The sequence below is a fragment of the Rhineura floridana genome, chromosome 5 (genome assembly GCF_030035675.1).
Source record: "Rhineura floridana isolate rRhiFlo1 chromosome 5, rRhiFlo1.hap2, whole genome shotgun sequence".
NCBI lineage: Eukaryota > Metazoa > Chordata > Lepidosauria > Squamata > Rhineuridae > Rhineura > Rhineura floridana.
In genome coordinates this window covers 138,192,050-138,264,138 of record NC_084484.1, presented here as the reverse complement: position 1 = coordinate 138,264,138, position 72,089 = coordinate 138,192,050, and the positions used below count along the sequence as shown (strand labels likewise).

The 72,089-nt window shown below is 40.8% G+C and overlaps 1 protein-coding gene across 1 annotated transcript; it reads left to right on the top strand.

The window, feature by feature from the left end:
* Positions 1-14,167: 14,167 nt before the first annotated feature.
* On the top strand, positions 14,168-55,540 carry ZPLD1 (zona pellucida like domain containing 1). The gene is made up of 10 exons (XM_061629539.1): positions 14,168-14,273; positions 26,605-26,825; positions 33,724-33,905; positions 34,579-34,651; positions 43,484-43,581; positions 47,075-47,155; positions 49,304-49,475; positions 52,666-52,774; positions 54,672-54,701; positions 55,362-55,540. The coding sequence occupies exons 1-10, from the start codon at positions 14,168-14,170 to the stop codon at positions 55,538-55,540; spliced, it is 1,251 nt and encodes a 416-aa protein (XP_061485523.1).
* Positions 55,541-72,089: the final 16,549 nt, after the last annotated feature.

The window sequence follows — 72,089 nt, the reverse complement described above, 5'->3', positions numbered from 1 at the left end:
ACAAACATATGTTGGATAAAGGAATGGACCAAGCAATTTCAAAAGAAAATCACCCTGTGCTGTATAGATTACAGCAAAGCCTTTGATTGTGTAGATCATGAAAAACTATGGGATGCTTTAAAAGAAATGGGGGTGCCACAGCATCTTATTGTCCTGATGCACAACCTATACTCTGGACAAGAGGCTACTGTAAGGACAGAATATGAAGAAACTGATTGGTTCTCCATCGGAAAGGATGTGAGATCAGGGTGTATTTTATCACCCTATTTGTTTAATCTACATGCAGGACATATCATATGGAAAGCAGGATTGGACCAAGATGAAGGATGTATGAAAACTGGAGGAAGAAATATCAAAAATTTAAGATATGCAGACAACACCATACTACTAGCAGAAACCTCTCATGATGGGCTGTGAAAGACCAACCCAAATTGTGTTTGCATTTTGACAAATTTGTAGGGCAGTACAGTATCTCAGAGAGGAGGTCAGGTCTCCTGCTCCCCTGGTGCATTCACTATAGCTGCCCAATTCCCTTGCTTTTTAAAGTTTGATGGAAATATCTGTTGGCTATAGGTACATTCTTAAACCGCAAGGTTTTTTGCCTATTAGTGAATTTCCCTGCTTTTTAATCCGAGAGGCAAGAAATGTGATCCTGTGCAAGCTTGCTGAGAACGGATTGATCATTTGCATGCTTATTGAGTTCAGTGGGATTTACTCCCCTGCAATCATGCTTAGGATAGGTGAAACTGACCATAGGGGATGGGGAGGGAGAGGGGGAGGAAGAGGAGGAGGGAGGGGAGGAAAGGCAAGGGGAGGACTGGGATGGGAGCAGGCAGTAGGGGGAAGAGAGGAGAAGGACAGGTTTGATCATTTGCAAGTTTATTGAGTTCAGTGCGATTTACTCCCGTGCAATCATGCTTAGGATAGGTAAAACTGACTGGGGGAGAGGGAGGGAGGGCTGGAGTGGGCAGAGGAGGAGGAAGAAGGAAGAGGGGGGAGGAGGAAGGGAGAGGAGAGGGGAAGGAGAAGAAAAGCAGGTCTGACCATTTTCAGGCTTATTGAGTTTAATGGGATTTATTCCTATGCAATCATGGTTAGGATAGGAAAAACTGACCATGGGGGAGGGGGAGGGGGAGGAGGAGGGGAGGGGGAAAGGGAAGGAGCATATTGGAGGCAGGCAAAGGAAGGGGGAGGGGAGGGCAGGTTTGATCATTTGTATGATTATAGAGTTCAATGGTATTTACTTCCGTGCAATCATGCTTAAGATAGGTAAAACTGACCATGGGGAGGAGGAAGGGGAGGGTAAGGGGGAGGAAGGGGAAGGATGGGATTGGAAGGGGATGGGGAAGGAGGGCTAAAGGAAGGGGGAGGGAAGGAGAAAGAGGGAGGGGATAGAAGGGAGAAGGGAGGGTGGGTTTGATCAAGGGTTGCCAGGCTCAAGGCCTGAGAATGATTCTGTACCTTTAAGTGAAAAGAGAAAATTCAGCCAAGTACAGGTTTTCTTGCAACACTGTAATGGGAAAACCACAAGGTGAAATTCTCCCTTCCCCCTGCAGAACTTTTAAAGATACAGAAGACTTCTTGGAGGCTGGGCCTTGCAACCTGTCGTGTCCAGGGCTGGACTCAGGAATCACACCAGTCGAAGAAAGCAATTCAGTTTTTATTAATGTAATATCCAGACAGAGACTACGTCTCCTCATGAAGCAACACAATACACGTGTCCTGCGACATGCAAGAGAGTTGACAGAACAAGGAATTCCCGCCCCCCCTTATCCTTTTTAAGGGGACTTTCTGGCGCGAATTCTCTCACTCCGCCTTAGGACAATTTCTTCCCCGCCCCTTCTCTCTCTCCCCCTGATTCATTTTTCCCTTCTCCGGGTTCGTGGTGAGGGTGGAAGTTCTGCCTCCCCCTCCTCTTCTGAAGATTCTGTTTCTGGGATTAGAGAAAGGGGGGGGTGAGCGTCATGCCCATCAGGCTGACTTTTCCCTGGCTGAGGAGGGAGTGGAATCCCCCCTCCTTCTTGGTCTAACGGCTCTGGCTCAGTGAGGGGGGTAAGCGTGGGAAATTCCTGAGTAGTGTCTGTAACTTTGTCTGCTGGAGTTTCAAGGCCTCTGCGGTCGCTGGGCAACACTATCTCTGAGAGTTCTCCCTCCCCCTCTTCACCCAACTCTGAGAAAGTGATCTTCTGCTCATCCTCTGAAGTGCTAGGGTCCCAATCCTGCATCCTGACACAACCCTTGTTTGATCGTTTGAAACTTTTTGAGTTCAGTGGGATTTATTTCTGTGCAATCATGTTTGAAAATGGAAATGGACTGCCTTCAAGTCGACCAAACTTATGGCGACCCTTTGAATAGGCTATTCATGGTAAATGGTATTCAGAGGTGGTTTTACCATCACCTTCCTCTGAGGCTGAGAGGCAGTGACTGGCCCAAGGTCACCCAGTCAGCTTCATGGCTGTGTGGAGATTCGAACCCTGGTCTCCCAGGGGAAAAGGGGAAAGCCCTTTCCTTTCCAAAAGGAAAACATTGTGAACAGTATCATTGCTTTTCAGCATTTTCCTCACCTTTTTATTCTAGAGTAGGCACATGTAGCCTCCCACCCAAATTTAAACCAGTCTGGCCACTGAAGCTCTGTCAGTGGAACAGGAGTCTCCTCTCAGCACCCTTCACAAACTACACTTCCCAGGATTTTCTGAGGGAAGCCATGACTGTCTCATGTGAAATCAAAGTCTGGTGTGAGTGTGGCCCCCTGCCCAGCAGCTGTGAGGCTTTTAGAACACTGACAGTTGGTTCTTACTGAGCATGCCCCGCTTTATCATAGGGTTCCAGCCATAATTTCTTAAATTAATTAGGTACTCTGTGACCATGGCTGATTTTTAATGAATTTCAACAGATTGTGAGAACTCTCAGAAAAAAAAGTTCAAAAGAGCTCTGAGTTTCCCCCCTCTCTTTTTAGACTTTGAACTCTTGATTCTCTCTGAATGTTTTTCTATTGCCATGAACTGTCACTAGAAACGAAAATGATGAAACTGAGGTTATCATATTTGGACACATCATGAGAAGACCTGATTCACTAGAAAAGACAATAATGTTGGGAAAAATAGAACGGAGTAGAAAAAAAGGAAGACCAAAGAAGAGATGGATTGATTCCATAAAGGAAGCCACAGACCTGAACTTACAAGATCTGAACAGCGTGGTTTATAACAGATGCTATTGGAGGTTGGTGATTCATAGGGTCGCCATAAGTCGTCATCGACCTGAAGGCACATAACAACAACAATAGTTCTGATAGCCCCATGTATAAAACCTCAGATTTTTTCTTAAATCTGTTTTCATACCTAATGTTTGAATTAAAAAAAATAAAGAGCAGTTTGTTTGTTCCCTTTTTTTAAAGAGCAGTTGGGGACAAACTCTAAAGAAAAGTGCATGCATAAAATATGCACATGTACCTCTTTTAATTGTGTTTAAAGAGTGCAATCCTGCTGCAGACAGTTAAATTACTTAGCTCCTGCTGACTTCAGAGAAGCGGACACACTTTCTGGTTCAATAAAAAACCCCACTGGAAATACCTAAAAAGACGCCCCGCTCGCCACGCAGCTGACGAGTGGGGCATGGTTGCAGATGGGGGCGAAGCTGCCACCTCCATCTTAGTATGGGGCAAAGTCACGCGTCGTGCCTTATTACGCACGCACGACATGCAGCATGGAGGGGCGGGGCTTCTGCGAGTATTTAAGTCCAGCCGCCCCTCCTACCTTCCTCTTTGCAGCGCGACGCCCACCCTGCCCTCCCTAATTTATGGTGTGCCTAGGGGTCACTTCGGGGCCGAGTAGGAATTTTTATCCTGCCCACCCTCGTTGGCGGGCAGGTTTTTTGCCTGCTCCACACTATGGAAGTGGGAGGGGATCAGGTTAGGGGGCATTGTGATCAATAGGTGGTTTTGGCTATTCGGCTAATTTGACATATTTAAAGGTTACTGTCCTACTGGGCAGCTCACTGTAACACTGGTGCGGGAAGGTGCGGGAGGGGAAATAGGTAAGGACAGCTAGGTGGCCCCCTTAGGCACCTTTGGAGGTGATTGGCGGTTTCAGAGGCCTGTCTGTCAGGGCTTTTCCGGCTCGAGGACAAGATATGGGCTGCCTCTGGGGCCAACTTATCTCATCTACCCAAGGGTTATCCGGCCCCAGGTGGGGATGACGTAGGAAGGTCCCCCTACTCACCTACAAGGTGTGGCCGGGGTAAGGGGTAAGCACATGGGCTTGCCCTTGCCCCAGCAGGGGCTGGTCGCCCGAGAGCTGTATGACAAGCTACTTGCTTAAAGTCAGTTCCCGCACCTAGGTTTCCCTCTGCAGGTCACTTTAAATTGGGTTTTCTGTTTGCTGTAATTTAATAAAGTGGCCCTTGTTCAACCCAAGCTGATGTCTCTGTGTTTTATTTCGCACCTCAACTGCAACAAGAAAATGCTATAATCACCATTGCTCCATTAGTCAGGTCTTTGAAATTGTGACAATGTCTCTTGCTTGCCTGGGTGAAGAGATGCTTGTGCGTGTGCTGGTGTGCTGAAACCTCTGGCTGTTGCAGGGCTGGAATGTATAGTAAGGGTGTATGTATTGCTCCACCCACTTTTCCTGTGGCTCCACCCACCACTGGCATGTGTCTTCCAGAATGTTGCCCATGAGAAAATGTTCTAACCACTATGTGATATTTTGAATTCACAGTTTTATTTTTATCTTATTAATTTTTGGTCATATGATGTATTAATGCTTTTAAATTTTATTGGATGTATGTTGTATTAATGTTCTTGTGTAAGTTTTGATTTTGCTGTGTTATGACCTGTGGTTACAACATTGAATTTATTTACTAGTAAAATAACCTACTAAAACCTGTATGTTTGAGTTCCAGTACATTATGAAATGCTCCATTTTTATAAGCTTGCTGTGTGACAGATTGTCCTCATCATAATTAAATGTGTTAATTTGACCATATGCATTATACCTCAACTTTTTAATACCCATTATGTTATTGATGGAGTCTTTCTCCCTGTGTTTGACTAGTAGTCACTCTGGCTGCAGTGAGCTGTGTAATCATCTCTTTATCCTGTGCTAAAATTAATGATTGAATTGGCAAAATAATATAATGAAGGGATTTAATGATAATATGTTTCATACAATCATATGGTGATCATCACTAGCTTCCAGTATTCCAGTTTCTAGCTGCCTGATCTTTTCCATTGTGCTCAGCTGGTTTTGTATGTACAGTATATAGATACCTTGCTGGTGAATATTATTCTGATAACTGCATTCAAAATGACATCCCATATTACATTTTAACTCAACATGAAATGTGTTGCTCTTTCTTTCTTGCTCTCTGGTTTTGAGTATGACCACAACTCAAAAAGGGTTAGAAATTTCTCATAAACCACAACTGGACACTGATAACCTTGCAGGTTAGTGGCTGATGCTATCTTCATGCTTTTTGGTTTGTTTGAGCAGACAAGATTTTCCCTCAATGACCTGATGACAGAATAATATCTCCAGATTGACTGCTTACCCCACACTGATCTCTTGAAATATTTCTAACCTGGAAACCTGAAGATCAAAAGCACAGGGGAAAAAAAAAGGACACAGAACTGAAAAAAGCAATCAAAGAACCTACTCCAATTTCAGTCTGGTGATGAACATGCTTGTTAAGTATTTTGAGAACTGACAGATTTTCCCATCTAATATCCAGGCATACTTTTAAAAAGCATTTGCATAATGAGTGTCTCTTTCCTTATCTAGGGAAATGGAGTATTTTCTGAAAAAGTTCTGCTAGGCAGCGTTAAACACTTGATCACATCTGGCAGTACAGCATACATGGAGTACAGCTGACTCAACAGCTCCAGAGGATTTGGGTAAGTTCCCTTTATGTAAGCCACTTAAAAATGTTCCAAGATACTTTTTTTTGAAAGATGAAAGAATGTGCACATTTTCCCGAAGTTTCCTATGTATCACTTGTCAGGCATTATGGGTTCATGAACAACTCTAGTTGAGGTACTGGAAGTTGATTATGGGCAAGGCAAAACAAACTTCTGTCAAAGTTCCAGTGTGAAAGGAAGTGTTAATTTTTCACCCTGGATTGTAGTTGTTGAAATCCAGTCACACATTGTTGTTTTGATCTGAGAAGGGTTGGTCTTGGGATGGTGATGCAGATCTAAGACAAAACTTAGCAAATAGTTCCATCAAGGAAAACAGACAATCTTATCCAGCTAATGGTGTCGCTCTAGCAAGTTTCCACAATCAACACACTGAGATATTCAAATAGGGAACTCTGATATGAGAGATTTTTTATCAGGGTTCCATTGCAACTGAAGGACATTAATTCAATGATTGGAACAGTAGTCTCAAATTATAGAAGTGGTAACCATACATTATTGTATTTGTTTTGTTTTTGTAAAATGGCTGTGGATTCCTTAGTGAGAAATAAATTGACTGAAATAAAATGCCTTTGTGCCATCAGTATAGTTCAGAACAGCACAGGAAGATTAATAGTTATATGTATTCTGAGAAGGTTTTTTTGGTCTGAGAATAACTAAAGTCAACATACAGGCCATACCTTATTCTTACTATTCATATAAGAATATATTATAGTGAATGACATATTTTTCCTTTTTCTTCTCAACTCGACGATTTAAAAAATTCTTTCCAGTATGTTTTCAATTTTTTTCTGACTCCAACATGATTATTGAGTGAGAGTCAAAATAAATGAATTCCTTAAAAGAAACAGTTTTCAATTTCACTATAAAATGTGACTCATCTCCACCCCAGTTTTTCAATTAAAAAAGCTTATAAAAATGGTGAATTTAACAGATTAGCAATCCAATGGCATGTTGTATGCTTATTTAATGAGGTATCAGAAACCTTGTATACCAAAATGCTTATATATAACTTTTTGGGATTAGATAAGGCTATATTATACTTCAACCAAATTGTGCATTTCTTCCAGGCAATTTCTTTTTTCTGAAGAAATGAGATTAGGACTGCTTCTGAAGCAATATAAATGATGTTGATTTTATTTTTAAGTTGGAAGTGAGAAGCTGCACTATGATCTAATCGCTACTATCTCCAGTCATTTGTGTATGATTTATATTTACATGTTCACTTATTTATTGTATCCCTCATCCTTGGGAGGCTGGTGTCAACTTGGGTGTATGACCATCTTTGTTGTGGCACCTATCCCATAGAATGTGTTGCCAAGCAAAGTTTGTCAGACCTCATCACTACTCTTCTTTAAATGGTTGGTGAAAACCTGATTTTTTTGTTTTTTAAACCCTTTGGTTAACTTTGTAATTTTTCATTGGCTTAGCTCTATTCTTATTTGTATGCTGCTGGAATCTCTTAAATTGGTTGCTTATTGTTAACATTCTTTCGAGTGCATGTTAGGGTTGTTTTGGGATATTGTGTTTGATTTATTCTGTTTTTATTGCTGTTTGTTAGCCACCTTGAATCTTTTTGTAGTATATGGCAGGATAGAAATTTTCAAAATACAAGATTTATTTATTATTTCTGTTTGATCATTTCCTCATAATACAAGTTATCTAGGCATCACTCTAAAAGAGTATACATAATAATTAAAATCAAATGGTATTTACTTTAATCTGCATCTATCTGTTCTACTGGATGACCCTGGAGAATGGCAATGTAATATTACATGAGGCTGCCTTCTGTTGAGATGGTTTATTGATCTACCTAGTCCAGGGATTGACTTCTGTAATGGAAAGGCAGCAGTTCTCCTGACAGTGGGGCAGAGACTGTTCCTAACCTTGCTCTCCAGAGATCCTGGGGATTATACTGTGATCAGCGTTCTATGGGCTCCCCACAAGAACTTACAAATGACACAAGATCCAGAGATGACTTACAGTTTAGAATGACTTTAGAAGACAGAATTGCAGTAAGACTCCTCTGTTATCTCACCTCTAGAAATAAGCTTAAGTTGAAGAAAATCGTTTGGTAAGTATGAGCTACATATACCTGGCCATTTTAAAAAACATTAATAATTACTGCTATGAAAATGGTGCCATTTGCTTCTTTGAAGAGTATGTGTGTGTGGAACCAAACAAATTGCTCATTAGTAGTTAGTTTATAAAAATAAACACATCATATACAGTTTTGGAAAAGGGTCAGGGTGAAATCACAGAGGAAATAAAGGTTGCAATCCTAAATCCACTTAAAAAGGAGTGTTACTGAACCCAGTAGAACTTATTCTTAATAAGTATACTTAGGATCATGTGATTACAGGAAGCCAAATTTCAACTATACATCAGGAAAAACGTCCTAACTGTTAGAGCAGTATGGCAATAGAACCAATTACCTAGAGAGGTGGTGGGCTTTCCAACACTGGAGGCATTCAAGAGGCAGCTGGACAGACACCTGTCGGGTATGCTTTAAGTTGGATTCCTGCATCTAGTAGAGGGTTGGACTCAGGGCCAGCTTCATGAATGCTGGGGCCCTTGGGCATCAGCTTGCCCTGTCCCCGGCGTGTGTGTGTGTGCACGCACGTCTGCACACCCCCATGCCCCCACCTACCTGTCTGCTGTCTTTTACCATTGCCCTTAATGAAGATGGCTACCGCGGTTTCCCTAAGGGGATGACGCCTCCGCCACCATCTTTGTTGATGACATGCATGCATGCTACGCGCACGCATCTCTGCCATCAACTAAGATGGCGGCAGGGGCTTCAGTACCTTAGGGAAACCACGGCTGCCATCTTCGTTAAGGGCAATGGTAAAAGACAGCAGACAGGTAGGTGGGGGGACATGGGGGATGTGGGGGGCTGTGGATCATGGAAAGAGAGTGGAGGGGCGGCTGAGGGGCCTCCTGTAGCTCCAGGGGCCATCGGGCCAGTGCCCCACCTGGCCGCCCTTTGGAACTGGCCCTGGTTGGACTTGATGGCCTTATAGGCCTCTTCCAACTCTATTATTGTATGACTCCATGATTGTTCTTTCAAAAACTCTTTAGAAAGCTCTGTATTGGGTTTGCAAAGACATTTTAGTAATTTCTTGTAAAATTATTAAATAATGTAAGGAGAATAATAATTAGAATCATCATCATTATTAAATACTTTAACCAAGAATAACTCAGCAGTTTATAAAACTATGGACAGCACAATGTGTCTGGCTGCTTGTGTGTATTTAGTATATGTTAATACTTGAAAGTATAGTAAACTTTTATCCTACTTAGTGAAATTTGTGGCAAGGCTTCTGTCTTAGTCCAGTAAGAAAGAATTTATATGCCCCCTCAAATTTTTTTTAAAAAAAATCTATTTCCACCTCTCACTCCTGAAACTGAGAACATGAACTGTACTAAAATTATAAAAAAAATTATATTACAACTGAAACCCCATATTAGGTTATATTTATATCTTAAAAATGGATGTCATGGGACAGTTGGTAGTAGTAGCCATGAAAAAACAACCTCACCATCCTTTGACATCACAGGATGAGATAGACTGTGGCAATTTCATTAGGCTTGGGAACAGAAGCCAGGAACATATATCTATTCACTAATAGGCAACCCCCCCCAAAACCCTTGTGGTTTAAGAACCGCTCACCATACGTGCAGAGGCACATGTTACACAGGAAGTGGATTGGACTGTGAAAGACCAACCCAAATTGTGTTTGAATTTTGACAAATTTGTAGGGCAATCTAATATCTCAGAGAGGAGGTCTGGTCTCCTGCTCCCTTGGTGCATTCACTATAGCTGCCCAAATTCCCTGCTTTTAAAAGTTTGATAGAAATATCTGTTGGCTATGGGTACCTTCTTAAACCACATGTTTTTTTGCCTATTAGTGAATTTCTCTGCTTTTTAATCTGGGAGGTAAGAAATGGGATCCTGTGCAAGTTTGCTGAGAATGGATTGATCATATGCATGCTTATTGAGTTGAACGGGATTTACTCCCATGCCAACATGCTTACGGTAGGTAAAACTGACCATGGGGAGGGAAGCCTGGAGGGGAGGGGAGGAGGAAGAAGGAAGAGGAAATGGGAGAAGGGAGGAGGAAGGGAGAAGAGAGGTGAAGGAGGGGAAAGGTAGGTCTGATCATTTGCATGCTTATTGAGTTTAATGGGATTTACTCCTGTGCAATCACAGCTAGGATAGGTAAAACTGATCACGGGAGAGCAGGAAGTGGAGAGGAGACTAGAGGGAAGGAAGAAGGGGAGAGGGGAGTAGTAGGAGTGGGATGGGAAAGGAGGGGATTGCAATGGGAGTGGTGAGGGGTGAAGAAAGGCAGAGGGAAGGGGCAAAAGGGAGGTGATGGGAGGGAGGAGGAGGGGAGGGCAGGTTTGATCATTTGCACGCTTATTGAGTTCAATGGGATTTACTCCTGTGCAATCATCCTTGAATATGAAATGGACTGCCTTCAAGTTGATTCTGTCTTATGGGGACCCTATGAATAGGGTTTTCATGGTAAGCGATATTCAGAGGTGGCTTACCATGGCCTTTCTCTGAGGCTGAGAGGCAGTTACTGGCCCAAGATCACCCAATGGACTTCATGGCTGTGTGGGGATTTGAACCCTGCTCTTTCAGGTCGTAGTCCTAGGATAGGTAAAACTAACCATGGGGGAGGACGAGGAGGGAAGGCATAGGGGAGGGGAAGGAGGAGGAGGGGGAAGGAGGAGATTGGAAGGGGATTGGTGGAAGGGAAGGGAGGGGTGAAGAAAGGGGGAGAGAGGAGGCAAGAGGGAGGGGATAGGAGGGAAGAGGAGGAGAGGACAGCTTTGATCATTTGCATGCTTTTTGAGTTCAGTGGGATTTATGTTTGTGCAATCATGCTTAGGGTAGGTGAAACTGACGTGGGGGAGGGGGGGAGGAGGAGGAGGGCAGGAAGGGGAGGGAGAAGGAAGAAGGGGGAGAGGAGGGGGAGGCAATTAAGTGTGTGGGTCCCGGGCAGAGAGGAAGCCCCTTTCCTTTCCAAAAGGAAAATATTGTGATCCTGGGACTGTTGTTAGTAAAGGGTGCTGACAGTTGCTAGGAGATGCACTCTTCCCCTCACAGAGCTTCAATCAGAGCAGCTGACTGTTAAACCACTCTGGCCACTTGACCTCTGTCAGTGGAATAGGAGTCTCCTCTCAGCACCCTTAATAAACTACACTTCCCAGGATTCTTTGGGGGAAGCTATGACTGTCTGAAGTGAAATCAAAGTCTGGTGTGATTGCCCCCTGATTAGGCAAGCCTAGCAACTGTGATTTAGAACACTGACAGTTTGTTCTTACTGACTATACCTGACATTATCATTCAGTTCAATGCAAAATTTATTAAATTAATTAAAAATCAGCCAGGCATTTTTTAAACTTTTAAACTGCAGAAGATGAAGGTCAGAATATGGGGCAAGGCCAGTAATAGGATTACAGGTACTCTGTGAACATGGCTGATTTGTAGTTAATTTCAACAGATTATGAGAACTCTGAGAGAAAAAAGTCCAAAAGGGCTCTGGTTTCTCTCTCTCTCTCTCTTTACACTTTGAACTCTCGATTGTCTCAGACTATTTTGTGTATCACCATGAACATTTAGAGGGTTCTTAAGCAAGTGTGTCTGAGTTCAAGACTATATGTTTTGTATGGTTTTGTCTTGAAATGAGCTTATGGGAAGGATCAGATTGGCATGGAGGGAATTTTCAATTTAACATTGCGGGAAATCCATGGTGACTATAGCATACAACTACTCTCATGGCTGTATAATGCTCTCAGAATGAAAACTTTTTATTAATGTAATAGGAATGCTATTATATTAATAATAGTAACTCCTATGTATGTTAGTAACATATTAATATTATATCCCACCCTTCCTCCCAGTAGGAGTCCAGGGCGGCAAACAAAAACACTAAAACACTCTAAAATAGCATAAAAACAGACATTAAAATATATTAAAATAAATAAATCTTTAAAAAACATGAAAACAAAACATCTTTAAAAACATCTTTTTCAAAAAGATTTACAAACATCTTAAAAAGCAATTCCAACTATGCAGACTGGGATAAGGTCTCTACTTACAAGGCTTGTTGAAAGAGGAAGTTGTTCAGTAGGTGCCAAAAAGATAACAGAGATGGCACCTATCTAATATTTAAGGGGAGGGAATTCGAAAGGGTAGGTGCCACTGCCCCAGTGAGCAGTCGCGCTGCTGCATTTTGCGTCAGCTGCAACCTGTGGACGAACCTCAAGGGTAGCCCCACATAGAGCACTTTAAAGTAATCCAACCTGCAGGTTACCGGTGCATAGACAAGAGTGGCTGGAGCTGTCTTACCAGCTCAAGGTGGTAAAAAGAATTCCTACCCACTGAGGTCACCTGGGCTCCTAGCAACAAAGATGGATCCAGGAGCACCCCCAGACTATGAACCTGCTCTTTCAGAGGAAGTATGGCCCCATCCAAAGCAGGCAACTGACCAATTATTTGAACTCAGGAACCACCAACCTACAGCGCCTCCACCTTGCTAGGATTCAGACTCAATTTATTGGCCCTCATCCAGCCCACCGCCGAGTCCAGACTGCGGCTTGCATGGCCTCTCCCGATTCAGAAATTACAGAGAAATAAAGCTGGGTACCATCAGCGAATTGCTGACACCTCACCCCAGATCTACTGATTACTACTCCCAAGGGCTTCATATAGATGTTAAACAGCATCAGGGACAAGATGGTACCCTGTGGGTCCCATAATGCGATTATAGTAGAAATAGAAATAAATATTTATTCTTGTTTCATACATGAGTTTTGATATGTTTCCAAAGCAGGATACATAATTCTATTAAGACATTAATACATATCTATATCTATATAGATATCAAAATCGGAATTGGAATCAACAGTGGAAACAATGGAATAATCTGGAGATTCTTCAGTGAAGGAAGAGTAATGGGTGCTGGCACAAACTTACTCATCCCAAATGTTGTTTTATCGCTGGTTCAACAGCTCTTATCAGATTGTAAAAAGCTGTATGAATGATCACTTTGACCGGTAAAACTCCATCATTACAGATTTGTTCTGATATTACAGTATTTGATCATTAAATAAACAACATCACAGAACTGAAGAGCTTGTCAGTGATGAACGTGACGACCCCGTTTATGCAGCAGACATAAATATACAAGAAATGGTGGCAGCAGCAGTTTCACCTTTTGCAGCTGGAGAATCTTGAAATTCGTGAGGTGCTGCTTAAAAATGAAATAAATGTCACAAAAGAAAGAGCTCCCTAAATTCCAAAGACTTTAATGTGGACAACAACAAACTACATAATGTCAGCCATTTTCATAATAGTCAGTCAAACACTGGCAAGTAGAGCATATGCTTTTCACACAAAAGGCCCCAGAAGGGCACATGCTTTGGATGCAAAAGCTTTCAGGTTCAATCCCTGGCATTTGTCAGGACTGGGGGAAGCTGTTGCCTGAAACCCTGGAGAGCTACTGTCAGTCAGCATAGACAATGCTGATCAATGGACCGGTAGTCTGAGTCAATATAATGCAGCTTGCTATGTTCTTATGATATTAGAAGTTATGAATGTCAGTAATCTATTCTGGATGGCATTGAAGAGAATCCTGCCTGAATACTGTGCACACAATACAAAAAAAGGATAAAGCACAGAGCAATCCTGTACATGTTTATTAGACTGGAAAAACAACATGGGACCATCCATGAAAGGCAGATTTGGGAGCTGCAGTTTGTTAAGGGTGCTGGGAATTGTAGCAAACCACAGTTCCCAGGATTCTTTGAGGGAAGCCATGTGCTTTAAATGTATGTTAAATGTGCTTTCAGTGTATGGTGTGGATGTGACCACTGTGATGTATAGTTTGAGCATAAAAACCCAGCAGAGAAGACTGGAAAAAATTGAATTCACAGCACTGCCAGAGCACAGAGCACATTATGAACTGAATACACGAGGCATGAAAATAATGCCGTCTCATTTAGGCACAGGGTGTAAGCACAAGCAGGGACATTCTATGCTAAGATGTTGGTTTTCTCCTGGCAAGCATTTGCTTGTCAGCCATTATTTAATTCATAGACTTGTTGCTTAAAAATCAGGCCAAGATGGTCAACTTTGCTGTGGATTCTTGTGATTTCAGATCTCATCTGATGATTGTAAGCATCTCTAGTGCAATAAATGGGAACACAGAATAATTGCCTAATGTTTTACTAGGTTTTGCAATGGAACAAGTATGGTTGCTGCTCCTGCTGACTGTAAAGTTGCTCTCAGTGACTGGACAATTCAATGGCTACAACTGTGATGCCAACCTACACAGCAGGTTTCCTGGTAAGTGTTAATTGAAACATATTAATTATAAGTCCTTTGTTATCTTGTTTTCAAGGGATGCTTAATTTGTAAAGTCTACAAAGCTTTAAAGTAAATGAAGCATGTGGAACAAACTTCTCATTAACTGATTAATGGTGAGTGAAATTTCTCTGAAGTAGCATAGGACCTGCTATATGCAGGTGCAGCTACCAATAATAACAATATAATTTTATCCTGTTATGCTAAGGCTGGATTTACTCCATTAGTTCAATATTTGTTCTGATTGTTTACTTAGTAAAAAATGCACATGATTATTATTGGCAATATTTTTAATGGTTTTCTTTCTTTCTAGTAATATAGGAAGATCTTAGGGCAAAACAAGATATAGCACCATTCAAGCAATTCACACTTGCATGAAAGACTTTTTTAAAAAGGAGTAAATACCAGATAGGTCCCCTCCCTGATCTGGATTAGAATTGTAGCAGAAGGGGGTATTGAAGTGCCACCTCCATCAGAATCCCAACCTGGATTTAGTCCCCCATGCTAGCTATTTATTCAAACAAACACACACACACCACACCTTTCACATAATTTCTCAGTGCCTGAATGGTGTCATTCTACTTTGACCATAATGACATAGGGCACAATCCAACTGCTATTTATGCCAGGCTGAGGGAAGTTGGATAAGGTGGATCTCTGATTGAGTCAGCTGGGTCCCAGCTCAGCCGGGCTACGCCAGCGTAAGTCCCTTCTCCTGGCTCAGCCAGAGATCCTCTGGAGAAGTCTAGCCTGGTGTAAGGGGAGTGGTGGAAACTACCTTAAGGCCTGAAAAAGGGGCACTTGGGGGTGTTGGGGTAGGGATCAAGGGGGGGATTTATGCTACCTCATGGTCCCATTCGGCACCCTCCTGCAGCTCTCTGTCCAGGCGGCTGATATGCTAGGAAAAGAGGTGGTGGTGGAAGGAAACATGTATTTTGTTTTCTTCTGCCGTGCCCTGCCAGCGCAGCCAGTGTCCTCCCCTCCCAGAGGATCCTGAAGGTGTTCTGGATGTGGCTGCCTCTTCCACCAGCTCTGCCTAAGCTGGCTCCACTCCCACCAGCGTCCCTCAAGATGATTCCTCCCCCCATAATAAATACATGAAATTTATGTTAACAATATTTTATGCATGACCCTCATAATATTATAAAGCTTGGAGTGTTTGAGAGGGCCAGGAATATGGTATTGAAGTAGGGTTGCCAGGTTCTTGGCCTGAGACTGATCCTGTATCTTTAGGAGAAGAGAAAGTGATAGAATCATAGAGTTGGAAGGGGCCTTGTAGGCCATCGAGTCCAACCCCCTGCTCACAGCAGAAAATCCACAGCTACAGCATCTCCCGCAGATAGCTGTCCAGCCTCTGCTTGAAGACATCCAGTGAAGGGGATCCCACCACCTCCCTAGGCAGTCGGTTCCATTGCCGAACTGCCCTTACTGTCAAGTCAGCCAAGTGCAGGTGTTCTTGCAACTCTGTAATGGGAAAAACCACAAGGTGGAATTCTCCCTTCCCCCTCCACAACTTTTAAAGATACAGAAGACCTCTTGGAGACCGGGCCTGGCAAACAAGAGGTCTTCTGTATCTTTAAAAGTTGTGCAGGGGGAAGGGAGAATTCCACATTGTGGTTTTTCCCATTACAGAGTTGCAAGAACACCTGCACTTGGGTGATTTTCTCTTCTCCTAAAGATACAGGATCAGTCTCAGGCCATGGACCTGGTAACCCTATATTGAAGTCCCATACAAATATATCCTTCCTAGACTGCACAATTTGTGAGCCACTCTGCCAACCTAGCCTGGAGCTGCAAAAACATGATTGATGGGTTGAATTCAGCTTGGTGGTTCACAAGTTGTACAGGCCTGTTCTTAATGCCTCCAGAACTGAACTTTTATCAGTGTCCTCATGTAGATGGACTATTTGATTGTATCATTATTCTCATAATTAAGTGAAATTGTTTAAACTACTATATATATTCAGTTATTTCTAGATAATATTTTTAGGGAAAGATAACTGCAGGAGCAAAGTGCATAGTGATTCTGAATACTGCAATTTGAATAACTGAGAATTCCTTGATTTGGGGAAAATAAATATACCACTCTTTTATGGTCTCTCAGTTGGGACACGTTACATAGAACTTAAAATTGTCCTTTTGTAAAAACAAAACAAAAACATTTCACAATGTAGTACAAGCAAAATAACTCTAATCTCATAAAGGGTAAGAAGTGTGAACATTTTTTAACTCACTTTGGCTGCGTTGTGGGAACCTTCTTGTACCAAAAAGCTTGAAATGAAACAGTATATTGTCCTTCATGTAGCCTAGTTTCCAGAGTGTGGCTGTGGTGAAACAGAGAACACACTGCACAAGTAACCCCTCCTATACTGTTACCAAGGCATTTTTTTATGGAGATGCTGGCTGTGTCAGTCAGTGAGGAAGGAGCAAATTGACTGAGGAGGCGCACTCATTCCAAAACCTAAAAATCACTTTTCTAACTCTGCAAGCATAAATAATCATTTTAATCACCAGGATTTTTATCTTGTTACAGCCCTTCCAGAGCTTTCTGAGATAGTTCACAATTCTTCTGAAAGATGGGGGGGGGGGAGAGAGTGAAAGATGAAAGACAAAGATTTACCCAAGACTACCCAATGAGTTCTTGGGCAAACCATGATGTAAATACAGGACCCCAGGTTATATATATGGTCTGCAAGACCATGTTGACTATCATCTTTGCCTTTGCAATGAGTACAAAAGGTGCAATGGCAAGTAATGTCTCATCCTCCCCATTTTCTCAGTTCTTCTTGCTTTGTTCTGGTCCAATGCCAGATCCCATGGAGAAAGTGGCAAGGCAAAAGTTGCTGGACCACTGACAGCTCCAAGTGGGCAACTGTCTCCAACAAAGGCTGGGAGCAGACTGTGGCCTCTTAAGCCTCTATCACCAGACTACTTCCTCCAGGCTCCTTCCTCTTGAGAGAACGTCAGAGCCTTAAAGGGTAAACCCTCTGACTTAAAGACAAGCACTCTTCCTCCATTCTGTAGCCTCCCTCCTGGTGTGTTTCCTGTACCTCCTGAATGGTGATGTGAAGTGGGAGGCATCTGGTTCTTCAGGCTCAAGGGAAGATCCCTGTGAGGGTCTGGACTCTGGCACTACAGGCCCTGGTGGCCTGGAAGGTTCCTGTAGAGGCTCAGGTGCAATGGTCTCCCTATGTTCAGCAGTCAGTTCTGAGCACTACACCTGACCCATCTCCCCATGAGGTGCCCCTGTAGCCTCTAACTCTGTGTCCAAGATCAGTGCTAGATTCAGGGGTTATGACAGTTCTTTTCTCCCTATCTCAAATAAAGGAAGCTACCATATTGCCAGCCACTCACGTTTCATTTTTCTAGACTGAAATACAGAGAATAGCATCTCACTGTTGTGGAATGCAGTGATATTATACAATTGCTCCCTAAAGCTTCCTGGAGCCAAAGGCACAAAAGTGGATGGACTGAAAGGGATTAGTGTTGCCTTTATACAGTAGACTACATTCCAGCTACACACAATTCAGAGGCTTCTATCCACAACCTTCTCTCCAGCCAAGCAAGCAAGAGACATTGTCATAGTTCCAGAGACATGTTCCAGCCAGGCAAAAATGCTCAAGGAGGCCACAGAGCAGGGCCAGTGAGGAGTGTTGCTTGGGGAGAGACCTGGATAGAGATGCCAGGCCTGAGATCTCTCCACTTCTGCTTTAGAGCAAGTCTGTGGAGGCTGGTGGATCTGATGTCAATGGGCAGTAAATCCGCTCTTGAGTTTTAGTCTGAATGTTCAAGGAGCTGCCCAAAGTGCTGAAAAGCCCCTTGGAGCGCTCCTTGAAAGTTTGGGCTAAGACCCAGAGCAGATGCATTTCTCCACTGACCGGAGCCACCAGCTTCCACTGGTGCAAGTACTAGTGCTTACCAGGAAGTCCAAACCATTTTTAGATGACTGTACATCTTTATTGTCACCTACATATCTAAAACATCTGCTGCTCTGTTTGATGTCTTTAGTATGCTTGGCTCCTTATAATTACATATGAAACAAATGTATAAACAGGAGTACCTCCCTCTCTCCTTCCCTTTATCTGTATAATAGTCAGTTCCTAATGCTTTTTGTTTTTATAAAACAAAGCACGGGACCTGGTTACAGATTAAGTATGTTCAGGTCTCTTAGGCAGAACCATGTTGGCTTCTGTTGAGCTCTATGAGTCAAAGCAGACCACAGGTGGCAGCTATAGTTGGTGTACCAGTTGGAGTCTTGCCTGGATGAGGCTGATCTTGCCATGATAATCCATGCTCCTGGAATATTACTAGCGTAATGAATTGTACTTGGGGATCCCTTGGAAAGGTATTCAGAAACTCCAACTGCTCCAGAATACATCATCAAGGTTGCTATCAGACAGAAATTATCATTTTTAACTTGTATGAAAATATCTATGATGGTTACTGATAAATTGTGTTTCTAAGCACAATTTAAAGTGCTGGTTTACCTTTGAATTGCACAGGAATAGGGCATCTGAAGGACCATCTTCTCCCATAAGAACCTATCCATTCATGCAAGTCATCATTGCAGGCCCTGCCATTGTGGTTATGTGGATGGCAACTGGAGATAGGGCATTGGTTCAGACCTCTTTTCTTCAGTCCTTCACAAAACAGCCCATCTCAGTTTGAGGTGCTTCATAGGCTGCCCAATTTGGCTTGACGTATGTCTGTGCCTCCCACTCCCCCCCCCCCGGCTCATCAATTCACTGTTTGGAATTTTAAAAATATTGATAACTTTTAAATCTTTGGGTGAAATTTGAAGGCCTATTAGCTTCTCCAGAAAGGATCAAGCCTTCTAAATTACAGGCAAATAGGTCTAGGGGCTTTGGGGCTGGGCAGTTTTAAAGTTTGATTTTTTTTTGTTAAAAAGAAACATCTATAACTTTTTTGAGGAGACAGAACTGGATTACATTTGCAGGCAAGTTTGCATCTTTTGAGAGTCTGAAGCCTGCTAAATTTCAGGAGAGGTTTTCCTGCAAGGGTAGCAATTACAGTTTGGGGGTGGTAAAAAAGGGACCACTTAATATCCCCTAATGTGGACAATTAGTCTGAAAATTGCTCATTAGACAGGTGTCACTGGGTAAGAAACCTGCCAAATTGCAGACAAATAGGTCCAGAGACATTTGTGCTAGACACTTTTAAAGTTGCTTTTGGGGTGAACTAAAAGGAATTCTATTTCTGGGATAACCAGTGCGGTGCCCTCTTAATGTTGTAAACTACAACTCACATTGTCTATGACTATTGGCCATGTTAGCTGGGCTGATGGGAATAGCAATCCAAAATACCTGGAGGGTACCACATTGGTGACCCTTTCCACAGAAATAAGTTACCCTGAAATCAGCTCTATGATTAGGAAACTTGAGCAATAAAGTTATGCCAATTTTAAGGGCACATTTTCTACTAAGATCACAACATTGTGAGTTATTCTCGTACGTTTTCAGAAGTATACATCTATTTCTTCATGCTTTTTTATTAGCTATAGCTACCGTTTAGGAAACTATCTGCCAAAAGAGGTGTTTATTGCCTATAGATAATTCCAGATTTTATTTCAAAGTGAACAAGTGGTTATAGTAATTGCCAACCCTACAAAGTGCTCAGCAATTTGTTTGCCACCATTTTGGAGTATGCAGCAAAGAGTGTAAAAATAATACTGGTTCTAGACTTTACCTAGTGTTCCTGCTAGTGATTTAATGCATCACAACAAATATAGGGAAATCATGCTTCTACAACTTTATTGATTCAATTAAAAGGACAATAATACTGGTGATTAAATTTTTATCATCAAATTAGCAATAGTGATGCATACTGTATGCTTGGAGATTTCCAAACACTTATGGATTATGTTTTCCATAATGCTATAATCTTTGGATTCTAATGAACATAGGAAGCTGCCTTATACAGAATCAGACCATTGGTTCATCTAGCTCAGTACTATCTACACTGATTGGCAGTGGCTCTCCAAGGTTTCAGACAGGGATCTCTACCAGCCCTACCTAGAGATGCTGATAATTGAATTTTGGACCTTTTGCATGTCCCTTCTCTATGATCAGGTAAATAAAAAACTATAGTAATTAACTTGGGCTATTTCTGTATATGTAAAGAGCAGAAGCCAATGTTTGGGCTGGTTATAGTTTTTTTGATCTGTGAAGTTTTACATGGTCTCAGACAGGTGTGGGGAACCTTTGGCCCTCCAGATGTAGCTGAACTATAGCTCCCATAATCCCTGGCCATTGACCATGTTTGCTGGGGCTAATGGGAGTTGAAGCTCAGCAATATCTGGAAGTCCAAAGGTCCCCTTCTCCTGATATAAGGGCACATAGAGCAGCCACCCTGGTGAAGCTAAGCAGGTCTGGATCTTCCAGTGCTTGGATAAGAGACTACCTGTGTACTTCATATATGCTGCCTTGAGCTTCATGATGAAAAGAAGGTGGGATTGAAATTCTGCCTTCACTCTATAACTCTTCCCATTGCTGACACCATACTCTGAAACCCCTTTGTGTCAAACCCGGCCTCTCATTTCAGGCAGAAAAAGGGAAGCCCACTCTGCTCTCATGTCAAACTGACAAACCATCAGAGGCAACTGCAGCTTCATTGCTCAGCCTGGATGACGCTCACAAGAGCCAGGCCCCTGTAGAATAGAGCCCCACTTGCCATGTGTCACTATGAAATGATTTCCACTCAATATTCATGTGATAAAAATGGTCTCATGAAAGAATTCCCACAAAGTGTAGGATGGAAACACACTATATCCTGTTCCTGCCTTGTTTTCTATTTTTTAGTCATATGGAAAATTGAAATGGACTGCCTTCAAGTCGATTCCGACTTATGGCGACCCTATGAATAGGGTTTTCATGGTAAGCGGTATTCAAAGGGGGGTTACCATTGCCTTCCTCTGAGGCTGAGAGGCAGTGTGGCCCAAGGTCACCCAGTGAGCTTCATGGCTGTGTGGGGATTTGAACCCTGGTCTCCCAGGTCATAGTCCAACACCTTAAAATATTATTTATTTAATGTATGGGCTTGTATCCAAAGTAACACTAAGTCTTTCATTCCATTAGTGCAAGGAGTTATGCATGCGCAATGGTTCTTTCTCCGTGTCCTCCCCTTGTCTGCCCCCTAAACCCCAAACCTCTAGAGCACATTTGGACACATGCAGGGGTGAGGGTGGAGGGAGGGGGGGAGTTCAGTTGCCCAAATGTAAATCCTTGAGCTAACAGAGCAGGGACACTGGATACCACTGATAATTTATACCCTGCCTCATTCAAAGAGATTTTCAAGATGGTTTACAAATTAAAAACAACAACAAAATAGCAAATAAAACAAATAAACAGCAGCAATGGACAAAGAGGTAGCAAAGTATTAAAACTCAAAGCAAAGATTAAAAGAGCAGCAGCTGATTTGGGGTGGTTGGAAGCTGGTCATATGATATTTATTTCTGTTCTGTATATATATGATTCTATTTCCCCTCCATTTTAGTTTTTTACCTCTTTAGCCCCTTCTAATATCACTCCCCTATATCTCTTAGTTGTATTTTATGTACTTTTATCTGTTTTAATGTTTTTGTGATTTTATTGTGTATTATTTTATTGTGAGCCGCCCTCAGTGCCCTATTGTAGGGTAGAAGGGCAGGATAGAAATATTTTAAATAAAATAAATGAATAAATATTTGGTGATCCTCTTATCTGAGCCTTTTGGTAAATACTTGAGCTATATACATACCTCTGCAGCAACCCAGTTTCCCTACTACACATACATTCTGCACGCTATCAGCTGTATGAGTTCTATTCGTAGACTTAACACAGGGGTGGCCAGTGTGGGTTCCTGCAGAAGTTGTTGGACTACAACTCCCATCAGCCTCAGTCAGTATGGCCAATGGTCAGGGATGCTGGGAGGTGAAGTCCAACAACATCTGGAGGACAACACATTAGCCACTCCTGATTTATATAATAATTTTGGCAATGGTTACCTATTGCCAGAGCTTGGAAAAGTTACTTTTTTGAACTACAACTCCCATCAGCCCAAGCCAACATGGCCACTGGATTGGGCTGATGGGAGTTGTAGTTCAAAAAAGTAACTTTTCCAAGCTCTGCCTATTGCTCATCCTATGAGAATGATCATTTCAACTGCATAGCCCTGTGTTCATGCATATAGAGGTGTACGTGTGGGGTTGTGCCTGCTGGTCCTGCCCCTGACTTCCATGCATTTGAGAACCAGTCATCTGCACAGAAACCTTTTCACCTACACCCCATGCATAGGCACTAATCCATGCATTCTGGTCCCTGCTGAAACAAGAAATAGGGATGCAACATCTACTTTGAGGTGTTCGTGTCTGAACTTCTGCGCAGATGAAACCATGGATTCATGGCAGTTAAGGGCAGGCCTGGGAGTACAGTCTTGACACTCACTACCATATGTACATAGATCAAATATCTCCACAGGGCTAATGTATGATTTCATCCTGTATATCAGTTCATTGTTGGTGATATTTCTGTTCATTTCACTGGGTTATGTCTGTGCAGTTATATATGATGCTGGGTCATATGATGTTTAAGCCAGATCATTCATCAGACTAGTCAGTACTGCCTACTTTGACTGGCAGTCCCACTCCAAGGTCTTAGGCATAGGTTTTTCTAAGCTACCTAATTGTTTTAACAGGAGGTGCCAGGAAATGAAAAATATGTACTGTGCCACTGAGTTATCATCCCTCCCCCTAGGTTATTGTAAGAATGGATTCTTGGATTGATATTGCCTCCCACAGAAACCCATTATGAAGATGATCTAGAGACAATTGCCATTCCTTGCAATATGAAGAAGGAGCAGTACATTTACTTAGGCATTCTCATCTCCCCATGTTGATGGAAATGTAGCACAGCAATTCATCCTGACATCCTAGTGGCAATAGCTAACACTTTTCTGGCACTTTAAGAGTACTAAATCATTAAAAAGATCTAATAACTTCCTTGTTATTTAAATTAATGATCCATGCAGTCGAGCACCAAGAATAATTACAATGTGTAGAGAATTGACAAAGGCTCCACTATGATCAACAATATTTACTCCATCTTACGGAGGCTGAACATTGTTCTAACATTACAGTGGCTAGCTCTTGATTATGATATATCCTGTTTGCAACTGCCATCATAAATATATCCAGGATGTATCTATATTACCTCTTTCAACCATCTTACTCACCAGTGACACTTCCATTGTTCATTTGAGACAATACTTTAGTGAAAATAGATATTTGAGAATCATAGTAAAAACAAGATCAAACTTTTGGTATCCATTAAGCATGTTCATGTGCAAACTATAGTGGCAATCCAGAGAACTGGAAAGGTAGCTCCTCATGCATGGCAAGATTTTGATATTTCTCCTGTTTAACAGAAGCCACCTGCACTGCATGATAAATTGTTCTGAAACTCACAGGACTTCCTAAAGCAAGGTGCAGTGCAGCATTATAGCATTTGTTCAATGAATCAAAGTCAGAAGCTTTGATGTGCATGTGAAGCACAATCTGTATGCGGACTGATTGAACTTTTAATTTTGTGCGCAACCAACAGAATGTTTGGAACAGTTTGGAAAATACTAGCATAATTCCAAACAAGGTGGAAATATAGGCAGAGTGTGACACTCCAGCTATCATGTAGAGAACACATCCTCTGTGTGAGCCCTCCTGATGTTTGTATCCACACCTGGCATAAGCGACAGGATGCATATCATTGGACTGAAATGGGGTCATAACTGGTTAACTTTTACCAAAAGATATCTGCAACAAAGCTGAATTACAGAGCAGACAAATCACTGGATGGATGGAGGAGCCACCTAGCAAGCCAGAACCTCTGCACAGCTATGAGTGAGCTTAGCCTTGCTGGCCCTCCCTGCATCCCAGTATTTGCCACACAAGGTACTCACCTCACTCTGCCTAGTAGCAGAGCTGAGGATATGCATTCAAATGTGCATCTGCATCAGCAACACATAAGAGAGGCTGCTGGTGCTTGTAAATGTGTTCTCTTTTTGATTTGAGCTAAATAATTCTAAGGATGCAGTGCTAAGTGCACTTCTACGAAGTAAGTACAGCTATAATGAATGGGGCTCATTCCCAATAAAACATGATAAGGATGAATTAATATGGAGGCGCCATGGATAACTATAATCTTTTCATGGGTTTTGCTGATTTTTTTTGGTTATACTGTATTTTCTAATAGTTCCTAATAGTGTCCTTATATTATTGTTGTGTTACTAACATGATGTTATCAGAGAGCTTTTCATAACCTACAGCTTGTTTCATTGTGCTGACTGGAATTCTAAATTGCTATTAACAACTACTGTGAATGCTTCCAGAGCCACGTGAATTGGGTGCTCAAAATGCTTGCTCATCTGCATCCTACATTATGTGAGAATAACAGTGAGCAAAATGCATTCCTCCATGAAATATTATTTTCAGAGGCTAATTTTTGTGTAAAGGCCACATTATGGTTTCTCTCAGCATTTTTACAGTAGATCATCATTTTGGATTGTTCAAAAGCTTTAAATGTGCTATTTAGTGAAGTAGGCTATTTCATTATGATTTTTCTATAACTAACATATTTTGTTCATGCTATCCTGTGTTAACCGTTTGCTACTTAGCATAGATCTTGGAACGGAATATGATCTGCAAAATATGTGCGATACGATTTGTTGCTATGCGTAGTGTAGTGGCAAATTCAGAAGTGCACGGTCCCTTCATGATAGTCACAGCCAGACCCCTCCCCATTTTTTCTTTTGCTGCTGGGTTGAGAATGAGATCCATGTTAATGCCTTCTCCCACAAAACCAGACATCCCTAGGAGCCAATCAGTATGGCTGACTCATCTCCTTTCACTCTGATTGGCTCCAATCAGCAGGAAAGAATAAGGAAGCATGTCAGAAGACTCTTCTCAGTGGCTAACAGACTCTCCTTTCATGCTAATTGGCTCATAGGATGCTGGAGACATAGGAACCCTGCTGGGACCCTGCTCCCAAAAAAGTAAGGAGTAAGACCCCCCCCGAGCCCCTGGATGACTACACCCCTGGACTTGCTACTCGCCTTTTGGATACTTTTGGGTGCTGACCATGCTTGTACTCTGAGGAAAAAAGGTAGAGTCGAGTCTCTTGTTCCTGTCCATAAATTAAGGACATACAAAAATGGGAAAGCAAAGTCACAAGGCATGCTAGGTATTGTGTGTGATGCTAGGCATTGTGTGTGTGTGAATATATTAAGTTAACTGATGAGGCTCTGCTTTGAATTCTACAGTCCTGCAGTCAGAGTGCAGAGTAGTGGTGTACTGGATACAGAACACAGGAGAGTATAGCTTTCGGATTTTTTTCAGAGCAGGAGCAATTATGTCATCTGCTGGAGCACCAGGCAGTAGCGGCCAGCCAGGTGGAGCAGCCTTCCTAATGCTGAGCATCGCTTCTGGCTCCTGAAAGGAGGAGCTCTGCAGACACAGCGTCAGGGCTGCGATTGGCACAAGATGAATTGGTGGACTGTCCTTGTTCTTGTCAATGAGTGTGATGATAAGGAGGCTTCCTATTGTTTGTGACAGATTGGCATAGAGGAAGTCATAGAATGAGGAAAACCATAAAGCAGAGGCTTTCCTTTCTTTAATGGGTTCCTACTTCAAGCTAGCTTTTCAGATGGCAATATTTCTTTGCAGGATGGTTTGCATTTCTACAAGCCAGTTTCAGCCGACTGAAGACCTTTTCGTTAAAGCTCAATGTGTTTTACATGTTAAATTTATTCTGTAAACATCTGTTCTATGACTGTTGGCTGATCCTAATAAATTATGCATTATGCTGTGTGTTATTGCTTTTTAGAGTATGTGTGTACATATATATGTGGATCAACACAGCTGCCTGCATTTGTAGATTCTTCTTGGGGGTGTCATGATGAACACTTCAAAATTTACATCACTGGTGCAGAGCACAACCTCTTCTGTAGTAGTACCCACCTTGTGGAACTCTCTGTCGAAGGAGGTCTGTTTGTTTCAATATAATTTGCTTTGTTTTTAGATTGCCTATATATAAAGGAAACCACAGACCTGAACTAACAAGATCTGAACAGGGTGGTCCATGACAGATGCTCTTGGAGGTCACTGATTCATAGGGTCGCCATAAGTCGTAATCGACTTGAAGGCACATAAGTCGTAATCGACTTGAAGGCATATTAGTTATTAGTTTAGCATTACATCCCAGACATTTTATAAATACATAAATAACTGCAATCTCTTCAATGTGTTCCCCTTCTCTTTTCATTTCAGCAGAACAAGATATCAGTGTCTACTGTGGAGTACAGGCAATTACTATGAAGATTAATTTTTGCACTGTCCTTTTTTCTGGTTATTCTGAAACTGATTTGGCATTAAATGGGAAATACGAGGACTCCCATTGTAGGGGGTTTATAAACAACAACACATTTCCAGCAGTGGTAATTTTCGTCATCAATCTTAGCACTTTGGAGTCCTGTGGAAATGCTTTAATGGTAAGATGTAGGAACACAGGAATATCAGAAGCTGCCTTATATCGAGTCAAGACAATTGGTCCATCTAGCTCAGTATTGTCTACACTGACTGGCAGAGGCTTTCCTGGGGTTTCAGGCAAGAGTCCTGCCAACCCTACCTGGAGATGCTGGGGGTTACATATACATTCTATATGTAAAGCAGATACTCTCCCACTGAGTTATGGCCCTTCCTGTCCTTGTTTGGAGGTTACACACAGAGATGATAAAGAAATTCAGCTCAGTTTGCATTTAATGTGAATGTGCCTAATTCCCACTTCCCAAAACAGGATGCAGACTGAAGCACAGCAATCCTTCAAAATTCACACCAAATTTTGTGAATTAGTAAAAACAACATACAAAAATGCTTTCTGTTGGGGAAAATTGCTTGCAAAAATGTGCATTAAACGTGTATATTAGAAGAGGAATGCATGAACATGCTGAGTTAGGGTTTTTTATTTTTTAAAAAAGTGCAAACTGATGCAGAAATGTGGCAATTAAGACTGGAAAAATTAGAAACAGAGAGAAACAAAACTTGACAGTTTCATCATATCTGCTTACATTTCACTGTTTTTTTTAAAAAAGTGTGAAACAGGACATACTGCCCAAGTGAAACTCGCAAATAAAGAGGTCTAAAGATTAAGAATGAATAATTCATCATTATGGATGTTGATAGACTGTAGCTTAACATTAGTGCTACAATCTTAAACATGGTTACCAGTAAGTTAAGTCCTACTGTTGCAGTTGCTCCTGAATAATATGTTTAGAATCAGTTCATAAATGTGTCAGCACAGTTGCTGTAATCTTCTGTGATAATGGGAACATTTGTACTGTCCTTGTTATTTCTGACAGTGGAACTGGACATTGTGGGAAACGTGTAGCTTCTGTTGGAAGAACAGCCCCTCATCTCTTCTCTCTTGGTGTCATGTAAAAAGACAAAACACGCAATATAACACTCTACTGGATTTTCCCATCCCCACAACTAACATCCAAAGAAATGGAGCAGGGAGGAAAGTTGGAGTGTGATAGCACCACATCATCCATTTTGTTTGGTACATGTTACCAGGGAGAGAGGAGGAGTAAGAGGAAGAAGTATAAGACTGCTGCTTTCAGTCTCCTGTCTCCAGTAACATCTAGATGCACCTACACCATGAGTGCTAGAAGCTTATCCTTGTTTAAGGTATTCAGCAAAGATACCAAAAGTACCCAATTCATCTAGATGCTATGCTGTACTCAGTCATTGTTATCTTGAAAGTGCTAGACTCAGTGTGTTCCCTGTTCTATGGTCTTACGTGTTCAGCAATACATTGGCCAGTATAAATTTATGAAATTAATTTTTGGTATTGTACCCATAACTCCAAAATGAAGAGGCAAGAATCAGGAATATTGGGTATCAATTAAGCAACAACTTAATTTGCTTTTCTATTGATATGGAATGACTAAAACTGAATATAACCAGACCTGCAGTGCAGGTACCCTAGCAAAGTGAGCTCTCATCCATCTTTCCTTACCTTCTTGTGCAAGTGCCTCAGGATATAAATTATGGTTAGCCTTCTCTCTGCCCATGTTGCTTCATAGTCGGTACATTGTGCTGAGAAAGGACTGCCTCCTGGCACCCTGCTTAGACCTCATACCTTTGTGTGGATGAGACACACAGGCCTGGTCCTATTCCTTCTAGTCTCATAGCCTTGATGAGGCAGGTCTGAAGAAGCCTCCCTTTACCTTAAAACAGGTGGGGAACTGCATCTAGCTGGTAGGTTGGATGATGATGATTACTTCTATCCCGCCCTTCCTCCCAGAAGAATCACAGGGTGGCAAAGAACAAAACACTAAAAACATCTTAACACATCTCAAAAACAAAATATATTAATTTTTTAAAATAAAACATCTTAAAAACAACTTTTTAAAAAATCTTTAAAAACATCTTAAAAAGCAATTCCAGAACAGACACAAACTAGGACAAGGTCTCTACTTAAAAGGCTTGTTGAAAGAGGAAGTTCTTCAGTAGGTGCCAAAAAGATGACAGAGATGGCACCTGTCTAATATTTAAGGGGAGAGAATTCCAAAGGGTAGGTGCCACAACACTAAAGGTCTGCTTCCTATGTTTTGCGGAACGGACCTCCTGATAAGATGGTATCTGCAGAAGGCCCTCACCTGCAGAACACAGTGATAGACTGGGTATATAAGGGGTAAGATGGTTTTACTTATGTTCCCCACCCCTGTGGGCTTCTTTGACAGGTGGGTGGGGCTGCACATCTGTCAGTCTTCTGATATCACTATGCATGCTGAGTCAGGCCCGCAACCATTCTTTGAAATCAGGAGGAATGTTCTAGTAAAAGTGCTCAGAGGATTGCAGCCCATGACATTGATCCTACTAAGCTTCTGCTGACTGGAACATCATGTGAGCAGAGTTCTGCTCATGGGATAGACCGGACAGCAGAAAGATTTTTGTCGATCTCCCCTTCTCCTTGCAGCCTATTTGTTCCTTGAAAATCTGCTTTGGAGAACTGGGGGACCCTATGGAGCAGCATGAGATGTGGTGCAGGAGAAAGGGGAGATTGTTAAATGCTGCCCTGCCCTTATATTCCAGTGGGAATCTTTACTGGATTCCAGTTTCCTCCATGAATGGAAAGAGTCCTCCTATTAGCAGAGGTCTAGATAGGATCCAACCCAATGAGTTCTTGATTCCTTAGCTGGCCAAAGAATTCTAGGAATTTCAGTGTTTTTTAATAATATAACATCAAGTGGACAAGAGTACAAGGTCAAACCCTCTGGGGGTTGAAGTTAGTGATAGAAAGATCTGTCCATTTTGGTTCTCGCTGTTTCATATTTTTCCAATCTTAAATTCAGGTCTCCACATTTCTGCAACAATATGTGATTTTTTAAAGAAAAAAAACTCATGAAAACTCTTCAGCATTTTAGTGTGAATTTATCTTCATAAAACTTTTTGTATAGGCCATTTTGATGCATTTTTGCAAGTAATTTATTGTAATGCATTTTGTATGTTATTTTCACTAACATATTATTTTTATGCACAGTTTCCTCAAATATAAACATTTCTGTGAACAGTGTTTGGTTGGAGAACTGGATTCAGATAAGTGCAAATTCCAAAGGATAGTTGGGTTTTGGTTTGCATATTCAGGAAATGCAAATTTGGTATATTTGGCTTTAAATGCCCGTGAGATTAAATTTCTCCCCCATCCCTAGTTCAAGTTAACTGCAGAAGAGATAAAACTGGGGTGACTTCTAAGAAAGCTAATTGAAATGAACATTCTATTTGTGTATGTAAATATTCTGACACTTGGATGTCACAGTAAAGGGCTAATGTACCAGACTGAGGACTGGGTCACACCATTTATTTTCTTCTGTGCAAGCATATCTTGACTATCTTTGGTTTCAACCTTGTATAAAGAGCAGACATGGTGACTATGTCTGCTCTCGACCAATAAGAGTCAGCAGTAATTCACAGCAGTTGGGATGGTATGGGCTGCTTCAGTGGGCAGAGTCCAACCTGTACCTTATGGGCAGAGTCCTTGCTACAAGTACCTTGATAATGAAAGTGCTAGACATATTCAATTGGGACAGTTACTGAATAGATGTTAGTCCTATTTATGCATCCTTGACTGTGTGTGGTCATAAAGTATGGGGGGGAGTGGTTATGCATGTGATGATCCCGACCCAAATATCCCTATCTCTAGGGGTGGCTGGTGCCCATTGGAAGACAGGGAGATCATTAGTAAGTGAAGCCAAAGCCATTGACAGGCAGAGCCAACTCATTCTAGTTTTGTCCCAACCTCCTCCCAAGCTGAGTTCTACAAGGGCAACACTGAGACTAAGGAGAAGAAGGCTGACAGCCACTCCCACCCCTTAGACTCATTGTGAGTAAGAAGACAGGGACGCAGGGAGGTGGAGGTTGGCTGGGGGTAGACTGAGGTTAGTGGAGCAGTGCCCCACTTGCCCTAATGGACCAGCCTCCACTGCCTATGTCCACCCACCCTGCAATCCAAGCACTGAAGAGGGTTTTGATGTGTGTGCAGTTAAACACGTTTAGAGGCCTTTCCATGATCAAGAACTCTGTGGTATCTGGGTTCTCAGACACAAAGAGGCTTGTAACCAAGCCAACCAAACACACTTAGAAGCCCCCTTTGGACCTTCCTGTTCAACATGAGAAGGTTGGGGTGGAAAGGCCTGGCACATGTTGTTAGTGGCAGGGACAGCATCTGCATCTGTTCCTCCTACATACTTTATTTATTTAGCAGAATTTACCTACCACTTAACTGTAAAAAAACAAAAAAACAAACCTAAGTAGTTTACAAGAAACTTTATGCTGACACATGCAGTTTGTCATGCCATGATCACACTCTTCCTGCATTAAAATATAACCCTGGTCTCCCAGGTCGTAGTCCAACACCTTAACCACTACACCACACTGGCTCTGCATTAAAAATGTTCTAATTCCCTCCTGGATTCCTGTATTATTTTGGATTTTTCTTAAACCACAGTTTCACGGTTTAAAATCCTGAAGATTGTCTTTCAAAGACAAAAGGTGTCAAACACTAAATTAATTGTTTATTTGTTGTATTAAAATTCCAGAAATACAATTGCCCATTTTCTTTTCAGACTGAAATGCACTGTTGAATTTACATGGGCAAACTTTCCTGTGGAACAGCAATTCTTCTATTTACATGTGGCAACATACTTTAAAAAGTCATTTCATTTCAATATATTGTCATCCATTTCACCAGTACTCTGGATGTGCATTGCAAAGTTTTCAACAATTATAATTAGATAATTAAGATAATTAAATAAAGTTAAGGAGACTTCTAACAGGGAAGACATTTTCTGAGCTCAGAAATTGTCACAAGTTTTTTAGATGCGTGGGATGAACACACCCTGAAGACTGAATTAATATTCAGGGAGGACAGAAGAGGTAAATTCTAAGTATTTCTTTAAATATGAGGTGGCCGAGAGTTTTATTATCATTTGTTATTGCATTTATCTCCCATCTTTTCTCTTTGGAGCTCAAAGTGGCTCTCCACCTCTCCATATTATCTTCAGAACAACCCTGTGCAGCACATTAGGCTGAGAGTTGATCATTGGTCCAAGGTCACCCAGTGAGCGTCATGTCTGAGTGTGGATTTGAACTCTGGTCTTACATGTGCTAGTCCAACACTCTACATCACACAGAGATTGGTTGTTCTCTCTCTCTGTAATCCTGCCAAAACAAAAGTCTTACTGCTGCTTCAAGTGGCAGTTTGGTTCCTCTCAGCAGTCTAGACAAAACAAACAAAGAAATAAGTCCCAACAAATCAGAAACATAAAAATAGAGATTGGGAACAAAAAAGGCTCTTGCAAACTGCCTTGAATAATATATACAGATGTTTTATGATAAATTAACAAAGAAATTAAAAACAAACTCTATGCAAATATAAATACCAAAATCTCAGAAAACTAAACAGAGACAAATATGTATAATGAAACTAGTAATGAAATCTGAAAAAAATAACATAAAATAATATATATGATAACAAAATAATAAACCTAATATATACAGTGTTGCTTGATGAAACTTGAACAATAAAAGCAGGTTAAAAAATATGACCAAACACGTTTCAACAAGGTCTTCTTCAAACAATATAAACTGAACAAGAAAGTGATCTAACAAGCACTTCAAAAATAGTAACTCCTGTAAAGGTAAAAGAAAGGAAACTATTAGGTACTGAAAACATACCCTCAGCAGTCCAGTCACGGTCCTAAGGCAGAATACCTCTGGCAATGGCACTATGTTATTATGTAGTGTCATTCTTAGGAACATTTTTTGGGGGGAAATATGGCTGCCCCCATTGTGGCCTTTGGTTAACAAAAGAAAATCTCTCAGCCACTTCATAATTAAATGTAAGACCCCTTCTTTCAAATTCAGAGAATATGCCATCCCCACCAGTTGCTGAATATTGCCCCCAGTTTCATGGGGGACAAATGGTTCTGTGAAACTGTGTGTGGTTGGGAATTCAACCGCACTTAAGTCAGAAAAGGCTAACAGATTGGACTAAGACTGTGCACTAAGTAATGGAATTTGATATCTTTGACAGAAATGATAGATATCTATTGCTCCCATTTGTATCTGTCATGGTTGCAAGGAAATGCTTAAACAAGTGCAGTGAGGCAGAAAAATGGGAGGATCTGACATTGAATTAGTTGTAAAGTTACCTAGAGTTTCATGGAGGATAAGGCTATCAACAGTGACTAGTCATTATGGCTGTGTTCTCACTTCACTGTTGGAGGCAGTATGCCTCTCAATACCAGGTGCTGGGAATTACAAGTGGAGAGAGTGCTATTGCACTCAGGTCCTGCTTGTGGGCTTCCCATGGTTTTCCACTGTGGAAACAGAATGTTGGACTTGATGGACCATCTGATCCAGCAGGGCTCTTGTGTTCTTAAGCAGAATTTGTGGTTTGTGCATTAAATAATTTACATTATGCTCTAATTTTAAAACTTTAATATCCATATCTTCATTATCTTTCTTTATAAGCTTTAATATCCATGTCTTCATTACACTACGTTCAAGATCAAAGGCCCTCCTCTGGGTGCCTACTCCAAGGGAAGCTCGGAGGGTGGCAACAAGGGAGAGAGCCTTCTCAGTGGTTGCCCCCAAATTATGGAATGATTCCCAGGCATTTTAGCATGTGTTTTAAATTGTTTTTATATTGTTTTAAATTTTAAAATTGTGTTTTAAATTGTATATTTGTTTTAATGTTTTTGATTGCTGTAAACCGCCCAGAGAGCTTCGGCTATGGGGCGGTATACAAGTGCAATAAATAAATAAATAAACTTTCTTTATCAGCTTTCCCCCAGTAATGTTGGTTTTCTTACCTTATCCAACTAGGTGACCTCAGTTCCAGGAATTAATGCCTATGGCAATGTTTCAACAGTCCATATAGGTAATGTTTCAGGATATATAGACACCCCAGATCCGCCTACCATCATCAGCTATTTACCAGGACTCCTGTATAAATTTAGTTGCAGCTATCCCTTGGAATATCTGGTCAATAATACACAACTTGCTTCGTAAGTATATAACATTTATATTGAAAGAAATGATTGTTATGTGCATCAAAAGGTCCCTGTGTCATGTTTACTATTATGATGTAGCTGCTTGGAGCTCTTTCTGCGTGTGATTCCACAAGCTAAATCTGTGGATGCTGGTCACTTCCCCCTCTGTAGATAAAATCTACATCAAATTTAAGAAGAGTGAAAGGGAACAAGAGAGATGGACAAAGGAAGAGGCTGTAAAGAAGGAGAATAATAAAGAAGGAAAGTGATTCAAATGATCTGGTTTGCATAGAATTAGTTTAGCAGTGAAGCTTCACTGCTAACTTTTATGAAGAAAGTTGCTTCCAAAATTCCTCTTAAAGTCAGAGTAATAGTTGAATGGAAGCAAAAAAAGATTTACTTTGAATTCTTTTTGCACAACAATATATTAGTATACGTAGCACAAGCAGATGCTGTTTCTAATGAACAGCCATTGTACATAACGAGACGTTCTTTCATCAATTTGCTTCTTAGCTGATTGTTTGCCTGGTCCGTTGTTTTAGCAATGTCCATTGCTTCAAAGCTCTGTCAGAGCTTCCACAACAAATTTTGATTAATTTAAAAATGCTCTTTCTCTGAGTCTCAAAAACTGACTTAATGGTGATATGGAACTCCATCAATATTTTTTTCCTTTCTAAATCTATTTTAGGTCATCAGCTGCTATATCCGTAAGAGAGAACAATGGTACATTTATTAGCACGTTGAATTTGCTCCTTTATAATGTAAGTACAGAAAGGTAGAAGCTTCTTAAACATGGCAGCATTTTCTCTGCTAATGAGCCTGCTGTGACTGCCCTTAGAATGCTATAAGTAGAACCAGCCTCTCTATTCCATTTCCCCTCCCTCTGGTTTTTCATCTCATCCCATCCCAAATAGTCAGCCAGCATGCCCACTGAGCATGCTCAGTCCTCACATGACATTTTGGGGTTTCCCCCAAACTTTGGGTTTCCAAACCATGCAATTCCCCCATACCTGCTGATGCCTTCCTCTTGTGTATGGGTGGTACTAATTTGGCTACAAATGCAATGGCACTCACAGCCTGAAACTGGAAATAGAGAGAGTGACGGGTTGGATCCAGACTAAGATAACTGCTTAGGTCTCATTGAAAACATGAATTAGTTGACATGGATCTTCATGGGAACTAAATTCAGTTCATTTAGTCCAACCTCAACCATGCTACAGGAGTGACTTGTAAGAGCAGACCTTGTTATGAATGGACCTTGAACTTCCTCATGAGAAGAGCTCACTAGAAATGCAAGTTCCCCTATTGAGAGCAGCAGGATCTTTGGCTAGAGTTACTCGCACATCACCCCCAGAGCATGTATAAATTTACCCTTAACCCAATGACACACACACTGAAAGTAAAATAAAGAGTGGTTTTATTAAGAGAAGAAACAAGGAAAATATTGCAGTTTACAATTACAGTTAACAATGAGCAGCTTTCTAACTATTATTCATTCATTCAGCAACATTGGATAGACTAAAGTAAAGAGACTAACCCTATGAACACTTTCACATTAAGCTCACCCACACAAAGAAAAAGGAAAGAAAAAGGCCCAGAAGTTGCATATACCTTTCCCGGAGAGTTGCTGCAAGACTAAGGCTGAGAGAGAGACTTTTGTATCTAGCCCAATGACCCAAAGCTCTACCCTTTGTAACCAGTGCTAGATTTGAAAGTTCTCACCCAGATTCTTAGCTTAGAAGCTCTGCAATTGTCCCAAAGATGCTAGGGTGCATTGATAAGAAAAGCAGCTGTTGGATCCCTCCAGAAGAGGAACTCCTGACCCTTCCCAACCCCTCATGTTTTATACCTTTTTCTCACTAAACTGACTCCAATGTAAATGTGACCGGGAGGATGTGAACCAACACATTTCCTGATAAGTTCCCAGATAACAGGTGTGATCTCCCTGCTGTAGGTTTCTGATGATTCCTCAAGGTTACGAATCATCCTAATCCTTATGTAAAACCGTTTCTTTGTTTGAAAGGAGCACCTGATTCTTCCTGGGCAACATTCCCCAAATTTCCATAGTAGACAGGAAGTCTATACCCTCAGGCTTTCACGATATGTTCTCAGGGGTCACAGAGAGGCTGTTTCCCAGGAATCTTTGCTGTTGCAGGTTTTCCAAACTCTGGTTCACTGAGGTGAATCAAATATTTAAAAATCCCAATATTTGATTCCTTACAACCTGAGAGTAAAAACTTTAACATGGAAAGTTAATTACAATTTATAACGGCCATTTATTATTTATACCACATCATCAATCTACATGGCACCTTTTAGCACAATCTGATGCATATTTACTGAGAAGCAATTTCGGTGGATGTGCAATGGGTCTTGCACTCAGGAAAGTCTGTGTAGGATTGCAGCCTTAGACAGATATACAGCAATATAGACAAGTCCTTGCTCTGAAAGTGCCTACAGTCTTAAATTTACAAAATTGAAACCAACAGGAGGAAGGAGTCCATTTTATTGGACAATTGCCTTTAACTTATTATTTACATGAGCTCTAACAAGAATAGTTCAACTGGTGCCTTGTGCCAGGAGTGGACCCAAGCTGGTCCACACACACATCTCTACTGGTACCTTCCATCTCATAAGGAAGTGCTTATTCCAATCACCCTAATCATGTCTAAGCCAATGACATGGTGTGAAATATAACTAGCAACTACTGATGTAGAACATATAAGCATATAAGAACATATAAGGTCTATTGCTACAGACCAATGCTAATGCTGTTTTTTTGTGGTTCCTTTGGACATTGGGTGCGCTAACAGCTCCTCTTGATTGCTGATGTGTGTGTTTTTTCTTATTAGCATGATAATCAGATTTGAATATATGTAATTGTGTAAACTTGTATTGCATAAACAGGGACATTGCGAGGGAAATGTAAAAGACTTCCCCTGGCTTTTATTTATAACAGCAACACTTATCTTTCAACTGTTATTTTTGGGTTGATTAAAATTGTTATTCATCCATTCAAATGCCTGATTTAAATATCAGCTTTCCATCTCTCAGGCAGCATTTTAGTAAATTACAAATTCATTTTTTTTGGATTATTATTCATGTCATCATGGACCTGGATCATAATTTATGCGGATGATTTAAAAGTCAGTTCTTTAGACTTGGAGTGTAATGAATGAACTATAAATATCATAGCAGAGTATTTCCAACTACATTTAAATGAATATCCTGTTTGAAAGTAAGTTTTGCTATCTGACCATTCAGAGATAGGTTAGATTTAAGATGACTTTACTTCCACTTTTAAAAATACTACTTTTTTCAAAACCAAGTAGAGAAAGCAGAAAGTTCCATAAAACTTTAAGGACAAGAAACCCTGCCATTTGGGTATGGAGGATTTAGCTTCAGAAGAACTCATTCGAACTGTTCTTATTGGAACACATGAAAATATGTCCTGTGAAGCCAATTAACATTCCAATATTGCCCAATAAACATTTCATTTTACAATTTTCACAATTGGGATGCTTATGCAGTCATCCAGTATATTGACCCTGTAAATAAAATCTTAGAGTGAAAAAAAGGTTTAGCTGTCTCCGGATGGTCTCAGGAGGCTCTTCAGCCATTATGTGAAGCCAGCTTTTGTTACAGAAATACATTCAGGCAAGCTAGATTGGTGAGTTACTGCCCATGCCAAAGAGGTGTGTCAGTCATCAGTCTTGCTGTTGATCCATGGCTTTTGCACCTGGTGGGCTGTCACCTTTGAAAATACATCTTCCATCACTTAAAATAAATTCACAAGTTTAATTTTTTAATTTTTTTAAAAAAATGCTTCAAAGAGGATGTGTGGTTGTGATGTGATGGGTACATGCTAGTAGGTGTCAGCACATCTGTCTTTCCTTCAGCTCAACGTGAACCACACTGAAAACCTGCACAATCACCCCCATCCCCAAGCTGTCTGAGGACAGGTAAAAATTACATTTTAAACAGGGCAATGATGGAACTGATAAACAACCTCCATCAATTTTAGAATCTGTCTTTACTCTGAAAGTTGGAAACGTATAAACATGTGCTAGGATTCCCACTGAATGTATACAACCTGCTGCTCCAGCAGATGGTTACAACATTGGATTATTAGATTATTTGTTCTTCTTCCTGTTGGGATTCCCACTGAATGCATACATATGCATTAAGTCCGCCATTGGCTTTATTGAGACTATTTGCTGAACAAGATGTGCTCACGAGTAAGGATTTTGTTAGGGTCAAGCCCTTGCTCTGGGAGGAGAGCAGCTAATTAAGTATGAATATGAAGCATATTCATTTCCATCCATTTAAAATTTAATATACTCAAGTCAAACTATGCTATGTTTGCATAATGAATTGAGGTACAATTCTTCACCATTGTCATACTTGTAGATAAGGGTACAGTCTGGCAAAAAAGTGATAAAAATGTTGTTTAATTAACTTCATTATCCATAGCTTTTTGCTAACATATCATTAACGGTTTAAATAATGCAAGTGCCATTATTATTTATGGTCTTTAATGAACACTTGACCATTTTTACACAACAATGTTTGATCATAATCTGAATCAAACATACAGGAAATAAAGCAGAGGCAGAAAAGCCTACTACAACTGAATATATGAAGTAGAGTTATCTTAGAACTGCTTTTCCTAACTAGTGGGCCACCAGATGTTGTTGGACCACAACTCCCATCAGCCTCAGCCAGCATTGCCAATGGTCAGGAAAGATGGGAATTGTGGTCCAACAACATCTGGTGGCCCACTAGTTGGGAAAGGCTATCTTAGAACATTAAATCATGCCTCTCCTTAAGAGGAGTTCTGGTTAATATAAGAAAAAAACATTTATTTGTTTGTTTGTTTAATTTGGTAATCACTCTTCACCAGTAAGAATTTTAGGGCAGAGTAGCAAAACTATAATTAAGACAATAAAGTCAATAAAACCATAGTTAACACTTCATTCAACTATCACCTTAATGCAAACAAAGGCAGCACCAGCTTGTCTGACCTAGAACAGCATCACTCTCCCAAAGGCATACCTGAAGAAATGTGTCTTAAGACACTGTCGGAGGCTCAGTACTGAGGTTGACAACTAAACCTCTTGCTGAGAAGGCCCTATCCTAAAGCATCAGTCAATAGGTTTCTCCTGTTGATGGGACCGCAATTGCCTCCCTTACTGGGTATAGTAATCTTCAAACATAGAGGCTATTTACAATGTCTAGATCTGTCCATATGTTTTTTCTCCCTGAAGTCTACTTCTTCCAAGAAACTTTATTGATCTCAGAAGGAAGACACAGGTTTACACATATATTTCAATATAAACAGCTGTCCTGATAGTTCAATGTAATACCCACCTGTAGCATTCAATGAATTGCTATAAAAATATTCACTTTAGGATCTTGCAGTCAAAGCAATATAAATGCAGCTTTGCCATATGAATCAATATGTTTCTGATGGGACTATCAGCATGATCCTATGTATGAGTACTTGAGAATATGTCCCACCACTTGTATGTAAATGTGCCTAAGATTTCAACCCAAGACTGCAGTCTTATCCACCAATGGTGGGGAATCTGTGGTTCTCCAGATGTTAACGTAAGAACATAAAAAGAGCCTGCTGGATCAGGCCAGGGGCCCATCTAGTTCAGCATCCTGTTCTCCCAGTGGCCAGCCAAGGAGGACTTGAGCACAAGAGCACTTTCCCCCCACTTGCAGTTCCTAGCAACTGATATTCAGAGGCATGCTGCCTCCAACTGTGGAGGCAGAGCATTGCCATCATGACTAGTAGGCTTTGATGCCATTATCCTCTATGAATCTGTCTAATCCTTTTCTAAAGCCATCCAAGTTGGTGGCCATCACTGCCTCCTCTGGGAGCGACCTTCATAGCCTAACTATGTGCTGTGTGAAAAAGTACTGTCTTTTATCTGTCCTGAATCTTCCAGCATTCAGCTTCATTGGATGTCCACGAGTTCTAGTGTTATGAGAGAGGGAGAAAAACTTTCCTTATAGGGGAGTCATTCCATCCCCTTGATCATCTTGGTTGCCTTTTTCTTTTAACTTTTCCAACTTTATACTATCCTTTTTGAGGTGAGGTGGAATACACGGTATTCCAACTGTGCTTGCAGCATATATTTGTATAATGGCATTATGATATCACCAGTTTTATTTTCAACAACTTTCCTAATGATCCCTAGCATGGAATTTGCCTTTTTCACAGCCGCTGCACATGGAGTCGACATCTTCATCGAGCTATCCATGACGAACCCAAGGTCTCATTCCTGGTCAGTCACTGACAGTTCAGACCCCATGAGTGTACATGTGGATTTTTTTCCCCCTGACATGCATCACTTTACACTTGCTCACATTAAATTGCATTTGCCATTTTACCACCCATTCACTGTCTGGAGAGTCCTTTTTGAGCTCTTCACAATCTCTTTTTGTTTTAACAAACTGAGCAATTTACTGTCATTAGCAAACTTGGCCACCTCCCTGCTCACCCCTAAGTCTATATCATTTATGAATAAATTAAAAAGCACAGGGCCCAATACCAATTTTTGGGGGACTCCACTTTCTACATCCTGCCGTTGGGAGAGCTGTCCATTTATTACTACTTTCTGCTCCTGCTACTTATCCAGTTCCTGAACCACAAGAGGACTTCCCCTCTTATTCTATGTATGCTAAGCTTACTCAGGAGTCTTTGGTATGGTGCCTTGTCAAAAGCTTTTTGAAGTCCAAGTATACCATGTTAACTGGATCACCTCTCTCTATATGCTAGCTGACATTCTCACAGAACTCCAATAGGCTGGTGGGACAAGACCTATGTTTGCAGAAACCATGCTGGTTCTGCTTCAGCAAGGCTTGTTCTTCTATATGCTTGGTTATTTTATTTTTAACAATACTTTCTATCAGTTTTCCCAGGACAGATGTTAAGCTAACTGGCCTTTAATTTCCAGGATCTCCCCACAATCCCTTTTTAAAGATTGGTGTTACATTGGCCACTTTCCAGTCCTGAGGTATGGAAACAGATCTGAGGGACACGTTACATGTTTTGTTAGAAGACCAGCTATTTCACATTTGAGTTCTTTGAGAACTCTTGGGTGGATGCCATCTAGACCCGGTGATTTCTCAGTTTTCATTTTATCTTTTAAGCATAGAACTTCATCTCCCATCACCACTATCTGCCTCAGTTCCTCAGACTCCCTTTCTGCCCTGTATCCTGTACTGTGAAGACAGATGCCAAGAATTATTTAGCTTCACTGCAATCTCCTTATCCTGCTTTGGCACAGCTTTGACTCACTTGTCCTCAAAGGTCCAATTGCCTCCCTAGATGGTCTCCTGCTTTGAATATATTTAAATAATTTTTTGTTGGTTTTTATGCTTTTAGCAATGTGCTCCTCAAATTCCTTTTTTAGCATTCCCTATTGTCTTTTTGCATTTCTTTTGCCAGAGTTTGTGTTCCTTTTTATTTTCTTCATTCGAACAAGACTTCCATTTTTTGAAGGAAGGCCTTCTTGCCTTTAATAGCTTCTTTGACTCTGCTCGTCCACGCTGGCATCCTCTTGGCCCTGGTGGTACCTTTCCTGATTTTCAGTCTACAGTTGAGCTTCTAATATTGTGTTTTTAAACAATTCCCAAGCATTTTGAAGTTATTTGACCTTCTTGACTCTGTTCAACTTCCTTTATAACAATCCCCTCATTTTTGGTAAATTTGCTCTTTTGAAGTCAAATGTGATCTTGTTGGATTTTCTTGGCAATTGGCCATTTACATGTATGTTTAATTTAATAGCTCTATGATCGCTGCTCCCATTTGGTTCAACAACACTTACATCTTGCACCACGCCTTGGGCGCCACTTAAGATTAAGTCCAGGGTTGCCATCCCTCTGGTTGGTTCCATGACCAACTGCACAGTCGTTTGGGCTATCTAGAAATTTTAATTTGTCATGACTGGAACACATATGTAACCAGTCTATGTCACGGTAGTTGATGTTATTGGACTCCAGATCCCATAATCCCTGGCCATTAGCCATGCTGGCTGGGGCTGATGTGAGTTGTAGTCTGACAACATCTGGAAGGCCACAGGTTGGTCACCCCTGCTATACACAGCTACTTGGCTGTGCCTCTTTTTACTTTGCGGGGATTACTTCTGTGTAGACATGTAAGTGTAATAAATACGTACTTTTCAATGGGATCTTAGCATCCATTTCTCTTAGGCTTCCTTTTTAATCTTAGCTAGTGGCAATGACAGTGAGTTCTGTGGAAATTATTTTGGATATCTGCAAAAGAAGGAATAATAGGATTAAAGTTACTGTCTGCTTTTAGGTTGTTGTTTTAATGTGTTTGTTATAACTGGTTTTAATCTTATTGTTGTTAAGTCTCTTTGGGTTGCTTTGCAAGGAAAATGACTAATAATTTTTTTTTCTATAACAACAACAACAGCAACAACACGATCACCTGAAAGATTGTGGTATCATCCTTCTAATATTAAGCAGATGTCTCTGGCAGATTTCCCCCCTTAAATCTACTGCTAAAGTGAATAGAGGGATTATTTCCATGTTAATGTGGTCTGCCACTTGGTTTATAGATTCTATGTGACACATTTAATGATTTTGTTTTTCTGTTCACATATCTTGGTTAGTATTTGATTTAGTTCCTTTGCAAATTGTCTGGCACTGCTTGCAGTTGCCACATATCTTTTCATTAGATATGATCTCAATATATACTGACATCCTTTCCCTCCTGTAATCTACAGCGTTATTAAGCACAGTTCACTGTAAGTGCATTTGGTCATGTTGAATTATGTCTCAGTGCTGGTCCAGTTTTATGTGGTTCCTGATACATAAAGTGAAGCAGCAAAAAGTGAAGCTATCCTCATGCACAAGTCTCACTCATATTTAAATGATCCCAATGAAGGAGATCATTTCTGGTTGACTGCACCCAGTGCATCAGTGCCATACTAAGCATTTAGTGGCAAATCTAGGGAATCCAGGCTACAGGGAGCCAATCTGCAGAAGAGATGTAGACAGCCAGGGTTGTTTTGCTTCCTCTGTCTACTCTTTTTTCCCAGTATACCCCTTTGAGCCACTTTGTTCCCAGTGGGGAAAAGAAAACAAAAAGTGGGGGAAAGAGTCTGGGGGAGCATTGCAGGAGGAGAGTGGTGCAAGGGAAGAATGGGTAAAACACACTCCACCAATACTTCTTTCCTGCAAAGGGGCCCCACTGTGGAGGGAGAAGTGATAGCCTGGGCTCCCACATCTGTGTTTGCTGCCAATATTCAGCAGTGCAGTGAGGATTTCAGGATATCTGCCTTGAAGCAAAGCTTTTGAAGAGGATTGCAAACTACTTTATTGTTTGTTGCTTTATTTTTTTTCCTGTTAGGAATGTTCTATTTCTTGTAGACTAAATCTTGACTTTGATTGCCTCACCAACTGACTGCAAGTGCTTCCTGTATTACATGGGATCATCTTGCCTATACTATACTATACTATACTATACTATACTATACTATACTATACTATACTATACTATACTATACTATACTATACTATACTATACTATACTATACTCTTTGTTTTTCTAGGACTCTACCTACAGCCAGCAGCTGATTATCCCTAGTACAGGATTACCTTTGAAAACAAAAGTTTTTGCAGCTGTGAGAGCAACAAATCTTGATGGCAGGTATGTTTTTTTTCTTCTTAACATAACCTATGTCCCTAGACACTCTTCTGCACAAGATTCTTGGAATATAAGGAGATATGAACCTATGAAGCTGTCCTATACTAAGTCAGACCATTTGTCCATCTCTCTTGGAAGCAGCACACAAGGGTCTCAGGCACGTTCTCCCCCCCTCTAATTCCTTAACTGGAGATGTCAGAAATCGAACATGGGGCATTCTGCATTCCACTTATGTCCAAGTGTATGAAGGATCTGAGGACATGGATTTCATGGTTTTCCAGGAGTATTTGTGAAATAGGAACCCTAGGTTTTTATCCAATGTTCTGTTAGTGCAAGTATTTGCGATTGTGCAATGGAACTTTCCCCCTGTCCTCCCCCTGTGTGCCCCCTAAGTCAGTTATAGGGGTTCCCCAACCCTCTGGAGAAGATTTTGGGAGGGTGCAAGGTGTGTGGGAGGAGAAGAGGGAAAGTTCTGTTGTGTAAGTGTAAATCCTTGCACTAACAGAACATGTGTTTTGGATACTGCCCCTAGTAACCTACCATAATGATTTCCAAGCAATAAGGAAATGGTGCTTTCTGCCTTGAACCTTAGAGACAGAACTGTTGGCCTGTGTGCGTTGTTGTGTGAAACAGCATACATTACGTTGGAGTTAAGTTGAGCAAGAAACTTCTTCAGAGCATGTTAAGAGTCTTTATTGAAAGACATTAAGGCCAGAGGCTTAAGAGTAAATACATGTAGAGATTCTTCAGTCACCCCCCTTCTGGTACATCTCTCTCCATAGATAAACACAAAAACACAGCCTCTCAGCTCAGAGGCATAATTCAGAAGAAGACAACACATAGACTCCGTTAGAACTTTCCCAGTCGCTATCAGATGGCTACCATAGCAACGGCCCTGGCCGTCCGTTCCCAGACAGGGCATAGACATAACTCCCCCTTAACCACAGTTATGTCTTCACACTTGCAGGCTTCATGGAAAACTACTAGAGACAGTAATGCCTACTGGTCACCAGCCCAACAAGAACATGGCATAAAGAATATCTAGAGTACTATAAAATCTATACTGAGTTGTGATTATTGCGATGAAGTCTTACCAAACAGTCTATGTGTGAAATAGGATAAGAGGCGGAGCTGCTTTGCTGGCATATACTTTCATATAGTTATACACTGCTTAATGTTAGAACAGTCCTCTGAGTGTTTTACAAAGGATAACACACATTCAGTCATATGACAGAAACTAAAATACAACAAAACTATATAATGCAATAAAATCCTAACAAGGCAAAAACACAGCAGCACACTTTTTTAAAAAATCACAAGACTTTGGGGAAGCCTGTCAAAACTGATGAGTTTTCAATTTTTGCTTCAAGCTCATCACATTTGATACCTCCCATACTACAAGAAGGAGGGTGTTCCAGAGGGTTGGTGCTACCACAGAGAAGGCCTGCTTTTGAGAAATCATTAAACAACAATTTGCTAATGAAGGAATTGTTAGAACAGCCTCCTCTGGAGACCTTATGGTTCAGCTAGATATATAATGGGGTAGGTAGCTAGCTAAGTATCCTGGCCCTGGGTTGTTTTGAGCCTTATACATCATCAATCAAACCTTGAACATGGCCTGGTAGCTAATTGGCAGCCAGTGCAATTGTGTTAGCAATGGGATTCATACATAGCTGGGTACTCCAGTTAGCATCCTAGCTGCTGAAATCTATACCAGTTGTAGCTTCTAGAGTAAGCACAAGGGCAGCTCCTTTTTTCTCTGAATTCACACACAATCCCTTCCCTAGTAGCAAGGCTAGCTATAACAGTAGTGACTGACGTAAGTGTCCTCTACCATTGATGAGGGCAGCTTGCACACAATTTTTGTGGTCCTATCTCTTTTTCTGCTCTTTTAGATGTGGCATCTCCACAGGAGCTATTGTATGTTATGCCACACCCTAATAACAGCCATTTTGTGACTGGCACCCACAGCACCTTCTCAAAATTCTGTACGTGTGCTGTGATCCAATAAGGTTGGTGACCCCTGCTGTAGGGGAAAGTCCAACAATTTCTGTCTTGTTCCAGGAACTCTTACCACAAAATATGACAGTGGTTCTTCAATGATTCTGTCCCACCTAAAATAACACAATGTGATAGGCTCCTTTGCTTCCTGAAAAGTCGCTTTCCTCTGATTGTGCCTTTAAAGCTTTACATGTTACTGTCTCTTAACAGTCTCACCTAGAACTGTGTGGAATTGTTCTTTTAAAAAGAAAAAAGTGCACTCTTTTTCTGAATAGAAATGTATTTACTCTTTCTTACAGGAAAAACAATTTTATACAGTATTCATATTCTTTACAAAACTTGATAGAAGAAAAATGCCGTCAAATTTTAAGCTGTATATATATGTGTAGTCTAAATGATGAGAACTGCCTCTATTCTCTTCACAAGGAGAGGCTGCTCAAGAGAGCCAGCCTCTGTCTCCTCAGGATGCCCAAGCTACAGGCAAAAGCTGCAGAGTACTTCATTGTTGATTTAACTTATGTATATCCGACTGGGAAGTACAGCACATAAGTAATATATATTTTATAGTACTTTTATACTGTAAGTAGCCTTGAGGGTATTTTTAGTAGTAGGTGTCTAAGAAATTTAATAAATAAATAATAATAATAATAATACAAATGGGGTCCTAAGAGGAGATGAGTATGGAAGAAGGAAATATAGTCTATGAGTTGATGTGTTCAGTGAAAAAATGGGACTGAAGGAGATTAGCCCTGTTAACATATTCAACTAAACAGGAGAGAGAACAATTTCACCTGTTTGTGATTATGTTTTCCCAGGAAAGGTGAATGTGTGATTTTTCTGTCTCAGGTGCCAAAATAACTTGGTTAGCCTTAGGTATTATGCACATTGACTTGTGGAGGGGGCACCATATGTTCATTCACCTTAGGCAGTAAAATGTCTTGGGTTGGGCCACTTGATCTTAGGCCAGTGATTTAGATTGTGGGGTTGGACTCCTCGTGCCATCCAGCACTGAATATTGTAGATGAAGCAGTTTAGGTGACTTCTGGTGGGTGGGTAGGACTTGCTGATTGCTCAGGTAGTTACACTCAGTAAAACAAGCTTTGGATTTTTCCTCCTCCATTTTACATTACTATTCAATGATCACTAAATGCAGAAGCCTCAGATTAGAAAAGAAGGAAATACAGATTCTGGCTAAATGATCTCATGAAGTATGAAATGAGAGCAAATCAATGACAAGTAGCATTTCATGACTATATTGTCTATACCATTTACGGTGAGCCTGTAGCTTTGCATCAGTTGTACCTATTGTTCAGCAGTATCAGTAATGCAGAAAAAAATGATTTGTTTCACTAAAGGCACTGCAATTTTATTCATCCTTTGAATAATAATAGAAGACGATGGCACATATTAAAGTTAACAGCCAGCACTTTCAATACATGTGAATATACTGAATCTCAAGAAATGTTTTAACAGTTAATTATCTTTGACTGCACAGATGGAATGTTTTGATGGACTACTGTTATACTACTCCATATGGAAATCCAAATGATGACCTGCGATATGATCTCTTCTTTAGGTAGATGCTTTTCTCAATATAGCATTTTGTCTACAACACTGTAAGGGTGGATTAATATAAAATATATTGATTATTTTTGAAGTAAACTTGGAAGCTCTGTTTTTTTTTTTTTTTAAGTGTAATGTTACCTTACAGTGGTGAAATAGATAATGGCTCAAGCCATAAGAAACCCTATCAGAAGAAGTGAACCCTAAGAAATCAATGCAAATATATTCATGTAAATGGTGGCTATATTTAGTGGCTATCAGCTGAGGCCATCCAAGTCTACATGGCTCTTTCAGTAAATATATACTAAAAATATAGTCCCAAATGTGTTTACTGTGAAATGGGAGCCCACACAGATGACTCAACTATGTTGGGGGGGACACACTCAGTAGGGTGATACTGTTGACCAAGCTACACCAAGGTCTCCCCATGTCATTTACTAGTTATTTGTAGTCTTCCTGAGTTACATTGTCATCAAACTTACATCCCAAGAAATATGTATATGATGTGGTAGTTTCAGAATAGCTATTCACCATGCTGGCAATCCACATGGTAGAGAATAATATTTAACTCACTACATATGTTGATTTAGACACATGTAGCATGTATATATAATGGTGTGAAAAGGCTGCATGTGATTGGGATGATTCATACAGGAAAGGCAATTAAATATGAGGTCATATCCCATAGATCACTGAGATGCAGAATGACTTTCAGTGGTAGCCACCACGGTTAAACAACAAGAAAGCTAACTTAAAGACTTGTTTTCACAGGAATGTGTTCTGTGGAGAGGCTATCATCCTTAGGATTTAAAAGAGCTCTAGTTTTATTTATTTATTAACAAAATTTATACATCGATTGTAAAAAAAAAGCTCTAAGTCATTTACAAAAAAAGTTCATGGAACAGTAAAAACAAGAAAAAACTTAGGGCTGCAATACTAAACATATTTATCAGAAAAAGGCTCATTGGGATTATTTCTGAGTAAACATGATTTAGCATCGTGAAATGTATACACGTTTGCTTCTTTGATCTTTTAACATAGAATTATGGTCTGGAGAAAATGGTACCCTAGGTGAAGAGCAGGTTCAGGACCCCACCCATTTGTTTAACATTTAAATACCTTATTTTTAAATTGCATTTGTAACCTGTTGCATGACACTGATACATGATTTATCCTCATCATTTAAGACAACACGTTGGCATCCATGGTCACTCAAAATCACTCGCACACGTTGCTTGTTGAAAGGACACTGCTGTCGTCAATGGTACTGTATATGAAAAACACACACATATGTTAATACAGAGCTGGCCATGCAGGTGCGTGGCACCAATTTAACAAATGAAGATAAATGGTTTGGTGTACTCTTTTATTTCATCTGTTGGGCCCATGACAAGCATCCTTTGAGTCTATCACCTCCACACACCCAGAGCCCAGATGGTTGCTTGAGTCGTCCGCCTCTATATCTGAGTTCTGGTCCTTGACATCTGCTGCTATGCCTGAAACAAGAGAGCTGTCCTAATTTGTAGTACAAACAAGAGGACTGTATCCAAAAGTACCAGAGGAGACTAGTTTGGCAGGAAAACTGGGTAACAAGAAGAATAGGAACAGGAGCTAGAATCAAAAGCCATGACCGAAAGCTTAACCTGTTGCTCAGACAAGAGACAGACACTGACAGGGAAGTTTTTACAGATACCTTGAGGTTAGCAGGAAGGAATGAAATATGAGGATGAGTGATTGAACAGGTCTTCTTTTGATCTGAGGTGCAATGTCAAAGCAAATCGTCTCATATGACAGGGATAAATCATATGCAAATTGTACATTAAAATAATGAAATGGGCTACAAATCCAAATTTTAAAAATAAGATATTCAAAAGCTGAGCAATGGTATTTTTATTATTTTTACTTCATTACTATTTTGTTGATATCCTCCTTCCATCATGAAACTCAAAGCCCTGTTCAAAGGTTATCAGATTGTCTCCCATCTAGGCATTGACCAGAATCAGTCCATTTCTGGGGCTGGAAGGGTGGCTGCATCACTCACGCAGGGGAGTGCCAAAGATTTCTGACACCTTTTCTGCATTTAGTAGTGTTCATGGTGCTTGACTCTTTTTCTTTGAGACTCTGCCCTCTTGGGAACTCCTGTTTCAATCTTTTCCTTCAGCTGTGACAAGGACCCTCAGACAACTATCATTGAAAATGGCAAGAGTCAGATGGGCCGGTTTTCTTTTGAGGTGTTCCGCTTCGTGAAGCACAAGAACCAGAAAATGTCCACAGTTTTTCTTCATTGTGTGACAAAGCTGTGCAGAGCTGATGACTGCCCCTTTCTTGCTCCTGTAGGTTTTGGAATCTTTTGGTAATGCTGCAGTTGGAGCTAAACTTGGAAGGTTTTGCACTGTGTAAAGACAAGCAATGCAAACATTGACTGTCCTCAGTGACATATAATGCAGTGGTTCCCAAACATTTCCCCCCAAGGACTACTTGAAAATTGCTGATGGTTGGACCACTTAATGATTTTTCTGCCTGTTGTAGCAATTGTAATGACTGTGTAAGATGCTGTATGATTTTTAAAAATTATACTTCTATTGCTTCTTGTATTTCTTACATTGTATTTTATAGTATTACAATTTGCATTCCATAGAATTCAAATTGTAACAATAAAATACAAGATAAGAAGTAAAAGAAGCAATAGAAATACAATTAAAATGAATATGAATATTTAATACAGATATGCTATGAATCACCTGAATGAAGGCTTCCAGATAAAAAATACATATAATTAAAAACATACAAAGTCTACATTAAAATAAGATTAAACTATTTCCAATATTAAAACCATACACACATATAGCTAAAAAAGTTCATACTAGTTTAAAAATGATATAATAGACATTAGCAATGCAGCACCCTTCACACCCTATCCTTAGCCTTCAATTCCAAAGGCTTGTTGGAATAGGAAGGTCTTTGCTTGTTGGCGGAAGGACTGCAAAGAGGGGGTCATTCTTACCTTCCTAGGAAGGGAATTCCAAAGCCTAGGGGCAGCCACTGAGAAGGCCCTCTCACGCATCCCCACTAGTCGTACTTGAGAAGATGTGGGTATTGAGAGAAGGGCCTCTCCTGAGGATCTCAGGGCCCAGGCAGGCTCATACAGGGAGATACGGTCTGATAAATAGCCTGGACCTAAGCCGTATAGGGCTTTATAGGTCAACACCAGCACTTTGAATTGTGTCCGGAAACAGACTGGCAACCAGTGGAGCTTTTTTAACAGGGGTGTAGTACGGTCCCTGTAACCAGCCCCAGTTAACATTCTGGCTGCAGCACGTTGTACCAACTGAAGTTTCCGAACAGTCTTCAGAGGCAGCCCCATGTAGAGCGCATTACAGTGATCTAAACAGGATGTAACTAAGGCATGTGTCACCGTGGCCAGATCAGACAGCTCAAGGAATGGGCGCAGTTGGCGCACTAATCTTAATTGTGCAAAAGCACTCCTGGCCACTGCAGAAACCTGGGACCCCAGATTTAATGCTGAGTCCAGGAGCACACCCAAACTGCGAACCTGTGTCTTCATGGGGAGTGTAACCCCATCCAGCACAGGCTGTATCCCTATTCCCTGATTTGCCTTACGACTGACCAGGAGCCCCTCTGTCTTGTCTGGATTAAGCTTCAATTTGTTCACCCTCATCCAGTCCACCACTGACACCAGACACTGGTTTAAAACCAAGACAGCTTCCTTGGAATTAGGTGGAAAGGAGACATGGAGTTGGGTGTCATCAGCATACTGATGGCACCAAACCCCCAACCCCCGGACAACCTCTCCCAGCGGTTTCATGTAGATGTTAAATAGCATAGGGGATAAAACTGAGCCCTGAGGGACCCCACAGGTCAATGGCCAAGGGGTCAAACAGGAATCCCCCAGCACCACTTTCTGGGTTCGTCCCTCCAGGAAGGAATGGAGCCACTGCAAAACAGTGCCCCCAAGTCCCATCCCAGCAAGGCGGCCCAGAAGAATACCATGGTCGATGGTATCAAAAGCCGCTGAGAGGTCCAGCAGAACCAACAGGGATACACTCCCCCTGTCCAGTTCTCTGCGTAGGTCATCCACCAAGGCGACCAAAGCCGTCTCCGTCCCATAACCAGGCCTAAAACCAGATTGAAATGGATCCAGATAATCTGTTTCATCCAAGAATCCCTGGAGCTGGGAGGCCACCACACGCTCTATTACCTTACCCAAAAATGGAATATTGGACACTGGCCGGTAATTATCCATTATGGAGGGGTCCAGGGAGGCATTTTTAAACAAAGGCCTTACAACTGCCTCCTTTAAGCAACCTGGAACTCTGCCTTGGTGTAAGGAGGCATTAACCGCTCCCCCCGCCCACTCAGCCAGTCCCTCTCTGGCACTTTTTATAAGCCAGGAAGGGCAAGGGTCTAGCAGACATGTGGTGGTTCTCACCTCTCCAAGGATCCTGTCCACATCCTCGGGCTGTACAAATTGAAAAGAATCCATCATTATTGGACAGACAGGAGCCAAAGTTACATCCCCTGAGACTGTATCAATTATAGCGTCTAAGTCGGAATGAATCTGAGCGACTTTATCTGCAAAGTGCTGTGCAAACTCTTGACAGCGGGCTGTTGAGTGATCTATATTACCCTCTCGGGGGCCAGAATGCAATTCATGCCATCTCCAAGAGATTACATATGTAGAGTACTACATATGTAGGATAGAATATAATCAGCTCAAGCAGTAGTTAACCTACCTTTCCATGGTGATTTCCCCTCTGCCAATGTACTTCACTTATGTGGCAGAAAGGATAGGTCTGTTATAAATTATCAGGTTTACATTGTCAAGCAATCATGATAGCTGAAATAATAATCCAGAGGGAATCACAGTAAATAACAAGTTCACTTTCACATCAAGCTTAGAGTGAGCAGAACTTTGTCTAAACAAGTTCTACTCATGACAGGATTTGGAAACTACATACAAAATCCTGATGAATCTAATCAAATCACATCAAATCAAATATAAAGGTTGGTATCCAAAGATCAGCTAGGAGAACTGCATTCATGAAACAGGGAGCTCTTGTTCACACAAATGGAAGAGTGGAGGTGATTTTCATTTACACCCTCTTTATCACTCCTGCTCCCCTCTGAAAACTTCCTTCAGAGGAATGGGGGAAGGGAGCAGCATGGAAGTTGGCATGGGGGCTTTCAAGGAGAAAGGGTGATCAGCAAAAATCATCTTCCCCTCCTTTTCATGGAAGCCTCTGCTGGATCAAAGCATCTCCATTTGCAGAAGGGCTTTGCTAGTTCCAAGCCACTGTGTTCTAGGCATTATGTATTAAATAACACCAGTTCTGAATATATAAAGCAAACAGGCATGAACAAGATTCCACTCAGGGAGTATTTAAATAAAATCATAGTATCATTTTCAATACAACCCTGAAATAACCTGTATTTAAAAAGTCAATACAAGATGAAAATCGTTCTCTGTCCGCTCTGAAATCATTGTTTTGATTGACTTTCCAGATCTGCAGTAACAGAAAAAAAAGAGATGCAGCAAAGAGAACCACTTGGAGCCCTCAGAGTACATCCGGAAGTGCTGTAATCTCTGCTGGCCCCATCATTACTAGGACTGGTAGGGATGATAATATCATTGCATGATTTCAAAAATACACCCAAACATTTTTGTGTTAATAGCCATAATTTTCAGTGGGTGACACCCAACTAAATCATACTCGCAGAAGATAAACTGAAAATAGTAGGTCCACCCTGAGTATGACTAATGTTGGATATCACCCAGTGACTTTAAGGAAAGCCTGTTTAAATAATATAGATATTTGTTTTATTGCCATTTTTAGAATGTCAGGATTTTTTGCACATCAAAACGAAACATGAAATTTGAAATAAAAATATAAACACAACTTGTAGATTGAATCTACCATGTTTGAAATTTACTGTTGATTGCAAAAGTTCCATGTCTGAAGTGGATGTTTGGCATATGATAACTCATTTATTCATTTTTCTATTTCTTCTTTATCTGTCGTTTTCATAGAATCATAGTATAGTAGAATTGGAAGGGGCCTATAAGGCAGTCGAGTCCAACCCCCTCTTCAATGCAGAAATCCAAATTAATTCAAGTTTGATTGGTTGATGCCAGGGCTTTCTTGTGACAGTACTCATTGGTACAGTGTACCAGCACCTCTTTTTTGCTGCCTATAGGAGCCATTTTGTACTGGCACCCATGGCACTTCATTTTTACAAAAAAGAAAAGAAAAGAGCACCAGTTGATGCAGTTTATGTATTCTCCCCCTTACAAAACTTAAAAAATGAAGGTACTGATTAGAATCAAGTATTCTTTGAGTCACAATCTCTTAAACAGGAAGAATGGAAGGAAAAATAGGAAAATATTTTTGATCTACAGTCATCCATTGTGTTTGTTCTGTGGGAGGACAGAAAATATCTTGCAATCACTGCTTCAAAATGGGGTTGAGAGAGTGCATCATTTCCTGGGTTATCAATTTCAAATTGATTCAATCCCCCAGGGTAAGGAAGGGTAAGATTTAGACTGAGGGCCAAATTAGATGCAATGGTTGTCACATAGTTTAGTTCTCCTTATGTATTTTTTTTTTAACCAATAGCTGGTACAGGGCCCCCAGAGTCAGATCAGGACCGCGGTGGTGGTGGGGAGAGGCTTTCACTCTTGCCGCTACTATGCTTCTCCTCAAAATTGGACTCCCCATGCAATGAGAGAAAAACTCCCATTGACTGATGAGAGCTTTTCTCCCATTGTGAATAGCTAGCATGAGGAGTCTAATTCTGATCAGGAGCACAGTGGGGGCAAAAGGGTTAAAGCCCCTCTTCACCCAGGTCACAGTTCTGATCTGGTTCTCTTACCCACTTCCTGTGGCAGCTATTGGTTAACATCAGAAGATAAGAGAGCTTGACTAGATCAGGCCTGTGGCCAACCAGATGTCTATGGTTAAAGAAAAATGCAGCTATGTAAGATACAGCTATGTGAGAAATGTCACATCTAGTTTGGCCTTGAAAGGAAAGAGATGATGGGGAAACATTCCCCATTTCAATATCACAAAAAAGGGGGAAATGAATAAAATTAAATAAAACTTTACAAATTAGTTTCAAGAAAGAACAAATTAGAAAGAATGTGAAATGGACCTTTAAAAAAATCTTGATATTAAGCTTATCCTCATGGATTTTTTAAAAAATTCCTGTCTCTTTACTTAATCTCAATAATTTCCCCAGTTCTGCTAAAAATTTAAATCCTGCACATTTATGTGTAATGCACGCGCGTGCGCGCGCGCGCGCGCACACACACACACAAATTCCAGGTTTTCTAAAGTAACTAGCATACAAGCAGATACAGTTTAAGTCTAACAAACATATAGTGACAAACTAATAACCTCAGAACAGTTTTTTAAAGTATCCTCGATTTTGTATGATTAGAACGAGGCTGTTCAAATAGAATTTTTTATTTTTATTTTTATTTTTTTATATCTATTTGTATATTTATACAGATGAGACCCCAACCAACAATTCACAGCTTGGTAAGTTGTACCAATAACTGCAAACAACTTTTTTTAAAAAGCAGCATTTGAAAGCTACCCTAGACTAATGTCTGATATATATTGCTGTATTTTCTTTATTTAGCATGAGAAAGTAAATGGTAATTGTTGAACATTCAGTTAAATTCATTGGGCCACCTTTTAAAACAAATTGTGTCCATCAAAACATATTTGATGGGTTTTTTTTTTAAAAAAAGCTGCAGTCTTCCTTATAGTACTGTGATGAGATATAGGTCAAGTTTTTATATACTGTTGCCTATCTTCCATATGAGTTTGTGAGACAAGGAGTGATTTGGGAATGTGGTTATGCTGTGGTGATAAGAAAGAAGACATTTAACAATTAAGTAGGGGCAAAATCCAGGGAAAGTTACACATTTTAATTTCCATGGATTATACTGAGGAAGAATAAGGCTACCATACTGTTAACACGTTCCTAGAAGTAAACTTCAGCGAACTCAACAGGGCTTACTTCTGTGTGGATATGCATAGGGGGATGTAAAGCACATACTTTATTTCTCACACTGGAATCAATGGGACTTAAGTGTGAATAAATGGGAACCTAAATATCTTCTGTTAGATCAGTTTCAGGACTTGTAAAGTATTTCCCTAACACCTTCCTTTTAATTTCTTATTCCTTTGTAGGCAGTCCAAATGGATCTACTTTCCAATTGAATTCAGTCACCAGTGCATTGATTTCAGGAGTAGTAATTCTAGGAATTATGAGCACATTTTTTTTCATATTCTCCCTCACCCTCCTACACAGAAAATGGTCCAGCAGTATCCCAGTTTTGAGTGGTATACGAAACTCGGTTTTCAACTAGAAGGAACAAATCATTTGGATTTTGTCTGTAGGATTGCCATGAAATGTATTCCCTTTTAATTGTCACCAGGGCAGCATTCTCCTGCTTTCAGATTCCAACTATTCTTACTTGTAGCTTTATAAATACTATTGTATATAGATAATAAGCAGTAAAGATAATGGTTGCTTTTTTTTCCATTTGTGTATGTGAGTGATCAAGTTGACATTTTGCCAATGGGATTATTGATAATCCAAATTGTTTCAAACCTCCAAGTGGTATCATAAAGCTAAAAAAATGGCTTCAGGCAAAAACCTTTCCCAAATATATTCATATTATACAAACATGTGCTATGAAGCATGTGTAGTTAATGAGCTCTTTTAAAAAGGACAACCTCTGGTTTCCCCCCCCCTCCTATTTTTGTATAATATATGTTTTATGCCAAACTATTCTGTACAAAATCTGGCACTTGAAATATAGTTTCCATTATCTATTTGGGTACAAAAAAGAATTGCAACAGTTTAAAATAATAAGTAGTTATTGTTTTAATTGCTTTGGAATGAGATCAAATGCTGCAATGGGCAATATCTGCTCTTTTCAGGTACCCTCCCATTGTACAAACAAATGGCAACAATGGGTGCGTGGCTGACTTGTGTTTAGTCTTATTTTGCAAATTTATGGCTGAACTGAAAGTGCTAATGGTTTTGTGGGATGTTTCTGGAAGTGTTGAAAACCACCCTCCTGTTTGGACATTTTGTTTGTTTGTTTGAAAGTGTTCAACTATGTATTTACATTGTCCTCTATTGCACTCTGTTTTCATTTAATTTGTTTACTCTTAATGGCATCTCACATCCAAATCCAGCTGGCTACATAGCATTGTGATGTCATCATGGTCATTACATGAACCCTGATTAGTTGGGATCACCCACTGAATAATCCAGGAAGCATTGCCCTCACTCTGAATTGATACTGTTTGCCTTCAGTGACAACAGCAACTAGGCAAGTCTGATGGTCTCTATAGTGTCATAATGTCATTATGCTCACCTCATGACTGCTGATTGGCTGGAATCACCTAATCTAACAAGGAGAAAGCAGCAGTAACAAGAAGAAAAATGGTGCTGAAGCAGCAGCAACAGTTTTGAGAAACAATGGCACTGTACAGTACTGAAAATACTCTTGCAATGAAAGCATTGTTCAGGAAATGTTTCTGTCCCTGCATTTTTTGACCTGGAAATCTAAATGCAATCCTGTTCACATTCTATTCTTCAGTTCTTTAAATTGTCAATTTCTCATTGTTAATTAATGCAGTTGTAATGTGAACATTGGATTAGAATCCAATTCTAGCCCACAAAGTGTCCATTTCTGTCTCTGCAAAAGGTGTTTTTAAAGCTTAAAATAATTAAAAGAATGCTTTAAACAGGAAGGTTCTTAGCTATTCTGTTCTTTGTGGACTTTATCTAGATGCAATAAATATTTTTTTGCTTAGTTCTAATTCTCTATCCAGGATGAAGACAAATAGTTCTTTGCCTATGCTTCAGTGACCTCTCTAAGGAATGGAATTGATATATGGGACAGGTTGACCTGAACTAGAGGAAGCACGAGAGGAAGTACCTTAAAACGTTTTTGAGACTTCAGAGACACTTTCAGCCTAATCTTTTATTTACAAAATCCTTTTATTTACAGCCTGTAGAGGAATTGTTCCTTAGGAAAATTGGAACAAATCCCGAGTCTAGTAGGCTAAGAACATAGTCTTTTCATTGCTTCAGCAAAATGATGTATTTGACTAACCTGAATGGCTCTTGTAAATTTATGGCTTCTCTTCTGAATAAGCCAGGGCTCCATAGTGAAGGCAGACCTTCAAATAGTCTTTCACAGAAGGATTACAGTGCTTATGAGAGTGGGGACAGTTCAGCGTAGACTTCCCCAGCATGGGGCACTCAATTTTTTTTTCGTACTACAACTCCCATCATCCCTGACCATTGGCTACGATGGCTGGGGCTGATGGGAGTTGTAGTCTAAAACACCTGGATGGCACCAGGTGGTTCTAGGGCTATTTGTGTCTTCATTTAGTGTTTGCCAAGTGACAACCCCCTGTAGCTTTAAAATTACCATTGAAATAGGACTAAATGGAAATAGGACTAAAAGCAGCAATGGCTTCTGCTAGCTCCCTCCTCATCCTAATTATTTCCTAATTATACAGTTCCCTTCTGTGCCTGTTGCAGCAATTAGAACTCTGGATGTGATACACATCAGATGGAATGGGTGAGGAGAACAAGATGACCAGAGGAAAAGCCATAGGCTTATCTGTCTCATCTGATTCAGTGGCAGATGTCAGCAAGACCATATCCAGGTTTGAGGGGTCCCTTGGCAAAGTGCAATCCATGGGCCATCTCCATTGGTGGCTGTCCCAACTGTGGATTTTCATAATGGCAGTGACAGGTGAGTATGAGCTGCCATTTTACATTTTCCACAATACCTTAAAACACCAGATGCAGTGTTGCATTGGGAAGTATGGAAAATTTAACACAGCAGTTCATAGCCACGTGGTGCTGGGGGCACAGGGCAGGTTCCAGTACCAGTAGGCCTTGCTAGGACCCTGGGTAACCAATAGCTGTCTGGGGTGTTGGGTGCTAATACCAGGCTTGGATATCAGAGTACAGTGGGAATCTCTAGGTTGTAACCTGACACTTCTAGCTGCAGCTGCCAAACATGCGTGGCCATGGATGCACTGTGTCACTTGTTACTGTCAACTGTCTCAAGTGGATTCTGCTGCACATCTACCATTTAAAGGATTCCTTTCTCTTTCCACTTACATTACATTATTCTCCTGATGCTAATCACTGCTTGAGGAAGGAACCCTATTTGAGAAAAACAGGCTATGCATCTTACCAGCATGCATTGCCTCACACTTCTGGCTCATATAATAAACGTTGGAGAAATGTAACTACACCCAAGTGACTGCGTTTCTGTAATGAGGTATTGGGAGGGGCAGCTTAGAGATTTCCATGCAGCACACCAAAATATGTAAGGGTATACTGTATATTGGGTATACAGTATACCCAATATTATCAGGGTATACTGATAATAAGAGAGACTGCATAATGTAGAATATATAGTGGGATGTAGTTAGGATGTTAATTTTATATTCCAGATGCCAGCATTTTGGGCATATGTGCAGCATTACATTGAGCAAACTGAATGCCTGCATATTGTACATTTTTGATATTGTTCCGTTTCCTGTGTCATTTTGTCTGTCTTTTTTGCGTGCAAACATACACAAATATTTAATTATCAGGGTTATTTGAATATCCTGATGAAAGACATGTTTTTAAACAACTGTCGTATCAGTTCATTCTGGACCTCTAAACAGTCTATGAAGTTCATAAAAAAATCCAACCTGCTATAGTTGGGACTTTCAAAACATCATTGTGCATAGCTTCCTCCAGTCTTAATACCTCAGAAACATATTTTTGTACTTCAGGATTTAGGTCTGATGACATGTAAAATACTATTGTTTAATAAAATAATTTGGAAAAAAAGTCAGAGCAATGTTTGTATGAGTCCTTCGTTGAGCAGATGTCATAGGCTCTGCAGAGCGTTCCTGGAGTGATCAGGAAGGGGAGGAGCCAGGGGAGGAACCCAATAGGAGGAGGCTGAACTAAGTGAAGGCTTCAGCACTTTAGATAGTGACAGCTGTGCCCCATTAGTTTCAGTACCAACCAAAAAGAAAAGCTGCTGTCCCTGTTCCTCCTCTTCCCCCTCCCTTGTCCCCACTGCTGCCTCCATTAAAGGGGGGGATTGGGGCTGGACTAGAGACAGTGTCCGAGGGAGATCTGCTAGACCTGCCCTCGCCCCTGTTGCCAAGGAAGCATCATCAGATGTACAGATAGGCACAATAAACACTTCCTCTTTGCCTTGTTCATAGAAGCCCCTGCTTGTTAACCCAGTCACTTTCAGAGACACCTTCTCTACACAAAGAGAGACCCCACCCTGAGCATTTTTTAAAGAACCTCAAGGGGTGTGTCTAGTTACTGCAATGACATCTTAGCTTGAGTAGTCATGCTCTGCAGTGCTGTGTAGAGACACAGAACTCTATGTAACCTATAAGCTGATTTATGAAACCCTTTAAACTGAAATTCCACATTAAACATAACAGAGGAAAGCACACCAGTGAGTCTGAGTTTGAATCCAGCCAGGTTGACTGGGACAGAAGATATGAAGATGGATTTTCTACCCATCTTGTTTCATCAGCAGGTCTTCACAGTGCTAGGGATGCATGAGAAATTTGATCCAGTTCCCACTTCAAGCTGAATCTATGAAATTTGCACTTTCCAAAACAATGAAAAAATGGAAATGGCCTGCCTTCAAGTCGATTCCGACTTATGGCGACCCTATGAATAGGGTTTTCATGGTAAGCAGTATTCAGAGGTGGTTTACCATTGCCTTCCTCTGAGGCTGAGAGGCAATGTCTGGCCCAAGGTCACCCAGTGAGCTTCATGGCTGTGTGGGGATTTGAACCCAGGTCTGTAGTTCATCCAAAGCAGGGAACTGACCAATTATCCAAACTCAGGATAATTGGTCAGTTTGAATTTTAGAACAATTTAATGATGGCATGCTTGTGTGCAATCAAAGTAAGCATTTACATATTTGATTATCTGATGTTGTAGAAATAACTATGCAGTGTAAGCGCTCATAAATGTGTGAATTGTGACATGTCTGAATGGAGTCTAAAACATCGCAATGTGTGTATCTTGAGGTTTGTGCAATACTGGATTAACCATTAAGTCATGAACATTATAGCACAGGGCCCAAGGCACATTGGGTTATAATTATTGGCTACATTTCAGGGTACTTTCCCCTGTTCCTTTCTCTGCTTCTCCATTACATGACAGGAAAACAATAGTCATGTTTTTTACGCCAGACCTATTTCTGGGCCAGTAATTAATCCATATTCCCTTCTGCTGCTATCACATTATCAGCTCAGGGTGAAACTACACATTATTGTGAATATGCATTTTTTAAAGTGTGCTGGTTATTTCTCTCCCCCCCCCAAAAAAAGAAGCTTCATGAGCCCGCAATCCAGATTAGGATATTATCTTCCTGCAGAAAATCCACCCTCTGCCCAGTTCTATTTCTCCCAAAGGAGCTGTTTCCTGCAAACAGCACTTGAGACGAAAGCCATGAAACACCTCTCAAATTGCAAACACCACAATTAACCCTTTCCCCAATGCTGTTATGCTCATTAGAATTTTGCTTCACTCAAGAAAACCTATGTTTTTGTTTTCCCTGATGGGGCAAATAGCCACTTCATGACTGCGGGGGGGGGATTTCAATTGAGAAAATGTGTGGGAAGGACCAAGGTTCAACCCAGGAGGAACCCTCAGCATAGGGTGGGGAAGGATTCCTGCTTGAAAGCCTAGAGAGCTGCTAGATGGATCAAGGATCTGATTCAGTATGGTAGCTTCCTATGTTCCCATGAAAACTGTTATTATTTGTTTCTATTTAATTAATTGTTGGGGAAGGGCCGTAGACTTGCTCAGTGGCAGAACATCTATTTTGCATGCAAAAAAACCCATTTCCAAGTAAGACTGGGAATGTCCCGTGTATTGACAATACTAAGCTAGGTGAACCAACAGTCTGACTTAATATGGCAGCTTTCTATGTTCCTGTGTTCCATCCTTCTGTCTGTCTGTCTCTATCTCTGTGTATGTAGGATTAAAATCCACCTCCCCCAGTGCCACAGATTCAATATGATTCGATTCCTCCCGCTCCTGCTACTTAGCTAGTATGCCACACCAGGCAAGTAGTGAATATGTTTAAATAAGTATTTGGAAGAAGAATAGTGCTTTAGTTAATGCTTTTAAAATGGGCCAAGGCTTTTCTCTTTATTTCTCAAACACACGTATCCAGCAGTGGTGTTGATTAAATCTATCACCTGATCCTTCCAGCTGGTCTCATGAGCTTTTTAGATTAGGGATGGTAATAACGAGACTCTTGCATTTTATTTGGTAGCAAGCAGAGAATAAAATATAACATCACTAAACAAGCACACATCTTTGTGACTGATACAGAGCCACAATCGGTTTGTTAACAGTCCAGCTATTTTGTTCCTGAATCAGTGTGTTTTCAAATCATAATAAATCTGCATGAGGGAATGATGTTTTGCTACTATTGTAAGTCTAATGCTAGCAAATTTACTAAGGCATCATATAACTGGAATCACTAAGGTTAGTATACACATAATGCCACGGTGTCAGCAGTGTGGATGTAATCTCACAAACTGCTCCAAATTAGCATTGCTTGTAGTATTGTTTATAGCAGGCTGTGGATTAAAATTGTGGTGTTTAAGAAAATACTTCCTTGGCAGTTGTCACACTTCACATCCAGCTGTCAGGAAAAGATATATAATAGCATTAAATATCAGCATTAACAATACAATGAAAGTGACAGGAATTTATGTACCTTTAGGTAAATAAATAGCCTGAAAATTATTGTCTTTATTCTTCAAGCTGTTTGAAGGCATGAGCTTACAGAGCTTGGCATTTCTAAAGCATATTCAACTTGCATCCTTTTCAGAGCGACTCATTGCAACTTTTAGATTCTAAATTTTTTTTTCCATGTGCCAAAACCACTTGACAGAAAAAAACGATGAGCTGTCTTCCATTTTCTTCCTCTTTGGAGCCACAGACATGCATCGATTACTGCTTGCTGGCCATTATGTGTGTACATCTCCTGTCATGACCCAGTTCCTACCTTTCACCTCCAAGCCCAGCTCCTCAAGTGATTAGTGCATGGGTATTTGGAGCTCAATGGAAAATCAGAGCCCAGAAGAGGCATGAATCATTACACAGTATGAGCGTATCATTGGCTTCCCTTTCTAACATAATGACTGGAATCAGAAGTGTCTTGACAAGTGGGGTGGAGCTGTTATGCTAGCTTCCCAGCAGATGGCTCCCTGTTGCTTACTGGGGAGGGGTGAGGCTGCGTGGAGGTTTGTGCAATGCAAACGCACTGACAGGAGCGTTGAATTGGTTCCACCTCTGCATTTGCACCGTCCTGATCTCCCCACTGCCTCCCCCTCCCCCACAAGCAACAGTGGCCTACCTGCCAGGAAGCCCGCGTAGTGATTCTGTCTTACCTGGTGACTGTCTTTTGACTGGGATGTTGCAATCAGCAAGCATAGAAGAAGGGAAGATGAGGGCTCTCTCTAGCAATTGTTATTCAGTGATCTGTTATGTGTTTTTAAAGGACTGTATTATTTTTACAGATTTTAAATATTTTTATCTCTTTTCTTTGTTGTAAACTGCCATGTGGCTTGTGCAAAAGACAGTATATAAAGTCATCTAAATAAATAAATGGTGATCCTTTTCACAGGCATGGTAGCACCTGCAGATTACTGGATTATGTCTTTCATTATTAGTTTATTTAAAACATTCTAGTTCATGGGGTTAAAAATGCTTAGCACTAGTAATAAAATATATGTTGAACAATTAAAAAAGCTGATAAATGCCATCAACCAATAGCAACAAATATAAATTAAATTAAATATTTAAGAGCCAGAGTTTGTCTTATAATTTCTTCTAAAAACATGTAATAATGGACTAAGGCAGGTGTCTGAAGAAGGCATCCAATAGCAATGGAAGTACAACACTGATGTAAATTCCACTTGCAGATAAAAAGGACAGTACTGCAGCAACCAGAGAAATTTCCCCCAGTAATCTCCATTGCTAGGTTCATTGTTCATTACAGAACAATATGTATGCATGTTAAAAAGGCTGGTACTCCAACTATTAAATCAAAGTCACACTATGTATGTTGGAACATATATGTTTGAAGGTACATTATATATGGAATCTGTATTTGTCTTCCTTCACCAGCATTTCCATTCTATGTTTCAAATATCTGGAGCCTGAAAAGAATGTTTGACTGTTCTGTAAGGTCAGAAAAATGCTTGGCAACAAATTGCTTTAAAATTATGGACTAGATTTTACCCTTTGGGCTGGGAACTTTATGAATGAAACAACAGTGAATAAAAAAAAGCAAAACCCTCAAAGCATTCTATATCGCTGTAGAATACCATAAAAGCAAATATTGCTGTAGGGAGTAAAACCCATAAAAGTCACATAAGAAGTTTCTCAGTTGTGAAATTCAATTACGGGAGGGTTTTGCTCCTGTCTACAGTGCCAATCATTTCTATAGACTTCTAATAAAAATGGCTGAATACAATGATGCAACAAGGGAGATGTAAGGGTATCCCAGTGCAAGAAAGACTTTGTATATGTGGAGCAAACGAAGTGAAAGATCTGGTCCACTGTTGACGGGAATGTCAGTTGTATTCCAGTTGTAGAAATCATTGTTTATCCCCATGTCTTCACCATATGAGAAATCGGGATGTTGAGGACAAACTGAATTTTCTCTTAAGTGGATCTAACCAGTATGTGAGAGGGTTGCCATCTTTGCATTTAAGGTGGCCAGTTTAAGAAAATAGTCTGATCAATGAGCCAGGTATTTAAGTCATGTGGGGCATTTATAATGTTCTTACTATTTTAATATCCTGGCCCATTTTGTCTGCCAGGAAAGATGGATTTACATTTCTTCATCATATGTTTTTTCTATGGAAAGAATAGTAAAATGCTCCATTTTTACCTATAGTTATGCTTAATTAATTGTATGTGTTTGTGTTTGTGTGTGTGTGTGTGTGTGTGTGTGTGTGTGTGTGTGTGGGCGCACACATGCCATTTTGATGTTTAGGATATATCAACTATCCAGGTGAAAATATCAGATACCATGTAAGTAAATCAAAAGTGCTATTTGGAGGAAGGTATCTTCTAGGTGACATTCCTGTTGTTCATTAGAACAAATCTATCACCAGATAATTAAGAGTCAATATTGCTTTTATGAAAAGCCATGGATGTTTTCTGGAAATAGCTTCTCTTTATTCCAATCTTCCTACCCCCGCCCGCCCCTGATCCTTGTGTGAAGTGTTTCCTTTTATAATCAGAGCCCTTCTGGTGATTGATTCTTGGAACTCTAGAGTGACATTTGAATAGTCTCAGTTTCTCTGACCTATTTCCCATAATTGCCTGATAAGGTATACCACAATGACTTCTGCTTTAGAACAGCTATATCTGAAAAAAGAGTGGGCTTTTTGTCAAGGGGACTTTAATCTCGTCTCTGCCTGTTGGCAGTTGTGTTTTACCTAAATGTGCAAAGGAAAAAGTTACTTCATTACAAGCCAATCCTAGCAATATTTACACAGCAGTAAGTCCTATTGATTTGAATGGGACTTGCTTCAAAGTAAATACTGTTTGTCTTCATTAATCCAAATACACAGATATTGCAATGATAGCCTTTCTTTGCTTAGACATTGTTGAGATACTTTAACTAGCTACATTTCATATAGGAGCATCACTTATTTCTTTAATGAGTAAGACAAAAAGCTATAATGTAGCTATACTTTTCTCAGACTTGCTAAAGGCCTGTCAAGTTTGATTGACTGTGCAGGAGAGGGATTGTTTCCTGAACATGTCACTTTCACATGTGTTCATTCATAAGCCAGTTCTGTCACAAAAAATCTACATAAAATTTAAATTCAAATGCATATGTAAATATACATATTTGGATGAATATTCTCACAAAATCTTATTTCTAGACATATTTTGCTCAACATTTGCATTTCTAAATGTATTTTATCACCAAATGCACATTTTAAAATGCATTTTGATATGTTTTGAGCAGAGGAGCTGCACTGCAAGGTTAGGAGAGCTGCAAAATTCAGGAGACTATTGCATTTGTATACACACACTAGTGTGGATGGGTTATTGCTACCAGCATTTAGTTGGTGGTGGGTTTGCTCCACCCCAATGAAGGAGGAAGCCTCATGAGACTTCTTCCCAAAGGAGGGTATAAGAGACCCCTCTCTCATGGCCTGCTTTGGCCAATAGGCATGGTGGAGTCGGCTGCCTATAAAATGTGTTCCCTTCCCTGAACTCTCCCTCCTTCTTCATTTGCAGTATCCTGTCCTCCCATCCTTTGAGCATTGTGGGCTTTGCCAGTTGCTGCTTGGGTCTTGTCCTGGCCACCCTGCTGTATTCAGACTCAGGCTCGCTGTTGCTTTTTTCTCCATTATGTTTAATGTGAAATCTCATCTTAGGGAGTTTCATAGAGCACCCTACAAATTATACAGGACTCTGTATAACACAGCATAACTAGTCATGATTACTCAAACTAAGACACTGTTCCAGCAATTAGACATGTCTCTTGCAACACTTTAGGTAGTCTACCTAAAGTTTTCTATTTGCATGGAGAAGGTTTCTCTGAACTGGACTGCATGAGCAAGTGAGCACTGCTACGAACAGGGTGAAAAGCTGGCACTACCTCTTGTTATTTATCAGCTTGGGAGGCTGCTTGGATTGGTACTCATGGGGCTGATGAGTATCACCGGCTGAATGCTAAACAGACCCATGGTTTTTGTTTATAGGAAGATGCTATTTGTCTGCCATCACACCAGCTAGGGTGAATTGGCCCTTAACAGAAGGCAGGAGACTTTCTACCTGCTTGCACTTGTTGTTTATGAACTGGCACAAGTTCTTCTTTTGTCAGATTAATAAATACAACTTTTTCACCAATTTCTGTCTTCTCTTCATTCTGGGTTTGCGGCAAAAGATCAGAACCCACAAAAATTAAATTCTTCAAGCATCCTTACCTGAAGCAGATGGTATCATGTAAGATTTTCTAAACTGGCTACTTCTTAATGAATTAATTCATTTTATATCCCACCCTTCCCCCAAAAGGAGCCCAGGGCAGCAAACAAATGATAGAACACTAAAAACATCTTAAAAACAAGACATATATATTTAAAAAAACTTCAGGACAATGAGAATAATAATGTAAGACCAATGAGTAAACTTTGCCAGACACCTGCTTTGTGCCATGTACTAACTTATCATAGTTCATGCACATGGGCTCTTCCCATTGTCTAGGCTGGTGTTTTGGTTTGTGTCACTTTTTAAATGGATGCAGATCCATCCAATATAGGACATTTTCCTTTAACATTTCCAGTATCCAGATGCTCCTTATGTATTCTCTGAAGCATGTCCTTTCGCAGTGGTTCAGGCACTATCAATCTATAGCCCTTGAACAATATCCCATCAGTTACAGATAGCTGTGCTTTAAATTGAAAATATGGGACAAGTACGCAGTGACCTAGCCTTTGGAAATACATTTGATTGCTTGTTGCAGAATGATGTCATTTGTTTTGACTTCTGACACATTTTCTCCTAATACTGGGCAGCTTTTCTTTATCAAAGTTGACATGGGTAATATCAAATTTCTCATCATTTTCTCTGACAGTACTGTCAAATGCCCTGGATAATGTTTCTCTCAGATCTTTTCCTGGACTGTACTCAATAGTTAAGCCATATAGCCAAAGCTGGAAAATGAATTTGTGAATCCCGGGAGGTGACATCTGTCAGTCCTATCGTAGCAATAGATAACAGAGGCTTATCCGTTTCTGCAACAACTGCCCTTGCATAGATGAACACATGACTATTTTACACCCGTATGCCAAGGCCAAAGCTTCCTTTTCTATCTATGCATGTTGGCAGTGTTTCTATGAGAGCTCCAGAAGCATATATCAATAGTGCCCAATAATTGTTTTGTTTTGTTTCCAACAGCCTTGTTCCAATTCCCTCTTTTGTGGCAGAAGTTGACAATCTGGTTTGTCCATTGATGCTCCACATCACTTGCATTGGGAAGGAGTGTTGGGGAATATGGTGCTGTGGGCCCAGGGTAGCCGGTGCCCATTGGTCCAGTCATGCCTGGGTGTTGCCATGATATAAGATTAAAACTGATTTTTTGAGAAAACAAGCACCACACTAGTTTTAAACCTCTTAATTATAGCATAAAATATTTTATTTGTTTTACACCTTTTGGTATCCCCTTGTTCACTGTATCCTTAGCATCAATTTTTTTCTTGTGAAACAATTAACATGCCAGTCATTTAATCCCTGGTATTCATATTAAATTTTCTGTTAACTTGACCTTCACATAGCTCATTATGTAAGTTAGCATGCACTCTGCATGGAGGAGGAGGGAGGGGGAAGGTCACTGTCTTTCCCTTCTGTGGGTCCTCACATCCTCTCCACTAGTGATTTTTGGGGGGGGGGGATTGGCTGGAGCTGTGTGCCTCTACCCCACAAATGCCCCACCTAGAAATGTGGCTGCCCCACCTAACAAGGAAGGCTGGCTACAGGGCTGGCTCATCCACTTTTGAAAGGATTACAATTAACCTATCCTGTCTAGTTTGGCCCTGTGCCTCACCCTGACCTACCTCACAGAGCTGTTGCGAGGCTAAGCCACCAGTCTAAATTCATTAGGAAAAGGATGGGATACAAATGTATCAAATAAGAAGCAGATAAGAACATACAAATTAGTGCTGAACAGAGTATTGGGAGAAAATACTGCCAGCTGTGAAACAGTAGGTGACTGGCATTCTTTTCTTCAGGGTAGGCTTGTTTTCATTGCCTCCTGTTTGCTGTAATTATTGTGGCGTTTGTCCCCTCAGTTTCAAAAGCAGTGGCATTAGGCACCATTGTTTCAAAACACACACACCTAAATCTCCATTAGGCTCATGCAATTAGTTTCACCATGCTTTGGATCCCAACTCTTAGCCCTTATTCCAGTGTCCAGTACCAAATATATGAAGAAATAGTGAGAATGCAAGGGCTTGGATGTTGATGGGTACAGTGCCCTGGTCCATGATTAATACCGTATCAGTGTCCATCCGAAAGGAACCTATGCAAGTAAAGATGTATATATGTAGGGATCCCTCCACAGAGCCCCCAGAATTAGGTTTCTCTGCTTTATAGAGATATATTCTGCGTGTGTATTGGATATATTGCGGATGTACTGTATGCTATTAAATAGAACGAGGACAATGAAAGATTTTTGTGTGTGTGCACATGGTTTGGGCAGATGTCATGCATATCATTTGTCTCCATGAACACTTGCACAACATGCAGAAGGATGCCACTCTTCATATGAAACAATATACATATTTTTCTATAGTATATTACATCATTACGATTCAATTGCATCTGTAGAATAGCAAGCAATTTATGTTGGTTTTGTAAAGCAGTAATGCTAACCTGCAGCATATTTTCTGGACCTGTCTGAACAGAAAGAAATTCCAGCCCAATGTAGTTACAGCAATTGAGATAATCACAGGGTCTTGACTCCCAACTGACCCATTGGTTGTTCCATTTGGTTATGAAAAAGATCAAGCCCTAGTAGAAGATCAAGGCCATCAATTTATTGTAAACTGTTCATATTACAATCTGTCATTGGAAAAAGATAAGGGCCCAGACAGTAGAAGATTGGATGATCAAAGTCTGGGAAATAGTAAATATGATTAAATTAATGACTCTCGTCAGAGTAAGAAACAGGGGGCAGCCTTATAACAGCATTTGTGGAAAAGTGGATTATGTCCATATTGTATTGTTGTGACAGAGTATAGGAAAACACAAACTTATTCTACAGCCACAAGAGTGGCTGTATACTATAGTTAACATGGATTTTTTGCATTCCGCAATGTTAAATTGACAATACTCCAATGCCATTCTGATCCTTCCCATAAGCTCATTTCAAAATAAAACCTTACCAAACGTATAGTCCTGAACTCAGACACGCTTGCTTAACAACCCTGTAAATTTTCATGGTGATACACAAAACAGTCAGAGAGAATCAAGAATTCAAAGTGTAAAAAGAGAGAGAGAGAAACTAGATCCCTTTTGGACTTTTTTCTGTCAGAGTTCTCATAATCTGTTGAAATTAATTAAAAATCAGCCATGTTCACAGAATACCTGTAATCCTATTACTGACCTTGCCCCATACTCTAAACTTCATCTTCTGCAGTTTAAAAGTTAAAAAAATGTCTAGCTGATTTTTAATTAATTTAAGAAATTTTTGCTTGAACTCAATGATATTGGGCATGCTCAGTAATAACCAACTGGCAGTGTTCTAAAAGCCAGACACACCACTGCTTGGCTTGCCTAATCAGGGGCCACACGCACACCAGACTTTGATTTCACTTGAGACAGTCATGGCTTCCCCCAAGAATCTTGGGATATGTAGTTTGTGAAGGGTGCTGAGAGGAGACTCCAATTCCACTGACAGAGCTTCAGTGGCTGGACTGGTTTAACAGTCAGCCACTTGGATTGAAGGTCTGTGATGGGAAGAGGGTGTCTCCTAGCAACTCTCAGCACCCTTCACTAACTACACTTCCCAGAATTCTTTAGGAAAAGCCATGACTTATTGGCAGTGAAAGGAGCATTATCCATCTTAAACAGGACATGAACAACAATATCAAGGTAAAACCAAAACCAAGAAAATGATTCTACTTTGAAGAACAATGCCACATAGATGTGTCTCTCTTTGCATCTGTAGTTTGGCGACAGCAATAAAGAAATGTAAAACAAGATCATCATCCCTCCCTGTTGGATTGCTGTTGTTTGATTTGCACTATATCCTGCAGGATTGGGTCCCAGGAACCTTAGCCGGCCGTGGTTTATTTTTTCCATCTACCCTTTGGAGGGATATGTTGACTGCGGACTGAGGGACGTGTGGAGACCTTTTTGCCTGCAGGAAGAGGAACATTGTTGTCGCTTAGGGAAAGAGAGCAGCTGTGGCTGCTACTTTGGTTCTTACACACAGCATTTGTTCCAGCTGCCCAGGGAGTGAGAGCTATTATTGCTGTTTGCTCCTGTCTTCTCTTGATTGTCATCATTGCTGCGCTTCTCGTTGAACTGCTTGTACTGGGAAGATCAAGACAGCCAAGCCTGTGGTGGACACCTCTACACCTCCAACATATGGAAATCTTCATATGAAGTTAAAAAAAATCTAAGTAACAATTAGAACTGAGTTGCAACCTTCTACGGAGCCACAATAACATCGTGGAAGAAGAGAGGTCCAGAGTTGGCGTTCGTTCGTACAGAGTGCGGGACTATGTTTACTGTGCGGATTTGAATTGGATGTGTGGGTATTTGTATGAATGTATGTTATGAGTGAGTGTGTATTTTTCAGTATATGGATGTGTGGATGTGTGGATGTGATGGAAATTGCACTGATTTTAATTTGAATTTGAATTTAAATTAATTTACAGTTGCAGAGTGTGATAGAGGCGGGTCTCCAGTTTATTATTGTTTTAGGGAGGGTGGCCTGTCTGACCGGCGGACGGGGATAGGGGCATGTGCAAACCAGGGGGGGATGTGACAGGGAGGGTGAGGGGCCAAACTATAGAAAAAGTGGGCGTCAGACGCTGGAATGGTACTGCTGGCAGACCAGGCCAGATTAGGGGAACAGGGGATAGATGCTTAATACCCATCCCATGTTCCAGGTCTGTCCAGAACCAGATGATAACTGGGGGATGCAGGATTCCTACCGACCTTCGACTGCTGCTGTGTAATGCCAGGTCTGTAGTACAAAAAACATCACACATCCATGATATTATCTTGGATGAGCAGGCAGACCTGGCATGTATTATGGAGACTTGGCTGGATGAGTCCTCAGCTCCCATTCTTGAGGCCATGTGCCCGCCGGGTTTCCGTTACGCACAGCAGCCGAGGGTAGGAAGACGGGGAGGGGGAGTGGCAGTCATCTATCGGGAGTCTTTAGTTTTTGTCAGACCTCCTCTTCATAGGACTAAGTTTGTTGACTGCATGTACTGGAGGTTGGGCCCGAAGGGCAGTTTGGGGATCCTGCTTGTGTACCGCCCACCCCGCTGCACAGCAGACTCCCTGGCCGAGGTGCTGGAGGTGGTCTCGGCTGTACGGGTGTTGTCCCCAGAATTATTAGTGCTGGGTGACTTCAACGTACATGCCGAGACCACTCTCATTGGAGCCCCTCGGGATTTCCTGGAAACCATGGCTTCCTGGGAACTGCATCTTAGTAATATTGGGCCCACCCATGTAGCCGGTCATGCTCTCGACCTTATGTTTGTCCTGGGAGGGGAGCGAAGTGCTCTGAAGTTGGGGGTGGTTTCTTCCACCCCTGTGTCATGGTCAGATCACTATCTGGTAAATATAGACTTCTCGATGCCACACTCCCTCCGCAGACGAAAAGGACCTATTAGAATGGTCCGCCCCAGGCGCCTGATGGATCCAGAAGGATTCCTGACTGCGCTTGGGGAATTGGAACCTGCTGAAGGCCGCCCGGTCGATGCCCTGGTGATAGAGTGGAATGAGGGAATCACCAGAGCATTGGACCGGGTGGCTCCGAAACGTCCTCTCCCCCTGAACAGAACTCAGCACCATGGTATACACCACGGTTGCGTAATCTGAGACAGGAGGTGAGACGACTAGAACGCCGGTGGCGGAAATCACGTTCCGAAGATGTCCAGACACAGGTTAGAGCAGCAATAGCTGCCTATCAAGTGGCAGTGAAGGCAGAAAAGAAGAAGTTCTTTGCTGCCTCCATTGCGTCCGCAGAGTGCTGTCCCAGGAGGTTGTTCCAAGTGGTCCGAAGCCTGGTTGGTCCAGTTGCTCAGGAACCCTTGGAACAGTCAAAAGCCTCCTGT

Bases quoted from the DNA above. Each gene is read 5' to 3' on its own strand.
- ZPLD1 (XM_061629539.1), top strand. From the start codon at position 14,168: ATGGAACAAGTATGGTTGCTGCTCCTGCTGACTGTAAAGTTGCTCTCA. The intron at 14,274-26,604 runs GTAAGTGTTAAT...TTTTCATTTCAG, and splicing joins CCTACACAGCAGGTTTCCTG to CAGAACAAGATATCAGTGTC. The intron at 33,906-34,578 runs GTAAGTATATAA...AATCTATTTTAG, and splicing joins AATAATACACAACTTGCTTC to GTCATCAGCTGCTATATCCG.